Here is a 69,520-nt window from a genome sequence, read left to right as displayed (position 1 = left end):
CTCCTTCTGACAGACATGTAGGCAAAGCACCACACACACACAAATAGAGAAACCCTAAAAACAGAAAGATGCCATCTGAAGAACAATTTGTATGTGTCCATATGCGTAAAAGATAGAAACAAACGGAATTTATGCCAGGCATGGTGATACACTCCTTTAATCCCGGCACTCAGGAGGCAGAAGCAGGCAGAGCTCTGTGAGTTCAAGGCCAGCCTGGTCTAGAGGGTGAGACCCTGCCTCCAAAAACCAAAACAAACAAAAACAACAAGACAGAATTTATGTCATGAAGGAAACACAGAAAGATGGTTTGTTTCCAGAATGAGGGGTAGTGGAGCAGGGCACAGGAATGAGAGGGAGCTCTTACAAGTCTTAACCTTAGAATTTCAACCAAACTACAAAATTAAAGTATTAATTAGTAATAATTTGCCTTAATACTAATATAATAAACTCTTCTGAAATCTGTACTCTTAAAAGTGTCATAGTCCCACAGGTCTCTTGCCCGAAGCTAAGCTGTTTCCATAGGCAGAACATCCTGGAAAAGAAAAACCCAGATGGGAGTCCAGATGTGGGTCCTGCTCCATTACTGTCTACAGTGATACCTCGAGATAGCCCCTCTCATATGCTAGAGGGCAGGCCTCCTTCTGGACCTCTCAGCTCCACCACGCTTGCAGATGACGGACACCTGTCTGCTTGTCTCCCCATTCTTAAATGCATGAGTTCATTCGTTTGTGTGTGTGTGTGTGTGTGTGTGTGTGTGTGTGTGTGTGTGCTCATGACTGTCTAAGTGAAGTGTGCTTGCACAAGCTTACACATGGAGACCGGAGGACAACCCTGGCAGATATCAGGGACACCATTTGCCTCCTTTGAAGTAGAGTCCCTAATTGGCCTGGGGCTCACTGATTAGCCTATGCTGGCTAGCCAGTGAGCCTCGGGGTTACTCTTTATTACTTTAAGTCCTGTGTATGTGTGAGGGTTGTGCATGTGAGTGTGGGTGTCTGTAGGTGCCCAGGGCCTCAGATCCCCTGCAGCTGAAGCCATAGGCAGTTTTGAGCTGCCCGATGATGTGGGTTCTGGAAACTTCTTTGCTAGAGCATAAAACACTCTCAACGGCTGAGCCACCTCTCAGCCCTCTTCTTGTCCTTTAATTCATTCACTTTAACAAGACAGAGCGCCTACTGTATACCAGATTCAGTTCCTCTACTTCTTGCTCTCACACCTGTTCCTGACTCCCATGTGCTGGGATTAAAGGCCTGGTTTAAAGACTATGATCTTGAAGATTATCCGTCTACAATTTACCCACCAATCTATTCAGCCACCACCCACAATCCACCTGTTCACTTACTGTTCACTGTGCACCTGCCCAGCCATCTTTCTTCCTCTGTAAGCCAAGATGTCTGTCATAAACTAATTCCTGTGCCAGGCACTTGAATAGGGAGGGAATGGACCGCAAGATAGAAATTGGTACCAGAAGTAGGGTTGTTGTGAGAAATCTGACCATGTGGTTCTTAGGCCTTTGGAACTGCCCTGTGGGAGGACTGTGGAAGAGTTTGGAACTTCTTCTCAAGCCCCAGGTGCCAGTCACGATGCTGCAAGATTCAGTCTTTTCTCAGGTATATTTTTGTCTATTTATTCCTTTCTAAGCCTTGATCTCTGTCTTAGGATAAGGATGCTTATGTTGTGACATTGTGTATTGGGGGTATCTATCCTGATTTTTATGTTTTAGGAGCTCACAGGTGAGACACTTTGCATTTTGAGAGTGTTAGAATTATTAAAGACTTCAGGAACTTTTAAAGTTGGACTGAATGCACTTTCCATTATGATATGGTTGTGAACCTATGAAGATAAAGAGAGGAAAGTTACAGCCTTAAAGTAATGGTTTGGACTGTCAAGTTGACAAAGGATGGCCTTGTGATAGCTAACCTTGGTTGCAACTTGGCTATATCTGAAATCAAGTAATATATGAACCACTGGGCACATCTGGGGAAGAGTTTTCTTGATCAGATTATTTGAAGTGGGAAGACCCACCCTATATGAGACCAGCACATTCAGGTGGGAGCCACATAAAAAGAGGACATAAGGGAAAACCTTTGCTTTTTGCCTCATTGCCTTCAAGTCTTGCTGGTGAGTTCATTCACCCTGTTGTTGCTATTACTACCACTGCTACTACATTCCTTCACTAAGATCTCAGCCCATTGTTTTCTAACTTCCGACGTAGACTGAAGACCAGTGAGTCTCCAGGAGTTCTCATGCTTTCGACTTCAGGTTGGGATCCCTGAAGCATCCAGACTTATGGACTGGCTGCTCCCAGATTCTCAGCCTCTCCAGTGTAGACTTGAGACTACCCAGGCCGTATCTGTAAGCCAATCTAACACATCTGCTTTTAGATATATATTCATTCTCTCAGTTCTCTTCTTCTAGAGACCCTAACAACTGCTTTTGACACCGTCAACTCCTCCCTGTTCCTTTTCTCTCTTCTCTGGTGGCCATGCTCCACACCTTCTCAGTTTCCTCCTTCCCAGATCACTTTGCATCTTTTGGCAACTAGTCCCATAGCCCAAATATTACCAAGTCTCACATTTGTGACTTTCATCTCTGGACCTTTAGCGAAGACATCCTGAATTCTAGGCCATTGATCCAACCAGACAGGCTCTGGCTTCCCCCAAATGGCTTGCTTCAATTCATTGAAAAGCAAAGCTCTTGACTTGCCTCTGTTCAGGCCTGTAGGAATAAGGTTATTGTGTAATTCAAATGCTGATGCCTGTACCACCCATATCTGGTTGTAGTCTCTATCCTAAGAATCTCCTGTCTCAATGTTGTATAAACATTGCTCCCCAATTATCCCCTGATAGGCCAATAGCTCAGCTTATGCCCAATCTCTGAGCATGGGAGAGAATAGGGCTGAACTTCTTGCCAGCCAGGGGAGGAGGAATTAGAGGAGGAAGTAGGGGATTGAGCCATGAGAGAGGTCCAGGTGACATCAGGAGAAGAGCTGGAGCCAAGAAAGCTACAGATGCAAGTATTTCTGAGATGTAATGCTGGGAGGAAACCAGCTTAGCTTAGAGGTTTAAGAATAGAGTACTAACTGTTCAGTTATTGTGTTGTGGAGCTTGTTTAATAAATAATACAAGAGTCTCAAATATTTGGGTGATAGCCAAGTTAAGAGAGAAACAAACACAATTTTATAAAAATAACTGTAACACAAGCCAAGAAGCTGGAGGTGTCCTTGGCACCTCCTTTTCTCTTTCATCTCACATTTAAAACCCCAGCAGGACCTGTAATCCCACTGCCCAGGCTCAGAGGCTCCATGGCAGAGCTCATAATTACCATGCACACGACCCTGTAGTCAATGTCCAGCACCAGAAATAAATAAAAAAAAATAGATAGATAGACAAAATAAATAAAAATATACATAGATAGATAGATAGATAGATAGATAGATAGATAGATAGATAAACAGATAGATGGAAGGAAAATAAATCCTCTTCATTCCAGCATTAAAATACAGCTGACCCTTATACCCAGCACTTACGAACCAGAGGCAGAAGGCTCTCTGTGAATTCCAAGTCAGGTTGGTCTACATAGTAAATTCTACACAGTGAGACCTAAAATTGTACAACCTTTCTATGTCTGCCCAGCTCTGAATAATGACACAGAGACATATTTATTTATAATTATTTTAGGCTTTTGCTTACTGTTGCTCCCAGCTACTCTTCTAACGTGTTTAATCTGTGTTCTGCTATGTGGTTCTTTACCGCTCCTCTGTTTTATGAGTCCAACTTCCTTCATGACTACAGGCAAATCTTTTCACTCCTCTTTCTTTTCCTGCCTTTGCTATAGGCCATTCAGGTCTTTCTTCAACCAATCAGAAGGTGATGGAGTACAATGTTTACAAAACACTGAGACAGGTGATGCTTACCAATCCCAAAGTCAGCCTGTGGTCAGCCCTCTGGTATGGATGCTGGTATGGAAGTCAGCATCTCAATATACAAGGACAACCTCTACGGGTGCACAAAAACGTCACGCCAACAGAGACCCTGTCTTAAACGAACAAACAAAGCACATGACTCTTAACTTATGACGATTTTACTTGTACTGTGGACAAGAATGGGGCACATCTTTATTGAAAGGGACATGAATTCAGTGGAAACTGTACTCAGAATTTGAATTTATTTTTCCTATGAGGTAGTAAAATGTTGGTCAGCAGAAAAAAAATCACAGTTTCCCTAAGCCACATGATCATGATGGCAAACAAGTCACACCACTCATCCTGTGTGTGTGTGAGAGAGAGACAGACAGAGACAGAGACAAAGAGACAGAGACAGAGAGCTAGCATGTTCCTTAGTTATATTGAAGGAATTTAAATTTTATTCACATGTTAGTGAGTGTGCATGTTCATGTGCATGTGTGTGCTGTCTGTGGAGATGCATGCGCCAGGGTACATGTGGAGGTCAGAGGACAGCTTTGTGGAGTCAGTTCTCTCCTCTTGCCTTCACGGTATGGTTTCCAGTGGTTAGACTCAGGTCATCAGGCTGCATTGTTTGGGCAACAAGCAGTTTTCCCTGTGAGCCATCTCACAGGACCCATCGATGAAACTTGTGGAAAAGTAACACCGTCTAAACGCAGATGCATGTGTGTCCCCGGAGACTGTCTTACCTCAGCACACACAGCCTGGGTCATCACAAAGGGCTTCCTCTGCTGCTGTCCATACTTCCTGTGCTCCATCCCAAGCACAACCACCTCTGGGTGTGCACTTCATTTAGTTAGGTTTTTTTTTAATTTAAAACATTTATTTTATGTGTAGGGGTGCTTTTGCGTGCATCTATGGGTGTGCACCGCACGCTTGCCTGGTGCCCTTGAAGGCCGAGAGGGGGAGTCAGATGCCCTGGAACTGGAGTTTCTGATGGTTATGAATCAAAAGCTGGTCCTCTGGAAGAGCAACAAGTGGCTTGGGCCGTCGCTCTGGCCTCCAGGATCCCACTTTGAAAGTCAGACCATTTTCTTCCTTTGCTTAAACCTTTCCAAGACTCCTTATGGCTGCCCAGAGTCCTTCAAAGACCTCCAAAGCTCCAGATGGTCTGGTTCCTCGGCCCCCATTTACCACAGCCACTCTCTTGCCCTATGCCAACAGCCCTAGTCTTTGCAGCACCTGTTTCAGCCTGTGTGGTTGCCTTGCAATAGGTCTCCTGGCCATCCACCACATCCCAGTGCCCATCTGCTCTTCACCAGCCTTCCATTCTCTTTCCCCCTAGTGCCTGGCATGGCATGGAAGCACTGTTGTTTTTCTGTTACTCTCTCTGCAGCATCCCCAACCTTTAGAACAGTCTGACAAGTGGCAGTGTTCAATAAACATTTAACAAATGAGGAAATGTATACACAGTATCACACTGTTGGAAAGATGGATGGCTAGATGGATGAATGGTTGGATAGTCAGACACTTGCTGAATGGAGCCCGAGTTAGAGGGAGAGAGCAACACTAAACGAATGATAAAAACATACATAATCCTGTTTATAAAAATCGTCATTATAAAAAGGGACAGGAGAGTCTGGGGCTCTAGGAGGAAATAACGAGGATGGGAAACAGGAAATGGCCAGAAATGGACAGGTACCTGGGTGTGAACAGGTCCGCCAGGGGAGGGGAATGCTTTACTCTTTAAAGTTCAGGCTCAGGCTCTGGTGGTGGTAGTGCAGCTCTAACCTCAGCAGTCAGGAGGATCTCCATTGGTTCAAGGACAGCCTGGCCTACATGGTGAGATCCTGACTCCAAACGAACAGAACAACAGCAACAACCAGGGACCCACAGAAACAAACAAACAAACAAACAAACAAACAAAACCCTTGCCGATGGCTGTGCTGGGAAACTTCTAGATCGGAACTCCTCACACCTCCCCTGGCTCAGAGCTCAGTATTTCCTGTACTGACTCAGCACCTGCTCAGCCATCCCAGAGGCTCTGCCTGACTCCACTCCTGCTCACCCTGCCTATCGGGCCCTGGCGAGTCAGGAGCAGGCCAATGCATGAGCTGGCCTGCACTGTGGGGAGAGAAGCAGGGTCGGGAGCAAGTGCCAAGCTCTTGGTGCCCATCCCTATACCCTCTTGTCTGTGAGCAGGGTGTGTAGCACTCGAGTTGGGTTTGTGTGGGGATCAGTCTATGACCACAGTCAATGATTAGGGCTCAGTCAATGTCTAAGACACTGGCCTAGTCCCCTTTCTCTAGAAAAAGGTTACAGTGGGCTTTGGTCTCTCTCTCTCTCTCTCTCTCTCTCTCTCTCAGTTTTTCGAGACAGAGTTTCTCTGTGTAGCCTTGGCTATCTTGGACTTGCTTTGTAGAACAGGCTGGCCTTGAACTCACAGAGATCCACCTTCCTCTGCCTCGATGAGTGCTGGGATTAAAGGTGTGTGTCACCAGGCCTGGCTCTGGCTTCTCTGAGGAGTGCCTTGCAATCACCAGGAAGCCCGAGTACTCTAAGCACCTGCTCCAAACCTTGCCAGTCATCATTTCTGAAGGGCTGGACCTCCCTTGATCACTCTGAAGGCCAATTTGTCTTAGGGTCTTCTGGGGAGCTTACACTTCTCCCTGGGGTCCAAGGGCAACAGCGTGGCGTAGAGGCTGGTAGCAGGACTGTGTCTATCCAGGAGGGTGTCTTGTGCAAGGCTTTCTGATGCAACTGGCTGAATACTTGTTGCCCCTCCCCCAGCTTTTCTCAGAAAAGGAAGGGCTAGGCACTGGTCAGGATCCAACACACAGAATCCCTTTGCTTCTCTGGCCTCCCATGGCCTCCAGACAGGAAGAAAAGACGAACAGGGGTCAAATGACTCAGCAGTGTATTCAGTCCTAGGAGGGGCAGGTGGTGAATGTGGCTGGAAGTTAAGGGAATTAGGATTCCTAGAAATTTGGAGGACTCAGCATGACTGGTGCGCGCGCGCACACACACACACACACACACACACACACACACACACATACACACACACTCTCACTCACACACACACCACAGAAGTAATTGTGTGGCTGAGCCTAGGAAGGGGTTGTTGGTCAGACAAAATCAGAGTCAGGACCAAGTCTCCTCCTGCTGCCTTCTAGCTCTTTCTCCCGGGGGGAAGGAGGGCAAAGGGCCAGGGGCTTCCCTGGAATATCCCCTCCACCTCACTAGGCTCCTGAGATGGGAGATGCTTGTGGTTTAGGGACATAGAGCCCTGGGCTCAAGTTTCATTGGCTTCTTGACTATCCCTGGGCAGGTTTCCTCTGCTCTCTGGTACCAGTTTGCTCCCAGGCTCCCATAGTGGCTGGTGAGGGTGTAGAGGACCAGCAGAAGCCTGCCATGGTATGGCCCATGGCCATTTCATCACTCTACGTGGCCACCGTGATGCGGCTGGTCTGCTTTTCTCGAGTGCAGCCTGTGCAGGTTGTGGGTCACAACAGATCTGTGAGGTCACAGGAGACCCCAGAGAAAGGGACAAGTCCAGTCCCTAAGAGGAGGCTCCCCAAGAGGGGCACAGGCTGGCTGAGACCCCTGAATCCCCAGCCACCTGCATCTTCTCCAAGCTGGCTGGTCCAGTTTGTCTTCCCAATGTCCTCCCTAGAACTGGAATTATAGGCATGTGCCACCTACCTAGTTTATGTGCGGATGGGAAGTGAACATAGGTTCACGTATGACTTGCAAACCATAGCTCCTTCAACCTCGTTTTCAGGGCAAATAACAGTTTTCCATTTGAAGTGACTTTAAATGTCTATTTTTGGTCTGGAGAGATGGCCCAGTCTTCAAGAGTGCTTTCTGGCCAATCGGTGGTGGCATACACGTTTAATCCCAGCACTGAGGGAGGCAAAGGCAGGGGGATCTCTGTGAGTTCGAGGCTGGCCTGGTCTACAGAATGAGTTCTAGGACACCCAAAGCTACACAGAGAAATGCTGTCTCAGAAAAAAAAAAAAAAAAAAAAAAAGTGTTTCCTGATCTTTCAGCAGGCACACGCATGCGCGTGCGCACACACACACACACACACACACACACACACACACACATCTTCAATAAGATGATAGGGCTGAGTGTGTTGGCAAACTTCATTAGGCCCAACACTCAGGAGGCAGAGGCAGGTAAATCAGTGTGAATTTAAGGCCAGCCTGGGTACAGAGCCCAGACCAGCCGACGTTGTAATGAGATCATGTTTCAAAAAACCAATAGTAAGATAAAATGTCCATGCTAGGGCTGGTGAGATGGCTCCGCAGGCAAAGGTGCTCCCGACTAACCTGACAGCCTAAATCCAATCCCCGGGACCCGAAAGGTGGAAGAAGAGGCTGCTTTTGTGGGTGGCCACCGCACACACACACATACACCTGTAAACTAAGACAGAATAAACAAAATGTCCATTTTACATGAGGCTGAGGCATGTGTCTATAACCCCGGCTACTCCGGAGGCCGAGGCAGGAGAAGAGCACATTCAAGGTCTGGGGTTGCATCATCTATACAGCTGTGTTAGAGGGCAGCCTGGACAGTTCAGTGAGATGGTGTCTCGAGTTCTTTTGTTTTGTTTTGTTTTGTTTAAATGGGAAGAGGAGAGGACTAGGCATGAAGCACAATGGCAGGGTCTTGCCTAGTGGTTGGGGAAAAACTCCAGTTTGGTTTCTGGTACTATAGACAAAAAAAGAAAGAAAAAGAAGATGGTGTAGAAAGAGGTCAGCATAGAATTAAATACCAGAAGAGCAAAACAAGATTATGCAATGCCTGCTCAATCCAGTTCTCACTGAAGCCTCCGAGCCAAGCTTTGCCCTCTGGTTCTTGAGAGAGAAGTGTGAAACACACAGAAACTCTGAAGTAAGACTTTCTCCCCAAGGTACTGCCGGCGCAGTGGAGCCTCAGGTGGGAGGAGAATCCAAGCTCTCTGAGTGTCAGTTTTTCCACAGGGCGCTGCTGTCCTGGCGCTGGACAGCGGGTGCTTCCGAAGACAATGACCTATTCTAACTTTCTCTTCCAGTTTTTATTTTTTAGTAAAGTAATCAATGTGTTTGTATGTTACACATTTATAAATTTCTTCTTTGTGCACATGTGTGTGGGAATATGGGGGCAGGGTTCGGATGACAGTTTTCTCCTTACATCAGGTGGGTTTCGAGCATCCAACTCACATTTTTCAGCCACAGTGACAGGCTCCTCTCTGAGCTATCTCGCCTGCCCACGTTTGTTTTGTTTTTTGAGATAAGGACTCACTCTCTAGCCTAGGCTGAATTTATGTCAATCCTCTTGTCTTGGCCTCCTAAGTGCTGGGATTACAGGCATGAGCCACCACACCAGGCTGAACCATTAATAGCTTTGCTTCCATGATCCTTTGGATTCAAAAGAGGTGTCAGACACACACTGGAGAGCCGGAAGTGGTGTGTGGTGCCTGGACTCTCAACACTGAAGAGAGTTAGACACCAGCCTCGGTTACATAATGAGACCTTTGAACCAGGCTGAGCGTGGTGGCACAAACCTGGAATCCCAGCACGTGAGAGTTAAAAGCAGGAGGGCTGAGAGCTTGAGGTCAGCCTTGGCGGCATAAGGTCCTCGCTCAAAACACTAGAGAAAAAGGAAAGTGAAGCTGGGACTGCAATCAGCTGGGAGAGGGCTTGCTTGGCGATAGCACTGCGTTAAACTGACAACGTGGAACACACTTGTCACCACAGCATTTGGGAGGTAGAGGCAGGAGGGTCAGAACTCCAAGGCCAACTCCAGCTACATAACGCTGCCTCAGCAAAATAAACAGTAATGGTAAGAACGAACCTAAACCATACAGGATCTAAAACAAAAGCAAAAAAAAAAAAAAAAAAAAAAAAAGACCCTGAAGAGATTGGTACGAGAAAGTTTCATTCTATTGGCTATTTTGTTGATTATTTGTTGAGATAATATGTTCAGTGTATATTAAATATGATAGGTGAAATATGACAGGTGAGGAAAGTGAATTTCTTTTTATCTTTCTTCAGCCACAAGCAAAAATAATTTTTTAATTTTTTTTTTTTTTTGATACAGGGTTTCTTTGTATATTTCTGGCTGTCCTGAAACTCACTCCGTAGACCAGGCTGGCCTCAAACTCAGACATCTGCCTGCCTCTGCCTTCCAAGTGCTGGGTTCAAAGGTGTGTGCCCAGCACTACGATCTACTTTAAATTACTGTGGTTGTTGGTTTTATTTTCCTGACTTACAAGATCTGTGGGCTGAGAGTGGTCAGTGTGGTTACCTTGAACATTTGAACAAGGCCTCCTGGCAGAGCAAGCAAGCAGTGAGCGCACCTCGCTCATGCCTGGTGCCAGATGGGTGCTGGGAAAACAACACTCTCTTTGTCTCTCACAGCTCTGGGGCTTCCACCTGTCCTGCCTTCTGAAAATTCGTCCATTCATTCCTCCCCAGCTACTGAGTGGACAGGATCAGATTGGATCCCAGAATCCTCTGGTGTTCATGGGGGTTGGGAGAAGGAGACACCAGAGAGCTGGTGTCCTGGCTTCCAGAACCAGAGGAACAAAGGTGTCCTGGCCCTGCCTCCCTCTAGCTCTTCCTGGAGGAATTGTTTTTGACATGGGCAAACACAAGTATCCAGACGTAAATCAGAGTGTCAGAAAGGCACTGGGGCTGTGGGGCTTTGCCAGGGTGGAGGAACGGGGGTAGTCACCACCCTGTCTAGCCTCGCCGCCGGCTAGCTGCAGCTGTGGCTGGAACCATGTGCTGTCTCCCTCCACCTCCAGCTCCGTCCTGTTTACTGAGTCCCACACGCTTCATTTTGTTTGTCTATTGTTACTGGGGATTGAACTCACTGCCTGGTGCATGCTAGGCAAAGGTTCTGTGGCTGAGCCTCAGCATTCCTCCCTTCCTCGGCTTCTGCCCTTCCATTTCTTTTAGCTTGACAAGGCCTTGGGTCCCAGTACTGCAGGACAGAGGCGGGTGCAAACCAGAGCTACATCGTCAAACAGGCCATCCTCCTGCCTCAGGCTTCTGAGTAACTGGGGTTCTAGGTATGCCTCACACGCACTTTTGCATACACGAACTTACTAGCGGTCACAGCAGCCATATGAAGTGAGCTCCATTCCAAATCCATTTTATAGAGAACGGAACTGAAGCTCTGCCTTCTTCGGTTGTTTTTGGCTTTGGTTTTCACAGAGCCTTAGGAGTGGAAGGCTAGAGCTCTCACAGAGCCACGCCCCCAATCAGACGGGGCGCGAAGTGGCTTTTCTGAGCAGAGCTGGGTGCACCTTTGAAAGGGTCGCTTTGAAGGGAAGGTTCCCAGGATGCAGAGCGTGGGGCTTCTAGCCCAGGTCTTTAGGGCCTTAGCAGGGTGGGAGCGCGATTTTGAAACAGCGTCTGTTCGTTCGTTTTTTTTCCCCGGGAATCTCATTCCCATTTCTTGTATGGAGAAATAGGTGCAAAGTACTACCGTAGGGAGAGTCAGCGGCTCCGGGTGCTATTCAGGGGGCTGAGGTGGGGAGTGGGGGGTGCGGAATGTGACCCGCGGGCGGAGCGAGCTCGGCCACAGGGGCGGGTCGCGCATGGTGCAATCCGGTGTCGCCCGGCGTCAGCATCAGATTAGCTCAGGTTTACATCAGCCGGGCGGGGATGGGAGCCTGCCTCCCCGGGCCGCGGCTCTGCAGCAGCGGAAGCGGCTGCCGCCGAGGACGCGGACGCTGGGTCTGGCCCGGGCGTGCTCGGGACTCCGCGATCTGCTCAGCGAGGGGGGCCGCGGTCCACGTGCGCGGGCGCTGGCGGCTCCGAGACCCGAGAGGAACCCCAAGACAAGGTACCCGGCGGGGAGCTGCGAAGAGGGGCTAGACTCCCCGAGCCTAGCCAGACCGAGGGACATTGGGAGTCCCGACGTATTCATATTCTCTCTCTCTCTCTCTCTCTCTCTCTCTCTCTCTCTCTCAAACACACACTTTCGCTCACTCTCACGCTCACGCTCTCACTTTCCCGCTCCTTTGCTCCGCCGTTTGGGGACACCCTGAGCCTGAGCGGTTGCAGCCAGACCGGGATGCAGCCCAGGCGGGCCCGAAACTCGCCACTCTCCTGCCTCAGCCTCCCGGGTGCTTGCGGCGCAGAGGTCCATCCCTATTCCCAGCCTCCCTTATTGCATTATTAAGCCTTGCCTTCGTCGCGGCTTCCTTCCTTCTCTAGCAGTCCTTGCATTTGAGAGCGCCGTGCCTAGCGAGCTTCGGAAACCCCAGTGTGACGGTTCTCTGTCCGGAGGGTCCTAGCAGGGAAGACAGCCTGTGCCTCTTCCCTTCTCCCTAGATGCGAGGCGCCCCTCCGGTTGCTTCTGCTGGTGCTTCATGCAGGAAGAAACCGTTGGAGTTCGAGGACAACAACGTCGACACGGAGGGTCCAGTCCTAAAACGAGTGAGAGGTGGGCTCGAGCCTGGGCCGCCTCCCAGCCTGCTGCCCCCCAGCCCACCTCCTACCTCAGACTTATCACCGGCTGTGGCCCCGGCAACGCGGCTGGGGCCCTACGTCCTTTTGGAACGGGAGCAAGGCAGCTGCGCGTTTCGGGCCCTGCACTGCCCCACAGGCACAGAGTACACCTGCAAGGTATGCTCTGTGGGCTCTCCCCTCCAGCACCCCAGAGGATTCTAGCTTTGTAGACTATCACTGGATTCCTCAAAAGACGGACTTCATATCCCGTGCACGAACTGCACTTGCTGTGGCCGAAAAACAGACCCAGACAGGGCGCGGTGGCACACGCCTGTAATCTCAGCACTGGGGAGGCTGAGACAGGAAGGTTGCCCCGGGTTTCAGGCAAGCCTGGGGTACATACTGAGAGCTTGTCTCAAAACCAAAACAAATCTAGACCAATGCTACTGCTGTCCAACTGACAATCTAGTGAGAGGCATGGACAGAAAATAAAGAGGTGAGCATGGGGCGGGGTAGAGATATAGCTCAGTTGGTGAGCCCCAGAATTCAAATCCACGGGTGGGTGGGAGAGGACAGGAGAGCCGAGGCAAGGGGGAAGGGGAGGGGAGAGGTGGGGACTTGGACACTTGTGATCCTGCATTGGGAAAGTGGAGACAGGCAGACCTCTGGAGCGCACTCGTTGGCCAGCTAGCCTCTTCAGTGAGCTAGTTCTGAGGTCAGTGAGAGGTTTTATCTCAGGGAGAGAGAAGGAAGGGGCAGGGCAGGGGAGATGGCTCAGTGATTATGAGTGCTTGTAACTCTTGCAGAGACTCAAGTTCTGTTCCCAGCATTCACTTTGAGGCAGCTCACAAACACATATATTACTATGGCTCTGGGGGTATCCAGGGCTTTGGCCTCTTCAGGCACTCGCACTCCTGGGCACATACCCATACACATAAGACACACACACACACACACACACACACACACACACACACACACACACGATTAAAAATAAACCTTAAGAAAAAAAATTGGATGGCAACTGAGGAATGACACCTGAGGCTTTCCTCTGGCCAGCACAGGCACACACTGGAAGAGAACAGGCAATTGTGAGCATTAGGAAAATAAAGCTGCTGTCAGTGGGGAGGGAGAAGCAAAGTGAGAAGGAGATGGACAGGTAGGGATACAGGGGAACATGAGGAGGTCTGGGAGGGCCTTGCGGATGCTGAAAGGCCGTGCATGTCAGGAGTTGAAGGACGCATGGGCAGGAGCGTCCAAGGCAGTGTGTCCTGGCTGCAGGCACAGGAGGCACAAAGGGTCAACCGTAGTGATACACACCCTTAATTGCAGCACTTGAGAGGCAGAGGCAAGTGTATCTTTGTGAGTTTAAGGCCAGGCTGTCCTACATAGTGAGTTTCAGGACAGCCAGGGAGACACAGAGAAACCTTGTCTCAGAAAGCTCACTCGCCACCCCCCCAATAAAGATGTGCAAAGAAACCAGGGCAGGGCCAACTAAGCTTTAGGGGAGGAAGAAAGAGCAGGCTGTGTGTTTATTTCATCCGTGATACCCTAGCTTTTTTTTGTTTGTTTGTTTTGTTTTTGTTTTTTACCACATGCTTCACATTTTACAGCATGCATGAGTTTAAAGTCAAAGGCAACAAAGTGGCATTTCAGCTCTGCCACCAGTGTGGCTTCTAACAAGTCACCTCCCTTTTCTGAACTTTCCTTTCATTCTCTGTAGTACTGGACCTACCTTCCAGGTGTGTGTAATGCTCACAGACTCTGAGCACATTTCCCAGCTGCCTCACCACCTTCCTGTATGGCTTTCTGCCTCCTCATTCTGACCACCCTAATCTTTGCTTGCCCTTTGCCGGCGGGCTGAGGTCTCCATTGCCTCAGGACCTTTGCACTGTTTATGCCCTGAACATGGGGAAGCTTTTCCCATGCGTATCTTTGGATCATTCAGGTCACTTCTCCTGAGTCAGGTGTGTCCACACATTTTTTTTTTTTTTTTTTCTGAGTCATAGTTTTACTATTCAGCTCTGGCTAGCCTGGAACTTATTCTGTGTAGACCAGGCTGACTACAAACTCACAGAGATCCATCTGGCTCTGCCTCCTGAGTGTGCTACAGTGGCCTGCCTGCATTTTCTAAAATAGGTGTTTCCTTCTAAAATACTAGCCCACACTTCCTAGCAAAAACTGGCCCTGGGTTTGAGCTCCAAGACTGCAATGTAACATATTCTGGTTTCTAGCAACTTTCTTTCTTTTTCATTTTTAGTTTTTTCCTCTTGGTTTTTTGAGAAAAGGTTTCTCTATGTAGCCTTGGCTGTCCTGGGACTCACTTTGTAGACCAGGCTGGACTCTCAGAGATCTGCCTGCCTCTGCCTCCCCTCCAGCAACTTTCTTATTCCTTTGGAATACATGGTTTGCTTGCTTGCTTGTGCGGCACTGTGGACACCAGGTGAACAGGGGCAATGGCTGTGAGTCCAGATAACCAAGCTGGGGTGGCAGGCTTTCAAGCTGGGTATGTGCGAGCAGGGGGCTATGGTGGTGGTCTGCCTCCAGAAGGGTTTTTCTGTTTGGGTTACACCCTGGTTTCAACTCTCTGAGGCATAAGGTCACATAGCGGGCAGCTTAGAGCAGAGATGGGCGCATAGGCTCTAGTCCCAAATGTGCTGCTTGTGGCCCTGGGGCCTCCTGACCTGTGACTTTCAGAGAGTCAGCTGATGTCAGGCTATGAATGACTTCCCAAGCAAGGCCCACTGTGGGTCGCTCACAGGATGTCTAACAGGTTGGCTGTCCCCTTTTGCTAGGCCAGCCTGGCTTCCCAGGTCCCTAGCTGTGCTTACGCATGGTTCTGTCCCCAGGTGTACCCTGCCAGCGATGCCCAGTCGGTGCTGGCACCCTATGCACGTCTGCCCACCCACCAGCATGTGGCCCGTCCCACAGACGTCCTGCTTGGCACTCAGTTCCTCTATACCTTCTTCACAAAGACCCACGGCGATTTGCACAGTTTGGTGCGCAGCCGGCGCGGTGTCCCTGAGCCGGAGGCCGTTGCACTCTTCCGGCAGATGGCTACTGCAGTGGCACACTGCCACCAGCATGGGCTTGTCTTGCGAGACCTCAAGCTGCGTCGCTTTGTCTTCAGCAACTGTGAGAGGTGAGTGTGACCCTAGAAGCACATTTGAGAGGTGGGGAAACTGAGGTCCACAAGAGCAGAGTAACTTAGGAAGAGCTATGGTATAGCTCAGTAGGATAGCATGTACTTAGCATGTGCAAAGCTCAGTAGCAAAAGAAAGGCAGGGAAAGAAATCCTCAGAGCACACACCTTTAAATCCTGGCAGAGGCAGAGGCAGAGGCAGAGGCAGAGGGAATCTCTGTGGGTTTGAGGCCAGCCTGATCTACACCGTGAGCTCTAGGATAGCCAGGGCTATGTAGAGAAACCCTGACCCATCAAAGCCAAAACCAAACCAAACAAAAAACTAAGACACTGAGGCTCACTGAGCATGCTTGCCCATACTTGTAATTCCAGCCCTCAGGAGGCTGAGGCAATAGTGAGTTAGAAGGCAGCCTGACAATGGAGTGAAATCTCATCTCCCAAAAATACCCCGCCCCCCCCCCCAATTAAAAAACAAACAAAAGACAGTGACTGGAGAGATGGCTTAGTGCTGCTTTTCCAGAGGATCTGAATCTTTCTGTCTGTGATCCAGGACAAAGCTGGTGCTTGAGAACCTGGAGGATGCCTGTGTGGTGACTGGACCAGATGACTCTCTGTGGGACAAGCATGCTTGCCCTGCCTACGTGGGACCAGAGATACTCAGCTCCCGGCCATCCTACTCCGGCAAAGCAGCTGATGTCTGGAGCCTGGGCGTGGCACTCTTCACCATGCTAGCTGGTCACTACCCTTTCCAGGACTCTGAGCCAGCACTGCTCTTTGGCAAGATCCGTAGAGGGACCTTTGCCCTACCAGAGGGCCTGTCAGCCCCAGCTCGCTGCCTGATCCGATGTCTCCTCCGGAAGGAGCCTTTAGAGCGGCTAGTGGCCCCCAGCATCCTGCTCCATCCCTGGTTGAGGGAGGATCACAGCCACATCTCTTCTCCTCAGTCTGGCCGCTGGGAGACCGACCAGGTGGTCCCAGAAGGCCCAGGGCTGGAGGAGGTTGAGGAAGGGGAGCTAGGACTGTATGGCTAGGCCACCTTACTGGCCCTTTAGCTGTAAGCTGTAAGTTGAGTACAAGCTTTCTCCTGCCTCTTTGGGCCAAGCTAAACCTTAAGTGCCCTTTTGGAGGAAGAAACTGCCAATGTGCCCCAAGCATTCCTGTATTCTCCCACAGGCATTGCAGGGTGATGCTCGCTGGGTGCCAAGCCCTGTTCTAGGTGCTGGGAACAGCAAACAACAAGGGGGAGAAAAATACCTTGCTGGTCCAGTTGCCACAGTGCCATGAGCTCCCAGGCCAGCATCTGCTGTCAGCCCTCGGCGCATTGCATACCAGGGTTGGTTCTCTGGGCTGGTACTAGGCTTCTGTTCACAAGACAGTCTCCTTCATCAGTGCCCCAGCTGCCTTCTATCGTGTGCCTTTAAACAAGGGGAACATCTCTGTGCCAAAGACCAAAGTCCTCATTCACCCTGTGCCTCAGGACCACAAGTCAGGCCAGGAGAAGATTGTGCTGCTGGGCTGTGGCCTCCAGGCAGAACCTGCTTGAAGACCTAGCCCAGGATTTAAGCCGAAAGGATGAGACTCCACAAGCGAGGCGCCTGACTCACGGAATGGTGTGGAATGAGGATCTAGTTCACACTGGTAGCCTTCAACTGGCGCACCAAGGTTGGAGGGCAAGGACCAGGCAGGGACCGTCCTCCTGCCATAAAGTCTCAGGCCCTGTTCTGGGGACTCTTCATACCGGTATGATGGCTCTTGTTTGGCTGTGTATGTGTTTTCACTGTGTGCCTAATAAAAGAGAGCTGTGTAGTTCTGTATGTCAGAGAGTTCCACCTCCTAACATCCTTGGTGACTTTCCCTACCTTCAACACAGCTATGAAAGCCAGATCATGTCAGTGCCTACCAAGTGGCCTGTGAGAAGACTCTCTCACTGATGTTCCTGTATGTGCTATTTTTTTCTAGAGACCTCGGGGTCTCAGGTGGAAGATTTCCAAGTTGCCAGCTGGGGTGTAGCTTTGGGTGTAAGCAGAACACCTAACAAACTCAGGGTTCTGGGTTCCATCCTCAGCCCAAAGGGGTGTCAGCTTAGCCAGGAAGGAACATTGCATAAAGACAGTCAGTGAACAGGGTGGTTTCAGGGCAGGCCAATCTGGCTCTCCAAGCTGTTGGCAGGATGCCTGCTTTCTTGACTCTTCAGACCCTGGCTGTTCTCCATGGAGACAGCTGACACATGTGTCACATCACACAAAGAAAAGGGCATTGTGGTACTTAAGATCTCAGCGCTTGAGCCGGGCTGCCCCAAATTCAGTCTTCCAGGACATGCCAGCTGTTGAACCCTCGACAAATTTCTTAACCATTGTATGCCTCAGACTGTTCATCTGGAAAGGCAGAGAATAGGACTCAACCCATGAGACACCAATGAGTCCCTTTTTTTTTCTATATCGTGTGTGTGTGTGTGTGTGTTGGTGTTGGTGTGCATGCAGAGGCTAGGGATAGAGATCTTGACTCATCCTTAATCACTCTTCCATCTTATTCCTTAAGGACAGTCTCCTCTCTCTCCCTCTCTCTGTGTGTGTTTGTCTCTGTCTCTCATTCTCCCTTTTCCAAAGACAGGGTTTCTCCGTGTGGCCTTGGCTATCCTGGAACTTCCTTATAGACCAGGCTGGCCTCAAACTCAAAGAGTTCTGCCTCCTGAGTGCTGGGACTGTGTACCTGGCTGAGGAGCGTCTCTCAGTCAAAGCCTGTAGCCTTGTCAGCCAGCTTGCTGTGGGGATCCCATCTTTCACTTCCAAGGCATTTGTGTGGTTTCTGGGGATCTGAATGCTGGTCGACTCATGTGTACAAGTGCTTTAAGCCCTGGGCTGTCTCCCTAGCACTGATAAAGCATTCAGAAAAAGCAGGACCTGTCATCATCACCTTGCAAGAAGCACAGATTGCTGTTTCCACAGCTCCTTCTTGAGAAGCTTCTGGAAAATGTGCCTAATCATTCCCCACACTTCCAGAATGGTCCTACGGCTTCTCCCTGGCAATAGCCCGTAGGAAGTATGTGGGTTGAGGCCAGCACCTTCAGCAGGCTCTGTGCAGCTACTGACCAATCCTGCAGCCTCCTTCGAAGGCTCAGCCATCACGCCACGTGGCGGTCTCTGGGTTTTCAGTGGTAAGGCTGATGCATAGGCTGTGCATGTCACACAGCCTAGTGTGCTGGACAGAAAAACGAATTCCGTCTTGATGGGAGGAGCAGAAATGTGCGGCTAATAATAAAAATGTAAAAATGTATGTATACAAATACACGTGTGTATATATACATGTATATTGGAGCCACAAGTAATGTTATATGCCTATAAATCCAGTAAGAGAGGCAGGAGGATTGCCGTTAAGTTTGAGGTTTACAGCCAGGCACAGCGGCGCTTGCCTGTAATCTCAGCACTCTGGGAGGCAGAGGCAGGCAGATTTGAATTCGAGGCCAGCCTGGTCTACAGAGTGAGTACAAGCCTGTTATTATTTTAAGAATGATACAGGCTCTTCTAGACCAGCTGAGGGAAAAGAGAAAGGCCAGGGTCTGGCAGGATGCGATGTGAGCACAGGAGAGGATGAGTTTCTGTTGTCCATCCTGGGGCCCTCTGTATCTGTTAGTCTGTGGGATGAAAGTGGGAGAAAGCAGAAAACGAGTGGTGGCTGAAAAGAATTCCCAGCCTTTGTTCGGCAAATAGAACAGTAGTGAACAAGTAAGAGAAAAGTCTCCAAGGTGCCCAGGTGGGTTCTCTCGACTTCCACGTTTGGATTCAAACTCGAGCAGTGTGGCTTTGGGCAAGTCATAAACATTCCAACACTCTGTTTCCTTAACTGCAAACGGGACAAGTACGGGGTTACCAATTGGTGTGTTGGCGATTTGGTGAGCCTGCAGGCTATGCACAAGAAGAGGCGGCACCAGCAAGGTCTCCTTAGGAGTTCAAGCCACCCTCTGCACCTTCTAGGCCCCACCCTCTAGCTTCTCCCGCTCCCCACCCCAACCCCCCACTCCCGAGCTAAGAGCTGGCTGGAGTTGGTGGTTGGCCAAGGGGCGGTCACTGGCATCTGGACCAAGTGTCCCTGGTCCGCCAGACCATGTGGTGGAGCGTGAGCGCCAGGAATAGTCTAGAAGCCAGACCCAGCTGGCGAGCCTGCAAAGTCTTGGGTGAGGAACAGTTTTCTGTTCGGTCGGCTGCACTTCCGGGGCTGCTACTTTCACTTCCGGGGACGCTGCCCGCGTAGTTTTCCGGGTAGCGCGAGCCGCTGGGCTGGGGTTCCGGACGGTGGGGCGCCGGCGCGGACTAGGCTTCCTCCGTCTCGCGCTTGTGGGTCGTGGTTGCCCATCGCCTACTGCAGGCCTAGCCCGAGGCCTCCTTCGCTTTCTGTGTCCCTCGCGGGGCCTCCCCGGTTCCCAATGCCGGGCCTTGGGCCCTGGGCAGTGTGATGCTGCCCGAGTGCGACCCACGACACCGCTTGGGCCACGCGCGAGGCTGGCTAAAGCGGAATCGCTCGCTGCTGTCTTCCCGCTCCCTCCCAGGCGACCCCAAGGTAGCGTTTCCCGGGAGCAGCAGCCCTTTCTGAGGGGATGGGCGCAGCCAGGCCAGATGGACGAGAAGACCAAGAAAGGTGGGCACCGACTGGAGCTTGTGGAAGTGGACTCTAGGCCGGGTCTGTGCAGAAATTGTTGGGATTCAGACGCGGGACAAGCGGCTGAGGTGCCTGTTTAACCGTAGCGGACCTGGCCTCCAGGTTCTCCCAGCATCTCTCAGTTCCAGGGCATGGCTGGCATACTCCGCCCTCTAGCCGGGGAATGGGCTTCCTCTCCCTCAGAGGCTCATAATCAAATCAGACATTTTGGGCCCTTCTCTCTTTCTCTGCATTTCCTCTCCCCTCTCTCTTCCCCACCTCCTTTTTTGTCTCCTTCGGCATGACGATTTTACTGACCCTCTCCTGCGAGGTCGGTGAAACCGCCTAAGAGCTGACCGCAACAAGCCTGCCTATGTACTACAATTTGGCTCGTTCCGTTGGCGGAGGGAATACCTATCAGAAATAGGGGTCAGAGACTCAGTGAACACAGAACATAGACCCTAGAGCACCTGGTAGGAAAACAAACGTCAGTTGGCCAGAGTGGGACAAGAGGGAACATACATCCCTCTCTCTTTCACCCAGATTTGAGGGAACACCGATAGAGCTACTGACCTGTTTGCAGCACAGCCCAGCCCTCCTAATAGAACCAAGCCCAGAACTCTGGACTGCCTTTGATGACCTCTCATTTCCTTGCATTCACTCCCACCAGCCTCTTCTGTTCTGTCTCCTACTGGGGATTGAACCTGGGGCTTCAATGTGTTCTATCACGGAGCCATGCCTTCAGTCCTTGACTTTTCTGTTCTGATCCAACCACTTTTTGCCCAAGGCCTTTGCCCACTTGCTGGCCTCTTGGACAGTTTTCCTTATTTGATATTGGAGTGGCAGCAACCCTTCATTCAGGCCTCAGTTTCCCTTAACTCGTAGAGGTCTCCCCTGACCTCCTTATTCAATTATTGCTAGAATGGACTACATCTGATTTTGTCAAACTTTAACATTTTCTATTTTCTTGTTGAACTTAGAAGTTTATAGGAAGGGTGCTATTTGCCTTAACCACTCATAGGGTCTACATTCTGGACCAGTAGGTGCCATACAGTTCAAAAAAAAAAAAAAAAGAAAAGAAAAAAAAGAAAACAAATGCTTGTCAGATACATGAAGGGAGTATGGAAGACTCAGTGAACAAGAAAGGAAAAGGGCACCCCAGTGAGCCCAGGGTGGAGAGGACTGGAAAAGCACACCCCACACCCCTCTACAAAAAGAAAAGAATTTAAAAATAGCCGATGCAGAAGATACAGGAACTCACTAGGGAAGGAGGACATGGATGCACCCAGGGACGCCTCTCTGGCCTCCCCACTTAAACTGGTGCTAATCTGCTTACTCTGTGCTGACCTTCAGCAGAGGAGATGGCCCTGAGCCTTGCCCGGGCAGTGGCTGGTGGAGATGAACAGGCTGCTATCAAGTATGCCACCTGGCTGGCAGAGCAGCGGGTACCCCTCAGGGTGCAAGTAAAACCTGAGGTCTCCCCAACACAGGACATCAGGTGAGTGTGTCTCACACTAAAGGGGGGCCTCCTGAACCTTTGTGGACTGGTTATCCTTTTTTTCCTTGCAGTGCTGGGGACAGAACCCAGGGCCTCACTGTCAGGTTCTCTTGTGGGAGGTTGAGCTTAAAGCCCTTAGTCATAAATCAACTGCGAGCTGTGGGGTAGGCTGCTTCCTGTGCTGGGGTTCAGTTTTTAAAGGGGACCCTGCACAGTGGGTGTCATCTTGCATTGAGGCCATGCAAATCCTCCCTTTATTATTCCAGTTTTAGTGTCTGCTGCCAAAGCCAGCACAGGGTTTATTTTCTTGAATGTGTTGAAGTCAGACAACTCTGAGGAGACAGTTCTCTCCTTCCCTCCACAGGATCTGGGGAGGAACTCGGGGCAGCAGGCTTGCGCAGCAAGCGCTTTCCCACTGAGCCATCCCTCCTTACTTTACTTTTCTGTTTTAATTTACCTTTTGTTTTTAGAGACCAAGTTACTCTGTAGTCCAAGTAGGCCTGTAAATCACTGTGTGGGCTAGCCTTCAACTCAAGACGGTTTTGTCTTGGAAGTATTGGCATTACAGGTATAAACTACCAAATTTGGTACTGTAGTAACATTTACCCCTCTTTGGGTCTGAACATGTGTTGCCTCTATGGCAGTGGTTCTCAGCCTTCCTTATGCTGTGATCTTTTAATACAGTTCCTCATGTTGTGGTGACCCCCAAATATTAAATTATGTTTATTGCTGCTCCGTAACTATAATTTTGCTTCTGTTATGAATCATAATGTAAAGAAATATCTGTGTTTTCCAACGGTCTTAGGCAAACCCTATGAAAAAGTCATTCAGTCCCCCCAGGGCTTGTGAGCCCCAGGCTGAGAACCACTGCTCTTTGGGCTTCATGGTGTTGTTTTTATGGGATTGCTTGCTATGGAATGAGCAAAGCATGTTTAAAGCATGTGTACTTTTATGTTTCCAAACTCCTAAGATAATTTGACTGTTTAGAGTCTGGTCTTAGCTGGGTGTGGTAATGCATACCTGTAATCCCAACACTTAGGTGGTAGAGGCAGGAGGGTGAGAAGTTTCAAAGCCAACCCGAGTACACAAAACTATATCTTCACAAGAACCGAAACAACAAAACCCCTTTCCTATGAAAACATGGACAGAAAACTTTGAATCTTTGTATGTCCGCTTATTTCTGCTTTTTTTGTTTTGTTTTTACTGATGATTGGGTGTCAGAATCATTTTTCTACCCCAGGCATTACAGGCACATACTTGTAATCCCAGCATTCAGAGACAGGTGAATCTCTCAGTTAGAGGTGAGCCTGTTCCACATGGTCCATTAGACCAGCCAGTGCTGAATAATGATCCCCGAGTCTAAAAAAGAAAAGCAAAAGTATTTTTTGGAAGAGTTTCTTGGGTACTTCCCTGGAGTATTTTTCAGACTATAGGCTGCTGAGACAGGGCTTGTTATGTAGGCCAGGCTGGCTTGGGACCTGGGGCTACCCTTTTCCTCATGGGCATGTGCTGCCTGGCCGCCTTTGCCCTGTGGTGCACTGTTTCCCATAGCTCTCCAAGGTCTTAGATGGCTGGACTGTGCTCCCATGCTAAGAGGTTATCTGCTTTCCTCTGGGGTCAGTTCAGCCTTTGATTTGCATTCTTATTTTTTTCTTGCTTTTTGATCTTTCAACAATGTTTCAGGAGCCAGGCATGGTGGCACACATCTGTAATGCTAGCTGGCACTTAGAAGGCAGGAGAATGATGAGTGCCAGGCTAGTGTAGGCTGCATACAAACAAACAGACGAAAAGAACAAAATAAAATAAGCTTGCAGGTCCTTGAGAAAAGCGAAGCTTATGTCCTAGAGTAAGAACATGTGGCCTCCATGGTGGAGTGATTGGGTGTGTGAGACTCTTGGTTCAATGCCCAGCACTGAATACAAAGTCCGACATCATTGGTAGTGATAGTTTGGACTTAAGTCGCTGTGACAGTTATTGATTACTCCTGCAGTGTGGGTGCCACAGTATATTTAAGTCTAGAAAAGGATGTGGCAGGGCCTGCCTCAGGCTGCTGGAAAGGATTAAGTGGGTTAAACGATTAAGTGCCACTAGTATCACAGGTGTGTGCTCAACACCAGATGCTGCTCATTTGGCAGAAGAGAGGAACAGATGGAGCCAAGGCAGACCAAATTCCAACCTGAGGATGATGGAAGCAAAGGGCCAGAAATTCAAGGGCATCTTCATTTTCATAGGGAGTTCAAGGCCAGCCTAACCAACATGAGATCCTGTTTTAAACCAAAAGAATCTCCACCTCCTCCACTCCCCACCCCCTCAAATTGCCAGGCTTGGTGACAGCTTCTTGGGTGCTAAAACAAATAGATGGCAAGTTCAGGGTTAACCTTGGCAATTTACCAACCCTGTTTCAAAATGAAAATAAAGGGCTGGGACACACACAGCTCAGCTGTAGAAAGCTCACCTTGTGCAAGGCCCTGAGTTTAATCCCAGTACCAGTGTTCCTTATGCCCTAAAACTAATTTGAGCCAGGTAAGGGCTTAGGCAGTGCTTCCTGTTTGAAGGGTACATACATACAGAGCCGGGAATCCAGGGAGACCCTCCCCAGGTCGGCTGTCTACACAGCTTGTTCTGGTTTACTTTCTATTGTAGTAAACACCATGACCAAAAGCAGCTTGGAGAGGAAAGGTGTTCGTACATCCCAGCCTATGTTCTATCACCGAGGGAAGTCAAGTCAGGAACTCAAGTAGGAACCCAGAGACAGGAACTGAAGTAGAGACTATGGAAGATTGCTGCCTACTGGCGTGCGCTCCATGGCCTGCTCACATTGCTTTTGAATACAACCCAGGAGCGCTTGCCCAGAGGTCTGCCCACAGCCCCACTGAAGGGTTGACTCAGCAGTTAAGCGTGCTTGCTACTTTTGTGGAAGACCCAGGGTGCATTGATTCTCAGCGCCTGCATGGTGGCTCACTGCCCTGTAACTGGTTCCAGGAAGTCTGACATCTTCTTTTGACTTGCACATACACCAGGCATGTAAGCGGTGTCCATATGTACATGCAGGCAAACACTCACACGCATGGAGGAAGATAACTAGTTTCAGAAACTGATTTTTAAAAATGAAAGAAACTGCCCCACAGGCTTACCTACAGGCCAATTTGATGGAAGCATTTTTTAATTGATTATTTCACTTCTAACATGTATATGTTCATAAAACCTAACCAGCACATAGCATCTGCACACAGGCAGACTTGCTCAAATCCTTGCCCACCCTGTTTTCCACAGGCTCTGTGTGAGCGTGGAGGACGCTCACATGCACACCGTCACCATCTGGCTCACAGTGCGCCCTGACATGACAGTGGCCTCCCTCAAGGACATGGTGAGTGAGGGGCTGAGGGGAGCGGGCTCCTCGCTGGCTGCTGTCTCCTGTCTGTTCTCCCCCCTCTCTGCGTGCATCCACACCCCATATGTTGTTGTGGTCAGACACCTGACAGAAACAACTTGGGGACAGCTCACAGTTCAGAGGATACAGTGCGTCCTGGGAGGAAGGGGCTTGCTTGAGACAGCTCAGGGTCTGGAGCTTGCAGCTGTGGCTTTTTTTTTTTCCTTCTGTCCCACCCTTAACATTTTTAAGGGTTATTTAGTTTTCCTTATGTGTGAATATTTCCCTGCATGTGTGTATTGTTCCATGTGTGTGCCTGTTTGATGTACTGGAACTGCGGTTGTGGGTATGCTGGAAGTTGAACTCAGGTCCTTTTCAGAGACAAGTACTCTGAATCACTAGTCATCTCCCCAGCCCTCCACTCTCTCTTTTGTAAATACAGGGTTTCACTAAGAAACCCTGAGTGACCCGGAACTCACTTTATAGACCAAGCTGGTCTCAAGTGTAGAGAGATCCATGTGCCTCTGCGTCCTGAGTTCTGGGCTTAGGTGGGCACCTGCCACCGTGCTTGACTTCAGTTGTGGCTTTTCATATGGCCAAGGAGCACAGAACTGGGGCAAAAGCAGAGCAGACTCAAACCTTCAAGGCCAGCCTTCAGTGGCCCCCCTGTGCCAGCCAGGCCCCCAAACAACAGTTCCAGAGCCTCAGAAAACAGTGCCCCCAGCTGGGATCAAGTGCTCAAACTAAAACCTCCCCCCACCCAAGGTATTTCTGGACTATGGCTTTCCACCCAGCCTGCAGCAGTGGGTGGTTGGACAGAGGCTGGCACGGGACCAGGAGACCCTGCATTCTCACGGCATTCGACGGAATGGAGACAGTGCCTATCTCTACCTGCTGTCGGCCCGCAACACCTCACTCAACCCTCAGGAGCTGCAGCGGCAGCGGCAGCTGCGGATGTTGGAAGGTGACGTCCTCTCTCTCAGGGGTGTGCTGGAGGGCCCTCCGGATGGAAGTGGGTGTCAGGGGTGGGGGGAGCTTTCTGTAGAACGCTTGAGCATGGCTGGCATGAGGAGAGGGCTGATCAGTCCCGGCCTGCATTTGCTAGCCGTGTGACCTTGGGCAAGCTCATTCCTGTTTCTGTCCCTTAGCTTTCTGTGTTTCTATTTGTGTATGTTGGTAATATAACTAGGGTGTAGTATGGTTGCCTTTACTGCAGTATTTTAGACCTGTAGAAAAGTTGCACAGTTGTGTAGAGAAACGTTTTCCTTCTTTGTTTTGTTTTATTTTTTGGTTTTTCGAGACATGATTTCTCTGTGTAGCCCTGGCTGTCCAGGAGCGCTCTCTGTAGACCAGGTTGCCCTTGAAGTCAGAGATCTGCCTGCCTCTGCTTCCTGAGTGCTGGGATTAAAGGCCCTGCAAACGCTGCCCTAGCTATTATTTTATGTTTTTTTGTTCATCTTCCTTTTGCCTCTGGGTGCAGACTCTTAGGAAACATTTTAAAAGTAACTATAAGTGGGATCGCCTAGCACTGAAGACTTGCATAGTGTTTTTAAATAGAAAAGCTGTTTTCTTTGTTCCCCTGAACAACTTTCTAATGCAGGAAATTAACATCAATGTACTGCATTCTTTTCTTTTTTTTTTTTTTAATTTTAAAAATTGCATTTATTGGGCTGGGCCTAGTGGCACACACCTTTAATTCTAGCACTTGGGAGACAGAGGCAAGCGGTTCCCTGAGCTTGAGGCCAGCCTGATCTACATAATGAGTCCCAGGACAGCCAGAACTATATCAAAAACCCTGTCTTGAAAAAAAATAAAACAACCGCCTCACAAAGTAAGTAAATAATGTAAACAGTACATGTATTTATGCATGTACGTAGCCATACCTGTGCCATAGTGGATGCGGGAAGGAGAGCAGGTGACTTGCTGGAGTCAGGTCTCTTTCCACCATGTGGTCCAGGGGCTCACACTCAGGTCAACAGGCTTGGTGGCAAGTGTCTATGCCCACTGAGCCCTCTCTGGCTTGACTCTGACATAGCGCTGTCAGGCCCATTTGGGTTTTTGCCAGTTGTCCAGCTAGTGTCCCTGGTGGCAAAAGACACAACATTCACTGCCACATCTCAGAGCCTGCCAGCCCGATCCCCTCAGATCCCCAGTTACTGTGCTGACTGAAGATGCTCAGGCCTCTTTCTTCTTGGTGGGCATTTCTGCATGATGGAGTTAGTGTTTGGCAGCACCTCCTCTCAAAAGGGATGGTGGTCAAGGGTATGTGGTGGTGACACACACCTTTAATCCCGGCATTTTCGAGGCAGAGGCAGGCAGATCTTTGAGTTCGAGGCCAGGCTGGTCTACAAAGTGAGTCCAGGACAGTCAGGACTCTGTTAAACAGAGAAACCCTGTCTCAAAAAACCAAAAAAGAAAAAGAAAAGAAAAGAAAAAAGAACACAAAAAGCCAGCAACAACAAACAAACAAAAAAGGGAGTGCGGACATGAAGGTGCAGTTTTGGGTGAGGCCTTGGGATATCCTGATACCAACCTTCAGGAGGAGACTAGAAACAGTACAGAGTTGAGAGATGCCATGATTGGGGTGTACTTGGCTGGCTCAGCATGTGGATACCTGGATATCACACATACTCCTTCTGCAGATTTGGGCTTCAAGGACCTCACCCTGCAGCCACGGGGCCTCTTGGAGCCTGTCTTTCCCAAGCCCAGGGCCCACCAGGAGCCAGGGCAGCCAGATGCAGCACCAGAGTCGCCACCGGTAAGCTGCCTTACTTCATGGGTACCTGTGCCCTGTCTTCCCTGCCCAACCTGCCACGCTCACAGCTTGTCTCTGCCCAGGTGGGTTGGCAGTGCCCTGGCTGCACTTTCATCAACAAACCCACACGGCCTGGGTGTGAGATGTGCTGTCGTGCAAGGCCTGAGACCTACCAGATACCTGCCTCATACCAGCCTGATGAGGAAGAGCGAGCACGCCTGGCTGGTGAGGAGGAGGCGCTGCGCCAGTACCAGCAGGTGGGCACACAGGTCCGGGGCCAGACACCTGCAGGCTGCTTGAGGAAGGCCTAAGCCAGAAGGGGAACCACCTGCATAGCTGTGCCCCTAGCCACTGCCTCTTCCTTATGAGCACATTGCTGAGCCATAAGCTTGCCCTTGACTGAGTCATTTCTCTCTGAGGCTGCTGTGTGGCTGAGCCTAGTTCTCTTCGTGTGATGCACAGCTAGGCTCTTCACTTGCCCTGCGTCCTGGCTTTGACACCTCTTCCCTCATGCATATAAGCAGTCCTGGCTGTGCTGACAGTGCTTCTTCTGTGACTCTGAACTATACTCAGCCGAAACCTCACCTAGGGCCTGGAGCCTCATCCTGGCTCCTACTGTGTACTCCACCTCCTCCCCATTCCTCTCGTGTGGACTGCCTTCCTAGGCTTCTTGGGAACGACTCTGCTCTCATTTCCGTCGAGTAGCCAGTTCCCACGACAGACACTGATTCCATAGGCGCCCCAGTCCAAGAGCATGCTCCTCCTACCTTCTTTCCCTTTGGATGCAGTGCAGCTGGCCCTACCTGACCTTGTCCCATGCCTAGCCGAGTCTTACCTGCAGCTTTGCCCTAACTTTGGTGCTCCTTTTACCATTCTGCCAGCCCTACCCTGTTTACCCAAGCAGCCCTGTAAACCCTCCACTCCCTCTTGTACCCTGAACCTTTTCTCTCTCTACCCCCCTTGTCCCCTCACCTAGCTCCTTAGCTTGCTGTAGCTCACCTGGCCTTCTTGGCCTGCCCATATTCCCAGCCCACTACTGCCTTGCTGGCCCCCTGCTACCCCAGCCTTGTCCCACTTCCTATCTGACCAACTGAGACCCTGACCCATCTGGTGGCCCCGCCCTGCCCGTGTGCCCAGCGGAAACAGCAGCAGCAGGAGGGGAACTACCTGCAGCACGTGCAGCTGGAGCAGAGGAGCCTGGTGCTGAACGCCGAGCCTGCTGAGTGCCCTGTGTGCTACTCAGTGCTGGCGCCCGGCGAGGCCGTGGTGCTGCGTGAGTGTCTGCACACCTTCTGCAGGTGCGGCCCCACTCCCACCCAGCGACAGTGCTTACCAGAGTGTCTGTGACCTTCCTCCTTATCGCAATGGATTCCCACTAAACACCATTTATGCAAGAGGTGTTGTTGCTTATGCCTGAAATCCCAGCATTCAGGCGATAGAGGCAAGAGGATCAGAAGTTCAGGACTAGCTTCGGCTGTATAGTGAGTTCAAGGCCAGCCAGGACTACATGAGACCTTGTCTTTAAAATCCAAAGAAAAGGGCATGGGAGGCACAGAGAATTCAAGCACCCATGTTGTCAAGGGCACACAGCTTACAAGAAGCTCAAAAGTGAGACAGGCATTCTGGCTGCAGAGCCGCTGTCCCTCCTCACTACCTGTTACTGCCTGGCGTATGAAAAGACATTAGGGCCGGGCCCTGACAGCCCATAGCATTCTGTCCTTTAGTGTATGTATTCTTTCCCTTGGGCCTCCTGTGTAGCCCTTCTACCCTTGGGCTGGGAATATTATGTTCATTCACCATAGTGGACCCTGGTGGAGTGCCCCTCTAGCTTATGTTCCCCTGTGGAGTCTGTGTTAATGAATACGGTGCCACATGCTAAGTGACTAGGTTGTGAGCCGTGCTGGGGAGGAGCTGGCAGCCTTTAAGGAAGTCATGCTGGAGCAGAGGCTGGAAAACTGTCTGAAGAGACCAGGGAGCACAGGGATGGCAGCAGAGGGATGGCAGCAGTGGTGGGGGAGGGGAGGTGACAAAAGCTCTGAGCATCAGTTGGTCTGGTCCCCTTTGAGTGATACCACTATAGTGCAGAGAGTGGGCGCTTGCACCATGTGGAGACAGGACCGAGGAGAGGTTACTGCAGTCACCTGGGCAGGGATGCCAGTGCCCTGTACCACAGCAGCAGGGATGGTGGGGTGGATAGAAGTGGGGCCTTGGTGGTGAGTTGAGGGGGATGTGAAGGAAGGGCCCTGGATCAGGCCTGCCATCAGAGGGCTGGAGTCCCTGAGGAGGTTGGAATGAGCCTAACTGTCACCCTCCTCTCCCCAGGGAGTGCCTACAGGGCACCATCCGAAACAGCCAGGAGGCGGAGGTATCCTGCCCCTTCATTGACAGCACCTACTCATGCCCCGGCAAGCTGCTGGAGAGGGAGATCCGGGCGGTAAGGCCGGTGGAGGGAAAGCATTCTGCTCCCGGGGAGCTGGCCTTGAGCGGGCAGCAGGCACAGCTCAGGAGCATTGACTCTGCATCTCCCGGCAGACATTTCCCAAGTTTTCCTTCAGAGTGCAGCTTTGCAGGGAGTAGATGAAGCAGAGCAGCAAAGGCTGCAAGGGTAGGATGGGTGGGAGCTGGGCCTCAGCCTGTCTGTGCACCCTCATGTCAGACACTCAGCCTCTGCCCTGTGTCCTCTGCCGGAAGCACAGGTGGCGGCTGCTAGTGTGTGCAGTCTTGTGCAGCTGCTGTGTCAGCCGCTCACTCCAGGCCTGGTACTTTCAGGCACTGCAGTTTGTGAATTGCAAGGCAGTGTTCCCACTTGGTTGGAGCTAGGGTTTCTGTGCTCCGGGGATGGTTCCTAGCTTGCCTGCTCAGTGGTATAAGATGGGTCACGATGGCCTTGTCGAAAATAATCACCTACTTCAGTCCCCTCCATACATAGGCTGTGTAGGCCTCACGTGGCAGTGGTTAGTGAGGTTTCAGTGTTCTGAGCACAACTGTAAGTGTGCATAGACTGCTTGGCTGTAATCCTATTAGCCAGTGCAAATTACATGCTCAGGCCCAGATTCCTTCTAGGGGCCAGCATGAGCCACGGGTGGATATCCTGTGGTAATACGGCCATTCAAGGGTTGGCATGGCAGTACACCCTGTCACCTCAGCACTGCTGACACATCAGGATGAAAAGCTTGAGGCCAGCCTGAGCTGTGTAAATAGCAAGGATGTTTTGTTTTATTTTATTTTATTTTTGTTTTTAAAATTATTGTGTTTTTTTTTTTTTAATTTTTATTATTAGTTACATTTTATTAACTCTGTATCCCATTCCCTCATTCCCTCCCAGTCCCACCTCCCTCCCTCATCTCCTCCCTGCCCCTTTCCAAGTCCACTGATAGGGGAGGACCTCTTCCCTTTTCATCTGACACTGTTTTATCAGGTATTTTCAGGACTGGCTGCAAAGTCCTCCTTTGTGGCCTAGCAGGGCTGCTTCTCCCTTGGAGGGTTGAGGGGTCAAATAGCCTGCCATTGGGTTTATGTCAGAAATAGTCCCTGTTCCCCTTACTAGGAAAACCCACTAAGGCTATTTTAATAGTTAAGGGCTAGTAGGTAGAATACTGCCTAGCAAGCACAGTACTGGGTTTGACCGTAGACTTCAAAAAGCAGGATCACAGTGGCCAGGGTTCAGACTGGAAACCCCTGGCATGCACAGGTCCTCTTTCTTCCCATCGGTCCTGCCTCCTCTGACCATGTGCCTTCTGCAGTAACATTCTGCAGAATGTTACCAGATGATTCCCAAGTCAAAGGGGCTTTGGGGAGGTGGGAAGGGGAATTTCGAGTCTGTGTTCAGTGTAGCCGTGTTTAACCTTGTCTGAGGGGCTTCTGAGTGTGTCCGCTCCTGGGTCTTATTGAAGTAGCCTTTTTGTGGTCTGGAGAGCAGGACACTGGCCTTTGTCACTGTCTCCGAGGATTTCTGAGGAGGCCACCCTGCCAAAGGCCATATTCATACCAAGGGCTATATGCACAGCACCTGAGAAAGCCCCCAGATCCTGCCCCAAGCCTCAGGTGTGGCAGTGAGAGGAGGAAGGTGTCAGTAGAGTGGCCAGGTGGTGCTTTTAATAATGGCAGATAATGGAGAGAATAGAAAAAGAGAAAAAGCACCCCCAACTCTGGGCCCCAGACATCCTCCAGAACCATTTTGTCCTGTTTCCCTCTTCCTTGGCAGATGACATTTTGTTGTTTTTTGTTTGTTTTGTTTTTGAGACAAGGTCTCACTGTGTAGTCTTAGCTGGCTTGACTCACAGATCACCTGACACTGCCTCCTGTGTGCCACACAGCATGTGTGTGGACTTCAGAAAAAAACTGGCTAGAGTCAATTCTGTCTTTTCAACCATGTGGGTCTCAGAGATCACATTCAGCGGGTTTGGCAGTAAACACCCTTGCCTACTGTTTCTACCCTTGCCTACCACGTCACTGGCTGTATTTTGGAGGTAAACGTCCACTGTGGTTCACGCATGGCAGAATGTACCCCTTTATAGGTGTGCCTAGGTGTGCATTGTGAGTTTGATAACTGTAACTTTCTAAGATACAGAACAAAGGCCTGATTCTCTCACTGACTAGCTTTGCTGTTTGCCAGTGGTCCTTAAAAGAGCATTTCAGCTCTTTGTGGCATGCCTTCTCATGCCTCTCCTTTCTGTTCACCTTTCCTGCAAGGAAATGTAGGTCCCTAGAATACTGCACTGTTTCTATGTGAAACAGTCTTATGGGGTGTGGAGGCCACCTGAAGATGGTCTAGTCTCGGACGTTGCCACATTGTTTGTAGAGGGCAGTGGACCTGGATACTGATTTGTCTTCGAGACAGGTCTTGCTATATAGCACAGGCTGGCAGTGAACTGTCAGTGATCCTGCCTCAGCCTTCAAAGTACTGAGACTTAATGGCTTCCAGGTTCCAGGATTTAACTTTTTTTGTCCCCCTATCGCTTTTGTCCATTTCTTCTTGATAAAATTTGAACTGTTGGCTGTTTGTCCACAATGGAAGTCCTTAGGTATGCAGTTCTCAGGCATTCATCACTGTCACTTAGCTCTGTAGCCCTCAAGACCACCCAGAGGTTTGCCTACTTCCTGCTACAGCCTCCCAGGTACTGGGATGGTAGGCTTGTGCCATCATGACTGTCTCAGTGGAGATTGGAAGTGCTGGAAAGGCTTTGTGAAGAACAGAACTTGAGCCATGTGTGGCTCGCCTGTAATAAATGCCAGCCCTTGAAAGTAGAGATGCCAGGAGTTCAAAGCCAGCCTCCATTATATGAAACCCCGTCTCAAAACAAGAAAAAAGAAAAGGGGCAAAAAAAAAGGAACTTGGGGCAGGGTTGAAGTGTTGGGTTTCCTGGGACCATTTGGTAGGAGAAGGGCATCTGCTGTGTGTTCTGCACTTCCGCAACAAAGCTGTTTATGTGCAGCTCCTGTCGCCTGAGGACTACCAGCGCTTCCTAGACCTGAGTGTGTCCATTGCAGAGAACCGCAGCACCTTGAGCTACCACTGCAAGACCCCCGACTGCAGGGGCTGGTGCTTCTTTGAGGATGATGTCAATGAATTCACCTGTCCTGTGTGCTCCCGGGTCAACTGTCTGCTCTGCAAGGTGCGGGAAGGCCCATGTGGCTTCCTTGCGTTCATCTAGCCGGGGCTGGCTGTGGCAGCTGCAGAGGCTGCAGTCTGGGCCCACGGGAGAGCTTCCTTAGCGGTTACAGTGCCCATCAGTACCTAAAACAAAGTATTTCTATCAGGCTCTTACTGCTGGTCCTGGCTCTACTTCCCTGGATCCTGTGTCTTCTGTAAAACAGGTGTCAGCTTTCTAATGTGAGGGCTTTCACTGATGACACTCAGTGCAGGTGGTACTCAGTGCTGGTGGTGGGCCTCTTCTGCCCCTCACAGCTTAAGCCCCTGGGGAATGTCTCACTCAGAGTCCCTTGCCCTGCAGGCCATCCACGAGGGCATGAATTGCAGGGAGTATCAGGACGACTTGGCCCTTCGGGCTCAGAATGATGTGGCCGCCCGGCAGACAACGGAGATGCTGAGGGTAAGGCAGGGTCTTGGCATGAGGAGTCATGTTCTCGACGCTTCTTAGGAAGGACTGAGTTCACATGGTCTTGGAGGCCCAGTCTCCCTCCTGGTGAAACCCCCTTTTCAAGGTGTCTTCCTGTAGGCTGTCCTGTGTGGAGCTGCAGGAAGAGTCTGGGTTGGGCAGCCCTCAGGGACAGAGTGGTGGCTCCTCATGCCGGGCTCTGAGGGAGAGTGCAGTGCAGAGGCCAGGCCAGGGCCTCAGTAGCTCCCCTTCCCAGGTGATGCTGCAGCAAGGCGAGGCCATGCACTGCCCACAGTGCCGGATTGTGGTACAGAAGAAGGATGGCTGTGACTGGATCCGCTGCACTGTCTGCCACACTGAGATCTGCTGGGTCACCAAGGGGCCACGCTGGGGCCCTGGGGTGAGTCTTACATACTGGTGAGCTGAGGGTAGTGTGAGTACTGGAGTGGGACTCAAAACCTGAGCATGAACTAAGTTTAATGTACTGTGGACAGCTTACAGGGAAGGATTATTTTACTTTTATTTAATTTTAAGGCAGGGTCTCATTTTGTGGCCTTGGCTGACCTAGAAATCTGTAGACCAGGCTACCCACCAACTTTGTCCCCTAGGATTAAAAGTGTGTGCCACCATGCCTGGCTTGATTTTTTTTTTTTTAATTGTTTTTGTGCATGTGTGTATTTGAGAGCAGGAGAGGAAAGAATGCAGGAGTGGGAATGTGCGTGTTTGTGCCATGTGATTAATTTGAGGTCAGTGGACATCTTAGTGGAATTAGTGCTCTCCATCTTCATGTGGGTCACTAGTCTTGAGGGGCAAGTACTTTTAATCTGCCAAGCCAGCCCAAGGGAAGATTTCCTTCCTTCCTTCCTTCCTTCCTTCCTTCCTTCCTTCCTTCCTCCCTCCCTCCCTCTCTCCCTCCCTCTCTCTCTCTCTCTTTCTTTCCCCTTGATTTTTTAAGACAGGGTTTCACTGTGTAGTCCTGGCTATTCTGGAACACACTCTGTAGCCTAGACTGGCCTCAAACTCAGGTCTACCTGCCTCTGTCTCTCAAGTGCTGGGATTAAAGGAATGCACCACCACTGCCTGCCTTTCTCTCTCTTTCTCTCTCTCTCTGGCTCTCATTCTCTCTCTTCTCCCTCTCTCTCTCTCTTTCTCTGTGTGTGTGTGTGTGTGTGTGTGTGTGTGTGTTTGGTTTTCTCTGGACTTGGCTTTGTAGACTTGCTTTGTTCCAAGCTGGCCTGGAACTCAGAGAGATCCACTTGCCTCTGCCTCCCCAAGTTCTGCGATTATAGGTGTACACTACCAGTCTTTGTTCTTTCTTTTTTTAAGACTATCTCTCAGCCAGGCATGTAATCCCAGCACTGGAGGAGGCAGAAGCAGGCAGTGAGTTCAAGGCCAGTCTAGTCTAGTCTACAGAGGCTAGTTTACAGAGTGAGTGCAGGACATCCAAGGCTACACAGAGAAACCCTATCTCAAAAAACCAAAACAAAAAGACTCACTCTGTAGCCTGGGCTGGCTTGGAATTTGTGGCAATCCTCCTAGGTCAGCTTCCTGAGTGCTGGAGGTTATAGCACCATGTGTCACCTTGGTGGGCTTGAGGGTTAAGAATTTTTTATATTTTAAGTATTTAAAAGGTTATCAAAAGCCACTCTTTGACAGTGTGGGAGACCCACAGTAAATACTCCTGGAGCCACCCACCGCAGGCTCTTGCCTCCTGCCTGCAGCTGTGCTCATGCTGAGAGGTCAAGACCTTCCAGACGGTGGACCTGGCCTGTGTAGCAAGGCTTGCCTGCTGTTGTGTTTGAGGGGAGAGCAAGTCAGGGCTTGTCTGAAGTTGGGAAGTCCCTTCCTCTGGCACATATTTGCCACCTTGCAGCTTCAGATTGTGCCCCATGAAATGAAGACAGAATAAGGGCCTGTCTCAGACCATCAGAAACAAGGACAGGAGAAGTGCTCGGTGTGTGTGTCTCATAGGTTGGGAGTGCTCTGTAGACAGCAGCAGTCGGCATTAGAGCTGTGTTGCTGGAGTCAGAGCTGGCATCATTACTGGTGGTCATAGAGTCAGGTGGTACAGAGGAAACTGTACTTTTTTCCTCTGCCCAGGTGCTGGCCCAGAGGGGAGACCATGGAGTTGAGGATGCTGGAGGGGTTGAAAGGCCTTCATGCTGCCTCCCTGAGATTGCTGAGGCTGAGGCTGTTCTTTACAGGAGGGCCTTTGGTAGCCCCTCTGTACCTTCAGATGGGCTCTGCCTTTGGGCTGATGGAGTGACTTGGGGATAAGCCCGTTTTTATCATCCTGATAACCTCTTTTCTGTATCCTTTAGGGCCCAGGGGACACCAGTGGGGGCTGCCGCTGCCGGGTCAATGGAATTCCTTGCCACCCTAGCTGTCAGAACTGCCACTGAGTTGAAGATGGTGGCCCTCATTTGTAGCAGCGAACAAGCAGGGCTAGGACAGAGGCTTTAGCTCTGGTTGGCCCAGGAGAAGTCCCTGAGCTGCACTGTCAGCCTGCTTGCTGTGCTACAAGAGCCCAGCTGAGCTGGTGCTATGGCAGTCCTATTGCCTGTGTTGCTTCCAGGGGTTGCTGACAGATCTTTGAGCTGGACACCCTACCCTCACTAGCCACCAGCCTTAAACACAGCCTTGGCCAAAGGCCTGGCTGGCTAGGCTCTGGGCCTCCAAGTGACTTTGTTCTCCCCTAGCATGCTCCCTGAGGACCCACAGCCTCACCCTTTGCCTTGCTTTCTGGGCACTTCTGCTGCTGTTGCTTTTGAAGGCCTGGCACTTCTTAGGGCTGATGTGAACCCATTCTGGGCCTCAGGGCCCAGGTAGATTTGTTAGTTCTGGAAACATAGCCCATGGGGGATCCGGCTCTGCATTTCCTTCTTTGAGTAAGTGGATTAAAGTGGTTTTCCAGAAAGGGGAGCAGTGTTTTGTTTGAAGGAGCAAACTTCACAATATGGGTTCCACACAGGCAGGAAGATGAGCTCTGAAAGCTTGGAACAGCACCTGGAGGTCATCTGTTGGTCCTGGTGGTTGGGGGAATAAGGCTGGCTCAGCTCTGGGACCTCTATAGCAGACCTGGCACCATGATGCCCAACTTGGGACAAGGGTTGCTTGGGCCAGTATTAGCCCACACTGGTTAAATCTATAGAGGATTTTGAGGTTGGAGGGATGCTGGGGAGGGAGGCCAATGCAGCAGTAGAGACTGGGGGAAAGGCTTGGCTGCTCTCCTCTTCTCTGGGCATCTAAAGTGAGGAGCAGAGTAGTTTCAGGAACTGCTGAAACTGAGTAGGTGGTAGTTCATCTGCCTTAACAGCCGAGGCAAGATGGTAAAGCCTTGATCCGATGTCTTCTGGTGGTTTCCCTCCACCCTGACCCACTCAGCACCTTCTGAGATTGACATGGCAGCTGTCTTCCCATGTGACCCACAACAATAAGCACAACACTTGTGGTGGTTAAAGTCTCGCCCCAAATGCTGGGGCATGTAGCTTTTCCAGGGTGAGCATTTTCCAGCCCTTGAAATGTGGAGCCCTGGGTTGGACCTATAGCTTTGAGTGGGATCAAGAAGGAACCTGAAAGAGAGAATGAGGGTTTGTCTTGTTTTTAGAGATATAAGGTCGATGTAGTCCAGCTTGTCCTTGAATTCACAGCAGTCTTTTTTGTGCCTTGGCCTCCAGGGTGTTGGGATAACAGGCATGTGCCCTTCCTTTCTTACCCAGTTACCAAATTCCTACTTGTCCTTCGTGTTCAGTCTGTAAGTCTGAGGCTACTTAGGGCTTTTGCCATTCCAACTGCTCCTTAGCCCTCTGCTGTAAGCTGCCAGAGGCTGGGCCCTTGTCCCTATTAGTCCTGTCCCTGTTTAAGGCTCACAGTTGCCACGTCAAAGGGCATCACAAGCTGGTGGCCTATTGTGGTGTAGCAAGGATCAACAGAGAGTGACTATGAAGCACCAGCTCCACGTTCCTGGATGATTCCAAAAGGGACCCCGCTGCTGTGTACAAGAGTACACCATACTGCCAGGAGTGGGGCTGTTTAGAGGCTATAGACCAGTGGATCTCAACCTTCCTAATGCTGTTCCTAATACAGTTCCTCATGTGGTGGCCCCCATCCATAAAATTATGTTTGTTGCTACTTCCTAAATGTAATTTTGCTGTTATGAATCATAATGTAAATAGTTTGGGGTATAGAGGCTTAGCCAAAGGGGTCACAACCCACAGGTTGAGAACAGCTAGGCTAGAAGCTGAGTGAAGCAACTGTCAGGTATTCCTCAGTAGATAGATAGATAGAAACTAGGTGTGATGAGCTGGTGTGCCTTCCACAACAGGCTCAGTTAGGTTCAGTGTTGGCCTTCTGAATTGAAGGCCTGCAAAGCAAGAAAGTCCAGAGCACACTAGGCATGTCCTGTACCTGTCACCTAGCTGTGATGGTGCCTGCAAGCAGCTGCAGTGTGGGGGCCACACTCATGTATGCCTGGTACTTGGGAAGCATCTTTGCTAGGGCTGAGAGACTGTTCAGTGGCTGAACATGTAAGGCTCTTCAAGAGGACCCAGCTCAGTGTCCAACACCTGTGTAACTCCAGATGATCCCACCTTCTGACTTCTGAGGACAGCTTACACATACATATAACCGAAAATAAAATCTTAAAAAAAAAAAAAATCAAAACACCTTTGCTAAAAATCCTTACTTGCACCCACAAAGGGATTAAGGGACAGAAGCCTGGCCTCTTAGCCTTGATTTGGGGTCAGTCTCCTTGCCTCTGCTTAAGAATGTTAATCACATGTCTGCCTACCCAACCTAGCTCTTTTCCTGAAAAGTTGTTGGCAGACAGGCCCTGCCCAGAAGAAAGACCTGTTCCAGAGTGTGATGATTTCTCCTGCCCCATGGAGAAGTCAGCACATGGAAGCGCTGAAGCCATAGTGGGAAGCTGGGTTAGTGCCAAGTGACACATTGAAAGAATTCATTATGTGACTTTTCCTAATTTTTTTCTCACATCTGTACCCCAGATGTGATTTGAGGTCACTGGCCCTTTGTTCCAAGTCCTGACTGCTTCTCACCACTTGTGTCTAAGCTGTGTATCAAGCCAGGGAAGTAGTTAGCTTAACCTTTGCCAGTTGCTTGAGGCAGGACTTTTGCCCTAAACCAATTACACCTGTATGCGAAACGAAACTGGAAATGGTCACTGTGCTGACAGGCTCAGGCCCCAGCTGGGCCCAGGGTAGAAGTTGATGAGAACCTTAGAGTAGGCCCATTTCCAGGTCAGCAGAGGTGGTACAAGGACAACTGATTAGGAACCACTTAAGGGTGTTTATTTCATACAGGGCTCTGTACAAAACATCTACTTTTTTTTTTTTTTTTTTACAGATTAAGTAAATACCTGAAGGTAAGTTGACAACGTTTCTTCTCAGTGGCAGGGGAGTCCTATTATGGACTCTCTTCAGCTCAGCACAAGTCAGTGCCACCTGCTTGCTTGGATGCAGAATTGTGGCTTGGACCCTGGGCCCATGCCCCTTCCCTCAGCCAGCACACTTCCACAGCTCTTCAAGCAGGCTATAGAGGCATAGATGAAAAGTTCCTGTTTGTATTCCTGACAAATACTGACAGTATTTGTCACCTTATCACTGGATCCTGGGAAAATTCTTTGTCTTGAATTAATCCCGGTGAATCACTCACCCCAGGCAGAGCTGTGCAGAGGACTTACCACTCCAGCTTGACTTGATTAAAGTGCTTTGTGTAACTCAGCCTGGACACCTCGTATGTGCTCTGGCTTTGTGGCTGCCTGGCATGCAGTGTCCCACTGCATACAGTAGGCACAGGGGACAAAGGGATGGGCAGGAGACACACGTGGGGTCTGGACATGGCAGGACTGGAGAAGAGTGCCCAGGAAAGATGAGGAAACTGGAAGCGCACAGATGCTTCCCACTACACACTCTAAAGCAGCAAAAGGCACTTTTGTTTTCAAGCCAGTTACTATAAAACACACCTGGCTTCACTTTTAACAAAGCCATCCTAGGAAGACCGAGTGATCCCATGAATCCCATGCACCTCTCCTGGAGGAGCCCAGGGGTAAGTGGGGCTGGTAGTGTGGGGTTCCTGCCAAACCCTGTCTACATACTGGCAAGTTTCCAAGGATATTCCCAGCCTGAGACCAGCAGCTGAGGAGATCAACGAAAGGACAGGCCAAGGTGGGTAATTAGTGGAAAATAAGGAAAGTGGGACAGGAAGTGGCACTGTGGGATATGGGGCTGTTCACAAAGCAACTTTGGCTAAATTGAGCAGGGAGCATATCACAGGTGCAATCCTGTCATCCCAGATAATCGGGAGCTGACGCAGAAGGATCAAAAGTTCAAGGCCAGCCTGGGTAACTCTGGTAGACCCTGTCTCAAAAAGAAGAACTACTAAAAAAGGCTGGGGCAGCTCAGTGGCAGAACACCTGCTTCGCTTGTGTAAGGCCCTGGGCTCCCTCCAAAAATAAGTAAATGCTAAACCAGGAGAAGCTCATCACTCTGCTAGCTTCTCCATGAAGGAGCTATCAAAGAGGCTAGAGAGAGGCTCAGCAGTTAAGAGCGCTTTCTGCTTCTGCTTCACCAGAGGACTGGTATCCAGATCCCAGGACCCACACCAGGCTCCAGGAAAAAGTCCGCCTCTGGCCTCTGTGGGCACCTGCACACACACATAAGTAACTTTAAAAATGAGATTACTTGCTATGTTAGGTGTGGTATACAATCATAAAAATAGAATTAAAAATCTCTTTGTAGGTAATGTCATGGCCTGTAAAGAAAACAGGGAGACACGGGCAACACTGTCCAGATGATTAACATTCCTCTGCACACAAAAATCTAGGCTGGGATCATAAAATTTAACTAGAACAGCTCATGTCTTCCTCTGATTCTGACCACTAATGAAGCCGATTTTAGGAGGACCCAGCTGGTTCCTAGGCTAGTGCTTTCTCCCCTTGCTTTCATTCCAAGGCTGGACTTTGTTCAGCAGCCCCTGCCTACGCTAAGATCACAGAACACATGGTGCTGTAAGGAGGGCATCTCTGGGCCCAACTTTCTTCTAGGCAGTGAGTTGGGTAGCCGGGTGCTCCAGAGCCACTTCCAATAGGGGGAGAGGTGCAGACAGCAAGCAGGTCCACCAAGCCCAGTATCAGGTGGCTAGCTCTGCCACTAGCCACCAAAGCCAAAAGACAAGCTGCCAAGGGTGGCAGACAGGACACCCCTGACAGAAACCCTTTAATCACAGCAATTCCACCCTCTTTCTGGAAATGGGGAAGCTTGGGGCACTGGGTGAGGAAGAGCTCCTTGAGCTGAATTTAGGGGAACAGCTGCAGCTGGAACTTAGGGGCCCACTCCAGGGCACTCTTCACCACTGCTAGTGCTGCTGCTCCAAGTGCCACTGTTAGTCCCATCACTGCCAGCTTCACAAAGCGGTTGGTCCTTGGCTTGGTCAGGACATCTTTTGTTCGAGCCTCAGGCCTCAGAAGTCCCCGAAACCTCTGCCGCAGCACCATATCTGGCCTCTGCTGGGCTGATGCCAGCTCAAAGTCTTTGAAAGTAGAAGCTGCCGTTCTGTGGAAGGAGGCAAAAGGTAGAGAGGGGCAGAAAACACTGAGTGGCCTGCTGCAGACCAGGCCACTGCTCACTCAGAATGAGCTTCTGGTAAAGACTGACATGGCCTGCAGCACAGAATCTGCTGCAATGTGGAACCCCATACCCTTTAGACAAGATGACCAACCATCAAGGGCCGATCTGGTTTCCAACTGCCCAGCTGCAGCAGCATCTCGCCCACCTCACCTCTCAGCTTCCTGCTGAGCAGCCGCCTCCCTTGCAAGTTCAGAAGGGGGAAACTGCACAAAGAGGTCTCCTGCTCTGCTGATGAGCGTCTCATAGGGCAGGTCCTGGGGGATCTGGGACAACAGGTGGTGGACAGAGGCCATGTCACAGTCACAGTCCAGGACTTCCTGCTCCCGGTATAGCACGATCTGGCGAAGGTAGGCTTTGAATCAGATACCAGAGGCACAGGTCCTGGACACTTGCTTTTCTTTATACACAGAAAGTCTTAGTAACAGACAGCACTCACCCCAAAGGTTTGGCAAAATCTGTATCCCACTCCACCTATAATGTGAAAGATCGCCCAAATCTATTAAGTCCTCCCAGAACAGTTGCTCAGGTGTTCCCCTAAGTCTTGAAACAACCTGACATTCCTTTAGGAAGAAGAAAAAGGTCACATTTTGCTTCTTTCAGACATCCTCAGAACATGTCAGTAGTGCTCATGTTCACAGCTGCTGAAGGCCCACTCTCCACACAGCCCTCTTGGGCACAAGCCCCACACTCTTCCACCAAACACTCCTGTTTTAAGCCTAACACCAGGCCTGCCTCTCCCTCCTGAAGCCTGGCACTGGCAGGCACACTGAACTGTCAGCTGTGCCCATATGATGTCTCCTAGCTGTAGTTCCAGGAGTGTCAGTAGTGATTGACAGTCAACTGACACTCTGGTGTTTAAAAGGGTTGGAAGTCTCAAAGTGAGAACAGTTGCTTAACCAACATTTCCTAACACTTCTCAGACAGGGAAATGGGCCACCAGCCCAAGAATACTGATCAAGTTGGACAGGTAACAGTGAACTAGTCACTGCCTCCCAGTGTGTACCTACCACAGCTGCAAAGTAAATGGGCATGAGCGGGTGGCAGGCCAGGAAGAAGTCGTATAACCTCACAACGTGCCTGAAGTCCATCAGGACGTGCCCAAACCAGGTGATAAGCCAGCTGAGGGCAAAGATGGTCCCCACCTCAGCACTAGGAGCAAAGGAAATCCAGATGTTAGGTGACCTGCCAGCTCATCCCTTCCCTTTCTCTGAGCCTTCTTTGTTCTCAAGAGCTGTTGAGGAAGACGTATTTGTAAAATATGCCTCTTGGGAAATTATGCTACCTAGGAACTCAGCATCTTCTTAAAAAACTAAATTCTTAAAAATGTACAACAAAGCCAGGCAGTGGTGGCCCAGACCTTCACTCCCAGAAAGGGGTGGGGAGGCAGAGGCAGGCAGATCTCTGAGTTCAATGCCGGCCTAGTCTACAGAGCAAGTTCCAGGGCAGCCAGGAATACATAGAGAAACCCTGTCTCAAAACCTGAAACAACAAAACAAACAGAAAAAGCACAATGGCCAGGGAAGGAACTCATTGGTAGAGCACTTGCCTAGCATGGAAAAGGTCCTGGGTTCAATCCCAGCACCAGGAAAAACAAACAGCACATGGCAGCAAAGGTATCCCAGTGTCTCATCTTCCTGGGTGCTCTTCTTCATTTTTCTTTTTAATGTTATTTACGGTTTATTCACTTTGTATCCCAGCTGTAGTCCCCTCTCTTATTCCCTCCCTCTTCTCCCCCTATGCCACTCCCCGAGTCCAGTGATAGGGGAGGTCCTCTCCCCTGCCATCTGACCCTAGCCTATTAGGTCTCATCAAGACTGGCTGCATTGTCTTCCTCTGTGGCCTGGTAAGGCTGCTCCCTCATCAGAGGGACTGGGTGTTCTTCTAATGCATAACAGACCTCCATCCAGAACAAGGAGCCCCTGCTCTCAATTACACTTTAGTTTCCTTCTTGAGCACCAGGCATGGAGGCAATCCACTTACATATATGTCCAGGCAAAACACACATACACATGAATGTAATCTTTAAAAAAGATTTATTTATTATCTTTATGTATGTGTGTGGCTGTGTGTACTACCCAGGTACTTGCACAGGCCAGAGGGTGTTGAACTCCCTGGAACTACAGTTAAGAAGAGTTGCAAATCAAAAAACAAAACAAAACAAAACACCAAAACCATGAAGCCAGGTAGTGCACACCTTTAATCCTAGCACTCTGGAGGCAGAGGCAGGTGGATCCTTGTGAGTTTGAGGCCAGCCTGGTCTACAGACTGAGTTCCAGGGCAACCAAGGCTATACAGAGAAACCCTGTCTCAAAAAAACAAAACAAAACAAAAAAAAAAGAAAAAAAAAGTTGTGAGATACCTGATATGGGTGCTGTGAGCTGAACCTAAGTCCTCTGCAAGAGCAGAAAGCACTTTTAACCTCTAAGCCATTTTGTTTGCTTTTACTTTAAATTTTTTGTTGTTATTGTTTGTTTGAGACAGGGTTTCACTATGCAGCCTTGACTAGCATGGAACTCAGTATGTAACCCAGGCTGGCCTCAAACTCAGAGATCTGCCTGCCTCTGTCACTGAAGTATACCACCACTGCCCTTTTTTTGTTTGTTTGTTTGACTTAAATACAGGTTTTCATGTGTCTCAGATTGGCTTCAAACTCATTATATAACCAAGGATGGCATAGAATTCTTTGTATTATTTTGTAAATATTTATTTTTACCAAAGGTCATGGTGGCACATGCCTTTAATCCCAGCACTTAGGAAACAGAAGATCTTTATATGAGTTCCAGTGTGGTCAAGACTACATAGTGACATCCTGTCTCAAAAAATAAAAATAAGGGGCTGGAGAGATGGCTCAGAGGTTAAGAGTGCTGGCTGTTCTTCAAAAGGTCCTGAGTTCTATTCCCACCAACCACATGGTGGCTCATGACCATCTATAACAAGATCTGGTGCCCTCTTGTGGACTGCAGGTACACGCAGGCAGAATACTGTATAAATAATAAATAAATACATCTTTAAAAAAATAAATAAAAATTAAAAACTCAAGTGAAAATACTTTACTTTTCTGTGTATGTATGCGTGTCTGTGTGTTACTATGTGCATGTAAGTGTCTACAGAAACTAAAAGTTGGATTCCAAGGAGCTGGAGTTACAGGCAGTCACAGGTGTAGGTGTTGGAAACTGAATTCTGGTCCTCTTCAGGAGTAACAAGGGCTCCTAACCACTGGACCATCTCTCCATCCCCTGGCCTTGAATTCTTGATATTCCTGTCCCTACCTTCCAAGTGCTTCGTTATAGGCACATGACACCACATGTAGCTTCTCCTTACTCTTCTAAGAATTTATGACATACCTACTAGATATGAGTTCCTTAAGCCTTGAGCTGTTATCCCTTACATGCTAGGTTTCTGAAAAAGAGTAAGCCAAAAGAGCAAGGTTCAGGGCTGCCATATGGATCTTGTATATACACAAATGTAGACTCACCTCTGCATGAAGTCGTGGAGTTCCGGGTTCACTTGATCAATGATGGGCATCAGATAATTTAGGATGTGCTTAGTGTTGTCCATTGTGGGATCCATGAAATCCCTATGGGAAGACAATCCAGTCAACACACTTGGTCAGGTCCAGCATTCAGCTTAGGGCTGGTGAATGGAGTGGGCTCAAACTATTCAGCCATCTGACTATCCTAGGAGGCTGGGGTAAGTGATCCCCATCCTGGTATGAGACCAGATGCACAGGTACCTGAGGTGATGAGTAGACAATTTTTCTACCAGGGATGTTGCCAGCTTCTCGCCCACTACCAGCAGAAAAGTGACCACAATGTCATGGTAGCCCTGGTAGTAGTGGAGCTGAGGGTTGCGGTCCAAGATGAGGAGGATGATGTCGATCAGCTCTTCCTGGAGCCCTTCTCTCTGCTCATCTGGCATGCCTGAGAAGAGAAGGAGCATCTGCACTGGCAAGGAGCCTAGTGATAGGAGTCTAGGCTAGCAATGCTGGCAATGCTTTTCAGAGAAAAGTGTCCAGTGACAGACAATGAATTACAAACAAGCTGGCAATGCCTTGCAAAATGTACATAGTGCTGATGGCACCCAGCATAGAAGCCACACAGTAGGGCCCTGGGAAAATCTTAGTTAGCATGGCCAGTCATGGGGAAAGAATAGCACATGCCTCCTAGATGTCATGCTCGCCACAAGCTCTACACATCAGTGAATCTCCTGTCACCAGTATCACAGACATGACCCTGAACTTCATGAGCAAACATACACAAAACCAACATAAGCAGAAAGTGATAGAGTAACTCATCTGCCATGTACACAAAGGAACTGTTGACAGTAAAGGAGGTTCAAAAGAGGACTCATGGCCAGGGAATGGGGGCGCACGCCTGTAATCCCAGCACTCTGGGAGGCAGAAGTCAGCAGATCTCTGTGAGTTTGAGGCCAGCCTGGTCTACAAAGTGAGTCCAGGACAGCCAAGGCTACATCAAGAAGCCCTGTTTTAAAACAAACAAACAAACAAACAAACAAACAGAGGACCTGTTTTCTTTTCTGATAAAAACAATAGGATAAATGGTAAAAGATGAACTACTGTATGGATTACATATTTTGGACAAAAGGGAACTGTGATGGCTGTTTATCTCAAATAGTTCAGAAATAAAATTCCAATACATATCGAAAGAAAGAATAGGCAATTAATGTGGCAACATATGAATCTATAAGGAGATGAGTATCTAGAGACTTCTTTTCCCTTCTTCTTGGAATAAAATTATGTGAGGAGTTATATGAAAATTAAAACTGCTGTATTCTTCTCTAAGCCAAAGCCAATATTCTAAGATGGTTTCAATTCACAGCTGCAACTGGAAGCAGGGGCACCCTACTGAGACCCCTCTGGAGTACAGGGCATGTAAGTCACGGTGGTGTGGCTCTTTGGTGAATCTGGGTTTTTTTTTTTGTTGTTGTTGTTGTTGTTGTTTTTGGTGAATCTGTTTTGGTCAAGAATTATGAACCTGTTCTATGTAAAGCCAGAGCTCAAAGAGGAGAAGGTCATGCTTAGTCCATGTACCAAGATCAAGACACCCAAAGGTGAAAAGGCTGGACAGTTCAAATTCTGCATCTAGAAGGCATCCGAGATCTGAAAGTGAACTGGAACCTCAAGGCTGTTAAAGGAGTTAAAAATCACAGCACCCAAACATGAAGTTGTTTTAGGATGGAAGGCTGTCATAATCTGTTCCAATTCCTCCACTAAAAATCAACCCAGAAAATGCCAACTCTTGTTACTGTATGGATTGGAGAAACACTCACTGAGAAGCAGGTGACCTTTACTGCTCAGCAGTCTTAAGACAGTCTGAAAACAACATGTGAAAAATAAACAAATGTGCTCAGGAGCTACACACTGACTGTCATGCACATGTGGCCCTGTGGAAAATTGACAGCTGATGATAGATGGCCTGCTTAAAGGTTTTCACAAGGATGACGTGCAACAGGTCAGTATACACTGGAAGGCTGAACTGCCTGATATCTGGGAGGGTCCATGGGCAATGATGTTAATTTTGTGCGCTGCGCTCAAGGAAGAATGCTGCTTTTACACTGACAAAACAGGTTTAGTGCAAGGCAGTATCGATAAGGTTCGCTCCAGTTTGGAGGAATGAAAATGGAACAGAGAGATACAAGAGTCCTGGTATCAAAATTGGTTTTCCACATCCCCATGGCTAACCACTCTGCTTCCCAGTCTGCTAGGACCTTTTGTAGGTATCCTTTTGCTTCTCTCTTTTGGCCCTTGGGCCTTTAATTGTCTCTCAAACTTTGTTAAGAACCAGGTAAGCTCCGCAATCAAGCCCGTTGGAGTCCACTACCATCGCCTGGCTGGGGAAGAAGAATCTGCCGTGGAACTTCCACCTGATGCCCCAGCTTCCCACCCCCTTGATTTCTCCACCCTAGTATCTCCTGGCCCGAGATGGAAGTTCTGGGGCCGCTCTTCCAGTTAGACCTGGGCTTTTTTTGACTCTCATTAATTGGCGCAATGATTGGCTCGTTTTATATAATTGCTTAAAAACCAAGCAATAAATAGGTCCTATCGGAAAACAAACACGTTACACTACCACAAAGTGAGTGGTCTGGCAAGTCAGAGACGGAACGAGTGGATAAGTCTCGGCCCACCTAAGACAGGACGACCTCGCCCAGAGGAGGCCGATCCAATGACGGGTAAGGGTCCAGCACCACTCTTCTAACAGACTCAGACCCCGTTTGTGCCGTTCGTGACAAATAATTTTTCTCACATAATCAAGACAGCTAATATACCTAGGGCCTTGCACTCTGAGGGATTCTTCCCATTGCACCAGAAATGGCCTAGGTCTGCCTACGATTGTGAGACCTGAGTCACCGAACCTTTGTAAACGTGAGTCCCTGGACCTATAAAATTCCCAAACTGTTTATAAAATCGCTGAGAGTCCTAAGAGGCCTCCCCCTCCTCTTTTAAAAGACAACAGGGGAGGAGATGTTGGGAACAAAGCCCTGGGACCCTTCCTAAGGGCCTGACCTGCCAGATAAGCACCGGGCGCCAGCAGGCCATAGCTTCTTACGACCCATTGTTCCCGAAACTGTTTGCTTTGGGACACATCCGTGACCACCGATGTTATCTTCGGGCCTTGTAACTCTTTAACCCACCTTCTTAGCCTTGGGAACTTCCCACCAAGGGTCTTGGTATTTTTCCACTACTACTTCCCTTTCTCGCCCCTCTCCCCCACCCTGCCAAAACCACGTTTTAAAAGAAACACCAAAGTTCAATAAAGCTGACACTTGACCGGCAACTGTCTGCTTGTGTCCTTTCTCTCTCTCCCCCATCTTTTTCAGGATTGACCCCCTTCGCCCCCACGAATAACTGAGTCCTGTGGGGCGGGACAATTTTGAGTTTGAAGTCTGAATTGTAAATGAAAATGACTGAGCGCTTAGGGGAGGTGGAAGATGTCAAGCCTTCGTCTCATGAAATATTTTAGAAGAATGTCACCAAACACAGCTTTCTTATGCTCTTAGCTTTCAGTTAAAAGTAGGTATTGTGAGAGAAAACATCAAGGGCCTACATGTAAGGGCCTACATGAAGTTGAACAATGAAGGTTCAAGGCAAAAGCAAAGGTTATCCTTGTCCATATTAATTCCACCTTTTCAAAGAGGCGCACTGGAAAGAGAAATTTATTAAAAAACAAAGCAAACCAATAACTAAGTGAAACCATGAAAGCAGTGAGAGGAAAGAACTAGGTCCCGTTTGAATTTCTGGCTTATGATTGGTCAGGCTAGATCAGAGGACATGAATGAAAACAGTTTAAAATGTCAAGGAGGATCCAGCATGCAGGATGATCACCATAGGCTTGGTGACATAAAGGCATCAAGGATTTCCTATAGTGCTCGTGTGCTCTCTCTGTCTGGATTTAGTTTTGCCCTGTCATGGTGGTGCATACCTTTAATCATGGAACTCAGGTAGCAGAGGCAGGTGGATCTCTGTGAGTTCAAGGAGCAACACAAGTAAAGGATGCAGAGGAAAACAGGGTGACACTTGCCATACATCACCTCAAGTGGACCAACAAGGTAGGAAAAGCAGACTGGGTCATGGTGTATGTTGTATCCTATCCAGACTGACTTGGCTACCAGCCTGTGGGAGCCTCACAAGCCTCCCCAGAAAGCAAAGATCCAAGTAGGGCAGAATGCCTATAACACATATGTTCCAACCAGAGCTTGCTTCAACTGGTGTGGCAAGAGAGTTTGAGGCTACCATAACTCTTCAAAAGTCAAGATAAAGTAACAAGGGGAAGAAAGCTAGCTTATACAGAAGAGGTTTGCTATTCAGTTCCCTCCATCATGAAAACAGAAAGCATAGTCATTTTTCCTTATCCTGGAAAGCAAGAGGCAATTTCAGAAACATACTCTATGGACATGCAGGAAAAGGCTCCCTCATCCCAATGGACCCACATGTAAGGTAACACTCACCAATGAAGACAGTAATAGTTCCCATTAGGATATAATTCCAAACCAACCTGCTCTCTAAAGTCAATCCCTGGCCCTGACAATCCCTACAAAGTCCCTCCAGTACACAGGAGCAGATGAGGATGCAAGCCCTTCTCTCACTTGCCACCCCTTGGGACACAGGAATCCACAGTGAGGGCACCCACTTGAGTGACTGAGAGCAGGGTTCTGCATGTGTGTCTCTGGTTGCTAGGAAGAAAACTCCCAATCTTGGCAAGTACTAACACAAGAAGGTAAGTGCAAAGGGACAGAAAACCTCTTTCCAGATATGCCAAGTCAGGAGATCTGCTCACCCGGAGGGAAGCGCCGAAGAGACCGCCTGACGTCCAGCAGCACTTGCTGGTAGTCCTTGCTCATGTGTCGCAGATCCTTTCCTATTAGAGGAAGAGGAACATGGTGTCATTGCAAAGAGGTCTGCAAAGCCAGATAAGGAGTAGATTCTCCTTGGGCTGCTGATACAGCTCAGTCATAGAGAGCTAACCTAGCAAGCTTGATGCCCAGCAAGTCAAAGCGAGAAAACAGCAATAGACACTACATTCTGGAATGATAGCGAGACTTCAAACACACCCAAATCAAGCAGCCTTTTCCTCAGAAGAATGTGACCTAAGATAGAACACCTGGATGCAAGTGCCATGTACACGTCGAACACCAGCTCCTCAGTCAGGTGCAGAGCTGGCACACACTTGCAATCCTTGCCCTTAAAAGACTGGCAAAAGGATTGCCTCAATTCCGAAGCCAACCGAGGCTACCCAGCGAGACCCCATCCCAAAATAAAAATTTAAGAAGAGAATGGGAAACAAAGGACAGGAAGTAATCAAAGGGGGGGGGGGGCAGGGACACAGCTCAGTGCTAGAGTGCGTGCCTAGCCCATGGCCATGGATTTGATTCCCACTGCCACTAAAAACAAAACAGAACAGAAAAACCAATTAAGATACATTTGACAAGTAAGCTCTACTTTAAACACAGCTGTTTCTTATAAGTCTGATGAGCACGGAGGAAAGAGACTGTCTTGAGCAATGTGAGGAAGGATGGGGGAGGGGCAAAAGGTCAAGAGATTTGGGAAACCATATACTGCCACTGTCCTCACAAGAACTGCCCACCGTCTGTGAAATGAGCTTGTCCTTGTCCATATGTACCTCTCAGGTTACCATGAGGAAGGAGTAGACTCAGGAATGTGACACAGTATGTGCTCAGCATTCAAGCGCTGAGGCTCTACATATAGGCCCTTGAGCAGCTGAGGACATGAGCATGGGAGTGGCTCTGGAGTGAAACTGCTAAATGCCATCAAACATCACACTGCACTGTTAAACTAGGTATAACCCCCCACACCCTAATATCACACACTGGGGATGACCTTGAGCCCTCTCTCTCCATTTTTTTTTTTTTTTTAAAGATTTACTTTTGGGCTGGCAGTGGTGGTGAAAGCCTTTAATTCCAGCACTTGGGAGGCAGAGGCAGGTGGATCACTCTGAGTTCAGAGGCAGCCTGATCTACAGAGCGAGTTCCAGGACAGCTAGGAATACTCAGTGAAACTCTATCTCACAAAACAAAACCAAAAAATTATCACGTGCATGATGTTTTGTTAATTTCTGTACACTGCATACATGCACTGCCCAAGGAAGCAGAAGAGGGACTCAGAACCTCTGGAACTGGAAGTGGAGTTACACATACAGTTGTTAGCTGCCACGTGAGCGCTGAGAGCGGAACCTGGATGAGCAGGCAGTGCTCTTACCACTCCAGCCCTGACCTTGAACTCTTTTACTGTTTTGTTTTGTTTTTGAGCCAGGGTTTCTCTGTGTAGCCCTGGCTGTCCTAGAACTCACTCTGAAGACCAAGCTGGCCTCAAATTCAGAGATCCACCTGCCTGTCTCTGCCTCCCAGGTGCGGGATTAAAGGTGTAACCTTAAACTCTTGATTCTCCTGTACCACATCAGTCCTATGATTACAGGCATGTGCCATCACAACTAGTTTTATACACTGCTATGATTGAACCTTTTGCATGCTAGGCAATGCGCTTATCAACTGGGCTGGAGAGAGGGCTTACAGATACAAACATGTATTTCCCTCATCCCAAGCCAAGTGCTGTGTGTTGATTTTCTTCATAACCCACACAGAAAGCTATCAGAGGAACCTGTTCAAGACTTATGTACCCACAGTTAGTGCACACACGCACACGCACGCGCGCGCGCGCGCGCGCGCACACACACACTTTCTTCATCTTAGTATCAGACAGGGGAAGTTTAGAATGTAAGAAAAGAATGACATCGAAGGACAAAGCACCCAACTCCCCTCTGACACAAATCCCACTGCTCTGAGGCAGCCAGTTTCAAACACTCATAATAATCATAACAACTGGCAACCCAGCATCTACTTGGCACCCCATCATCAAACTTTAAGCACATGAGTCATTTAATCACATCCAGTATGTGGAACACACCAGGAGCACCAAGATTTGCCAAATGAACGAGAGAAGCCCCAGCACACGCAGCACATTCCCAAATGCCTCAGGAGCGGGAAAGCGGAGGTGGCAGGGCGGGCAGCGGAGCTGCTGTTCTGCAGCACTTTTCTCAAGGGCTGTTCCAGAACTCCCTTCACTACATGGCTTACAGAGTAGTTATGTAACAGCTTCTAGCAGAATTAAAGAGTTCAGGAACACCAAGGAATCTTAGACTTCTCTCTCTAGTGCTCTTGGAAGACAGAAGAGGACATTGAATTTCCTGGAACTGGAGTTACAGATAGTTGTAAGCCACCACATGTGAGCCAGGAACTGAACTCAGGTCCTCTGCAAGAGTAACAAGTGTTCCTAACTGCTGAGCCATCTTCCCAGCCCCAGAGAATGGGCTTTTTTTGTTGTTGTTGTTGTTGTTTGCTTTTTTGTTTGTTTTTATGAGACAGGGTTTCTCTGTGTAGCCTTGGCTGTCCTGAACTCAATTTGTAGACCAAGCTGCCTTGGAACTCACAGCAATCCAACTGCCTCAGCCTCCCTGAGTACAGGGATTAAAGGCATGCACCACCAGACCCAGCTAAGATAGACATTTTTAACAAACTCTTCCATCTAAATGATATTTCAATCCCTGGTCGAAGCTCCCCACTCCAGGACTCTGCTCTCTTACTTGACGCAGGCGGTGGCTCATCCGTGTTGACATAGAGGAGCTTGGGCCATACCTGGCACCTGATCTCATCAGTCAGGAGCCCGCCCTCACTGATAGCCATTCGTCGGAGGGTGGCCACATCTGTAGGATCACTGTTCAGAGCCTGGTGTATCTCCTTCATCTTCTTTTTCCTTTTGGCATTAAAGTCTGGAGAAAAAAACAGTGTACATGGAGAGGATGAAGCACACTTGGCAGTTTTTTTGCTTAGTCTCTCTCTCTCCTAACTTGGTCTGAGGTATCTTCTCTTAGACAGCCCTGGTCTTCATCTTGCTTCTTACATAATCTACACATATTCAGCACAAGCTGTGTAAAACACAATGGCCACATGCCAGGTAAATAACAAGGAATTACATGTTTTAGGAAATATTCAGTATGTGCCCGGTATATCTAGCAGCTACTGTCAATGTTTTTTTCTGTTCAACTTCACAGAGCATAGATATCTCAACATAAAGTATTTTGCATGGGCTGGGGAGTACAGTGGTAAAGGGCCTCCCTACCATACTAGATATCCTGGCTCAACCCCTAGCACTGAAAAAAAAAAAATTGTTTATATTGAAAAAAAAAATAATTCGAAACTCAGTACTGGGCTTGGGGAATGAGTCCTGGTAGCTGAGTACTTGTTGAGTGTACTTGATGTGAGGCATCCTTAACACTATATTTAATAACAAAACCTTATGCAAGTCTCTAGCCTCACAATAACATAACTAGTAAAATACCAGAATTGCAGGAGGGAGATATTTACAAAAGTCAAATGTCGAAGGAGTATGGATTTCTACTGTGTCTGGTAGTTAGAGGCTGTGACATTCTATGCAAGTCAACTGTTTCCCAAAAGCCACATTCAGTGCTGGAGAGATGGCTCAGCAGTTAAACCTGCACAATGCATTCCAGAGGGTCCAGGTTTAGTTCCCAGCACCCACACCAGGTGGCTCACAACTACCTGCAACTTTAAACCCAGGGGATCCAATATCATCTTCTGACCTTTGCAAACACCAAGCATACATACATATATGCAGGCAAACACTCATACACATACACATAAAATAAAAATAAATAAATCTTTTTTAAAGTCCCATTCGGCATAGGTGATCAGAAAGTGGTATATTAAGCATCTTACAGATTTTTAAAAAATACATTTTAAAAGACTTATTTATTTTTCTTTTCTGTATATTTGTGTTTTGTCTATCGAAAACCTGGGGCTAGTGGAGCCAGAAAAAAAAGTTTCAGATCCCCCAAAATGGAGTTAAGGTGGTCGTGAGCAGCAATGTGTAAGCTGGGTACTGAATTTTGACTTCTGTGTGAACATTAAGTGCTCTTAACTCCTGAACCATCTTTCCAGCCCCAGTCTTTTGCTCTCCATGTAGCTAAGAATGAGACCATGAACTTTTGGTCCTCCTGCCTCTGCCGCCCAAGTGCTTTGATTAGGGGCCTGTGCTACCATGCCTGATTTTATGCAGTGCAGTGGACTGAACCCAAGGCTTCCTAGCACTCTACCAACTAAGCTACATCCCAGCCACAAAGCAGCTCACATTCATATGCAAGAGACTTATTTACAGCCAGTTTATAATACTGAAATTATTCTTGTAGAAGCCAGCCATAATGGAGCATGCCTTTATTTCCAGCACTTGGGAGGCAGACTACCAGCCTCTCTCTCTTCTACAAAGCATGTTCAAGGCCATAAGATCTTATTTCAAAAAACAAAACAAAAGAAAAATTACTTTTTATTTGGTGGGAGGCTATGGGCAGCATATGTGTGTATGTGGGGGGAAGGGTTCTTTGAGACAGGGTTTCTCTGTGTAGCCCTGGCTGTCCTGGAACTCACTGTGTAGACCAGGCTGGCTTTGAACTCAAGAGATCTGCCTATTTGCTTGCCTTACAAGTTCTAGGATTAAGGGCATATGCCATCATACTCAGCTCAACTTTTTTTAAAGACGGGATCTCAGTGTACTCTAGGTTGGCCTGGAATTTGCCATGTAGACTAGACTGGCCTCAAACACACAGCTATCTGCCTGCTTCTGCCTCAAACGTAGAGTTTTTTTAGAAAACAGGATGAGCATCTGAGGCGGCCATCTGTCCTAACTCTCCCATTTCAATAGGAGTCAGCCTCTTGGTTCTCAAGCAGACCATCTACTTTTAGGTACTGCAGATGACACTTGTTAGATTTTATGGATACCTGCACCATTGAGAAAACAGAAATTACAAGAATTTCAACATATAAGCACCAAATGTCACAAGGTAGTACATTATAATTATCAAGAAAGCATGTCTACAGTAAGGCCAAGAACGGCCAGGCTACATATGCACACACACATCTACAGAACAGCTACTAGATACTAGACACCAGGGTTAATGTAAGTCGGACGCCATCAAAAGAAGGTAGGTTAAGACTTGAGTGACAACATTACATGGTATATTAGGCTCTGGAGGAGGTAATGGTCAGATAACTGCAGTAATGTCCTATTCTGAGACAATGTGTTCATGACAAAGGTGACATTACTCACATAAACTGGAGTTGTTAATAGTCCTGGTGATCAACCTGTGTAAGCTATGACATATGGGCCACACAAGCAGAGCTTTGGAGTCACATGCAATTGGAGGTCAGCCAGGAAAGTAACAAGTGATTTTTGGGCCTGGGTAAAGCTGTTCTCTTGCTAGACTGTTGTTATACTCCCTAGTAACACAGAGGGTGACCAGTGTCTGAGGTCTTACCAGGATAAGTCTAACCTGTGACCATAACTGCTCAGAGTAAATTCAAACTGTTCTCTTTACTCTCAAGACTGGCTCAGGTTGGCTGTTAAATTAAATGGCTGCTTTACCTAGAAATAAAAAATTCAGGCTCTTTTCTCAGTAAAGGACCTCCCCAGACAAAAGTTTCTGAGGTGTCAAGCTCTGGCCTCAGCTGTGCCTGCCTTCCTACCTCCCATCCAGCTGGTGGTCCATCATGCAAAGAGTCTATACTAAGCACTGAGGTAAAGGATGAACAATGACTCCTTTGCAACTCCTGAGACACTTACAGCAGGAAGAGACATAATTAGTACACAGGGTATTTGAGAACCCTGAAGGGTGAAGAAGACCCAGGGAAAAGACTATTTCTAAGTTAACGAGTCTTTTTTTGGCAGAAATTGATTTTGAAATCCTGTGAAAAGTTTGCCACATGGAAGAGTGTTTGGAAGGCAAAGCATTCCTGGTAGAGGAAAGAGTGGGTTGTCATGTAAGCAAACCACCACGGCCAAGAAACAGGAAGGATCAGGCAGAGAGAACAGAAGGAAGTTAGGACTGCAGTGGGGGTACCTAACCTTCAGGCTGGGTTCTTCCTGCAGGCAGTGTGGGCTTTCTCTGCAGAGCTATGTCCTTTGAAAATAAGGCTGCATGCTTTCCAAGAGGATTAAGAAGAGTAAGAAAAAAAAATTTTTTTTCTTGCTCTAAAAATGAACTCTGGGCCTATACATACTACACAAGTATCCTACCTACCATGGGAGCTACGTATGCTTCATGCCCTCAGCAGCAGGCTGAGCAGGAAACTGAGCAGGAACTGTTAGTCTCTAACGAGCACAGTAGATGTGCCATGTGAGACTTCTGCAGTGAGTAAGTGCCCTTGCAACTTCCACATACAACATGGAAGAGCCCTGATGTGGCAGTCCCAAATACTGCCTGTGGGAAGCTGCCATTTCCAAGTTTTGTTGACCCTTCGCCAAGAATATGGAAAAAACAAAAAACAAAAACAAAACAAACCCTCATTTCTGCCCATTCCCAATAAGCTATTCAGCAATGTTGGAAAAGAACAGTTTGCAGTTTCCTGTATTCCCATGAGATCTGGGCAAAGACACAGTCATGAGTTAACTCTGAACCAAACCACATACTTGTCAGCTTTTTGTTGTTATTGTTTGTTTTTGTTTTACAAGACAGGGTCTCTCTATGTAGTTCTGACTGTCCTGGAACTTGCTCTGTAGACCAGGTTGGCCTTGAATCCTGCCTTCTAAGTCCTGAGGTCAAAGGCATGAGACACCATACCTGGCTGTTGTTTTTGAGACTCATTAGTCCTGGGTCTCATTAGTCCTCGCTGGCCTCAACTAGTTCTGTCTGTCTCTGCCTCCTGAGTGCTGGGATTAAAGAAGTGCCCACTGAGCCTGGCCAAGCCTCTTGATTTTGAGTCTGTAGAACTCAAGAAGTATGTATGTAGTAGAATAAATTACTTAGCTTACTTAGTTTCTGCTCTTCTGGGAAAAAAATGCCCAGTAGTAAGGTGGCATTACTTTTTACCACACTGCTGTGTGGCTCACTACAGAATTCTGTACAATTCTGTAGATTTTTCTGGCTTTCCTTACAGCTCAGGGTGCTTCTCTGAGGAGTGTATTCAAATTGGATTTGGAGTGCTGTCTGGCCTCTTGGATTCTGCCTTCCTTAGACTTACCTGCCAGTAGGTAGGGTTGGCAGGGCATACAAGCCAGATGACCCAGGTTTTATCACCAGATCTCACAAGGTGGCAAGAGAACTGACTCATGGATGTTGTCCTCTGACCTCCACACTCACTCACAAGCTTAAAGCTTAGTGGTAGATGAGAACGTCATTCCTACATATGCCACCTTACACATACTTTCCTGGGCCTAATGTACAGTGTATCATTGTGATTCAGAAAGAGAAAACAAGTGAGAGAACTACACAGTGAGGCCAATGGTCAGCCTACACAACAGAGCATCAGGGTCACCACTGAACAACTAATGCACAAACATCCTATTTCTCCTACTAAAGGAAAGTCATAGTTACTGCTGGGGTATTCAGGAAAAGATTAAAATGCATGTCCACTATCCATTTTACTTTAAGGTAAATTCTAACTGCTTCACTTAGAGGAGTGATGCATGACATACTCCAAAGCTGATAGCTTCCAAATCTCTGTGGACATGGACTTGGCTATCATCTCCATGATAAAATAAATGATCATCCTAGGTCTTTTACAAAATATTACAATGTCTATAAATAAGTTCTAGATGCCTGAAAAGTAATTGACTCAGTCGAAGAGAAAGAAATGATAATGGCACGACTTTGGCCTACTCTCCAGTAATTTCTTTTCATGGCACTGGGGCTGGAGACTAAGGCCTTGTACTTTGCAGGTAAGTGTGTGCTAAATCCCTGGCCCTAACATGCTTATTTTAATAAAGGCAACTGAAGCAGATTTTTTTCTTCTCCCTCCCTGGTACTGGAGAATAAACCATAGGCCTCACGTTACATGAACAAGTAACTGACTACTGAGCTATAGCCCTAGCCCCTACTCATTTTATTTTTGCGACAGGATCTCACTGTTTAGCTTAAACTCTCTATGTAGACTAGGCTGGCCTCAAACTCACAGAGATCTATCTGCCTTCCTGAGTACTGGGATTGAAGGTGTGGGCTACTATGCCCAGGCAGTGCTAACATTTATAGGAATATTATTTTGCTTTGTGTGTGTGTGTGTGTGTGTGTGTGTGTGTGTGTGTGTGTGAGGGGGTTCTGGGGAAATGTTAGCATTTTAAAATCCAATCTAACTTCTATTTAAAGACTGTTAAGCTGTAAAAACTTTGGAGACTGTTTAAAACTGTAAAGCTTTCTTGAGGCCAATCTGGTCTACATATAGAGCTCCAGGCCAGTCAAAACTACATATTGAGACCCTGTTTCCAAAAACCAACCAACCAACCAAACCAAAAATCACTGTGCTTGCTTCCACAGCACATATACTGAACAACACAGCCAAGAAAAATAATAGCACTAACAGGTGTGGCAGTGCACAACTGTGCCTAACACCAGGGAAGTGGACGCAGAACCTACACACAAGGCCACTCTCTGTTACACAATAAGTTGAAGGCCAACCTGGGCTCCATGAGACTTGATCTCAAAAGAAACAGTAAAATAAATAAAGGGCTGGGTAGTGGTGGTGGTGTTGCATGAAGAGGCAGGGGAATCTCTGAGATAAAGGCCAGCCTGGTCTACAGAGTGAGTTCAAGGACACCAAGGGCTACAGAGTGAGACCCTGTCTTGAGAACCCAAAAAAGAAAAAGGAAAAAAAAAAAAGTATGTCTGTCTGAGCATCATGTTTGTATAAGACATGGATAGTGAACCACAAAAATATAGCACTTGTGAGGCAGAGGCAGGAGGATCTATGCGACAGAGGCCAGCCTTGTCTGCAGAGCAAGTTCAAAGATAGCCAGGGCTACACAGAGAAACCCTGTGTTGACAAAAACCAACCAAATAAACACATAAGCCCAAGTGCCCTGTGCCTTTGATAGTACTAATTTATTTCTATAAAACAACCAAAGCCAGGTGTGGTGGCACACACCTGTTAATCCCAGCACTCTGGGAGGCAGAGGCAGTTAGATATCTATGAGTTCGAGGCCAGCATGGTCTACAAAGTGAGTCCAGGACAGCTAAGGCTACACAGAGAAACCATGTCTAGAAAAACAAACAAATAAAAAACAAAACAGAAAACAAAAACATAACTGATCTAGAAGGAATTCACTAAGTACTAAAGTAAAAATGGACTGAAGCAGGGAGATGGTAAGTTCCAGGGTAAATTATCAAGATCCTGTCTGAAAGTAACTGTAAAAGGGCCCTAGCCATATAGTTCGGGATAACCGATCCATCTTCCAGCACTTCCTGCCCCCTTAAAAAAAAAAAAGAAAAGAAAAGAAAAGAAAAGAAAAAAGAATACTTTACTGAAAAATGGAGAAAAACGAGCAAACCAATTCTGCCATAAATTCTACAAAGGAGGGCTCCTAGAATTAGCAATCTGGTCACCATTTTTCCAATATATTTAAAAGCAAGCTAAACTAAGAATGATCCTTTGAATTCCCTTTCCATCCAGACAAGCTGGAACACCCAAAGTTTTGCAAGCAAGACACAGCTGCACTGCAAAAGGTCACAAGACCCATATCACTTGGGACACTGGCTATTAAGTCATAAGGGCAGATGTCACACAGACACCGGCAAAGGCTGTTTCAAATACCGAAGAGCCAAGAAAGTAGTAGCTCACAGGCCGAACCTCAATTGCGGCCAGTATCAAATGAGGAAAGAGAAATAACAGAAAACGAGCTGAAGAAACAAGAGATGGAATCCAGGAGCGTCATCCAAACATGTGGGTGGGATAACAGGGTCGGTTCTAACATGCGCACCACCTGTCAGAGGACAGCGCCTTCGGATTAGCTCACCTGGCACGGGAATTTTCACCAACAAGCAGTCACCATACGGAAAACGTATCCCAGAACACGTGCACAACAAAACCAAGATTTCACAGAAATGGTTTAGACTGAAGGAGTGCGGAAAACAGCACTGCTTTATGCACAACCGAACACTAACATAGGTGGCCCCGGAAAGGGCCAGAAAGTAGCTGAGCAGGGAGTGAGTGTGGGATGAAGGGCTCACCGACGGGACCTTCTGGAATTGGACAGGGGTGACTTTCCGTGAGTTTGTGTGTGCGCGTGCAGAGGGGAATTTTGGGGTCACGAGCGCAGAGCGGAGGCCGGAGCTCCGGCAGCCGCCCCGCGCAGGCGGCCGGCTCTGCGGACGTGGCAGGCGGTGCCCCGGCCAAGGCCCGGCTCCTCATCCGCCGCCGCCGCCGCCCCCCTCAGGGCCCGGCCGCCGTGCGGCCCTCGCTCGTCGCCCCAGCCCGCCGCCCTCCGTACCTGCTTTCCCCGAGCCGCGGTCCCAGCGGCCGGCGGAGCCGTCGCCCTGTGTGGGCCGGAGGGCCATCCCCGGGGGCCCGGGCCCCAGCCCGAGCCCCGGCTGGCGGCGGAGCCTGAGGCGCGGCTCCCACCGCGGTCGCAAAGCCCAGCTCGGCCGCGGGCAGGCTGGTCGCCGTCGGCCCGCGGCGCGCAGGCGCGCAGACGGCCACGCCCCCACGTGACCCGAGCCCTAGGGTGGGCGGGGCTGGGGCGCGCGCATGCGGTTTGACCGCAGAGAGCGCCGGCGCAGAGGCTGGGCGTCCGGTACGTGCGTGCTTGCAGTAGCCTGCTTTGGCAGTGCTTTTTGCTTTTAGTCGTGAAATAGTTATGAAAATAAAATACTGAACTCACGAGGCCGGATCTCACTGCCAGATCCACGGTTATGCGCGGACTTTCGCTTGCCGAGGACTTTACCTCCGGTGACGCTGGGCTCCCCGAGGTTAGCCGGGTCGCTGCGCGCAGCTTCGCCGGCTGTGCCTGCGCAACTCGGGGAAAGGGTCGCCGGTCAAGGAGATGGTTGTAGGGAATTGCTCCCTTGCTGAGTTGTGTGTAGCAGTGATCCTTTGGTCAAAATACTACGAAGCGGATCAGGCCTTTGAGTTCCTCTTCACCTAAGGTGTTTATACAGACTCATACCCAAGAGATTCACCCCTCAGACAAGTCAACCCCAGGGATTGCTTCACCTCCCAGATCTCCAGTGAGGATGCTCCCACGAGTCTAATTGTTCAGTGAACTCCTCCAGCCTCACTGCTACTATTTTTCCCTTTCTATAGGTGTTGGCTCCTATATACCTTCTCTGTAGCCCAGATTCCAAGGTTCACACAAGATCGTTCTAAACGGTCTTCCCAGAGGAACCCTAAGCCAGCCCGTCTAGTCTAGTTGGTGAGCTCTAGGCCAAAGTAGGTGGATGGGCATTCCTGAGGTTGACACTCAGATTGTCCTCTGGCTTCATGCAAACACGTTTGCACACACACACACACCATTAAAAGAGCATCTCCTGAAGGAATTTTCATAAGCAAAAAAAAAAAGATTACTCTGAAATTATTTTGATTTTTTAAACTGTTTAATAAACTTAGACGTTCCCAAGTTTAATTCTTTAATTTCAACTGGTGACGTTTTAAAATTTTTGAAAATGTTATTCCTAATCTCACAGGCTATAATGATCACTTCCTTGTTCCCATTTCTAGGCTGTGGCTCAGTGACAACGCATGAGGGCAGACTGAATTTAATAAAGACTTTTTTTTTTTCTTTTTTTGGAGCCCAAACACCATACTTCAATGCACTTATAAGTACATTTTACAGTCTGGAGGCCTTTTACGAATTAATTCGTAGGGGCTGGGCCGCAGCAGCTCAGGTTCTCATTGTTTCCACAAAATGAGCTTGGATGAAGTGGGTTGTTGATGCAGCTAAACCAGGTTCCTTTCTCTCAGGCTTCCTTTGTTGAATCATTTCCTTCACTCATTTTAGGAAACTGTCTCAGCTCTTGGAGCTCTGGAGTACTTTATACACTCAGGAGACACACTAATTCTCTCGGCAAATGTCTTTGTTTGCAACAGTGCCCATAGGTAACACCGCGGTCTCCCAGTTTTGCCGTCGTGACATTTTGGGGCCATTCTTTTTTTTTTTTAACACGGCTCATTCCAACGTTTTCTAAAGCTCATAGAGACCATGTATCACGTGTCTTTTTATGGTTGTTAATCTGTTAAATTACTAAGCATAGGTGCTAGCCAAAAGGGAATGAGGTTGGTTGGCTATTCATTTATTTGTGCGTGTGTGTGTGTGTGTGTGTGTGTGTGTGTGTGTGTGTGTGGGATGAATCCAGGGCCTTGTCCATGTTAGGCAAGTGCTCTAACACTAAGTTCTTGCTTAGGGCTCTAATGAAATCTTTTAAATGTGCAATGTGTTAATATGGCTTAAGGTTACAATTTAACATTAAGCTCCTCCCCCCCCCCCCCCACCATTAGCCTGTCTCTGCCTCCCTGAGTGCTGGGATTACACGTTACAAATCATAAATCTAGCTAGGTGGTGGCGGCACGTCTTTAATCCCAGGATTTGGGAGGCAGAGACAGATAGACCTCTGTGAGTTTGAGGCCAGACTGGTCTACAGAGTATCAGGACAGCCAGAGCTACACAGAGAAACCGTGTCTCAAAAACCAACCAAACAAAAAGACGAAAACAAAATTTAAGTCTAAATTATTTAAGTACACATTTGTCGCTGAAACACAAGTATAATCTGTTAACGACCAGGCATGGTGGTATATGCCTTTAATCCCAACACTCAAGGCAGAGACAAGTAGATCTCTGTGAATTCCAGGCCACATAATTTAAATTCCACATAATTTAACTGTCAAATAAATAATAATATTGGCGGTGGGTGGAAAAATGGCTCAGCAGTTTTACAATATTGACTGTTGCTTTTGCAGAGGATTCAATTTCCAGCATCTACATGGAGGCTCACAACTAACTCCAGTTCCAAAAGACCTGATGCTCTCCTCTAGTCTCCAGGCATGACTGTGGTGCACATATATACATGCAAGCAAAACATTCATACACAAAAATACCTTTAATTACATTTATTGTGTGTGGAGGGAGGGGACAATGAAGCCAGAGTTGGTTTTCTCTTTCCATCACAGGAGTCGGGGGATCAAATCCAACTCAGGTCATTAGACTTGCTGATAAGCAACCTTATCCACTGAGCCATTCCTCCACCTGCTTTTCTTACATTTGAAGACATGCTGGCCTTGAATTGGCTGGTAACTGAAGATGACCTTGAATTTTGACCCTCTTGGGCTTTGGAATTCGAGCATGGCCACCATGCCCAGTTTATGGAGTGCTGGAATTTAAAACTCTGGACTTCATGCATGATAGGGAAACACTGAGGCAACTGAGCTCCATCTCTGGCCCCCAAACTATACAAAACTTCCTAAGAACCTAAAGAATTACATTTACGTAGATTCTGTAATCCTGTAATTCTGTAATTGAATTAATGATATCAAGAGCTGGAGATGTAGCTCAGTGCTAGAGCATGGCAGGGTCCTAGATTTGATTCTATTGCAAATAAATAAATACTAAATGGAAGTTCAGCCCGACCCGTCTTTATTCCGTATCATCACGGAGGTAAAGGATGCTTCATGCTCACAGAGAACTAAGTCATCCCGCTTGGAAATACAAAGAATGAGGTCATTCCACCTGGGAATAAGCTACTTAAGCTATTTGGGTCAAAGCGTCTATGACTGTGTGGGTCAGTGAAGCAGCCAGGTTCTGGGTCTTTGCCTTCAGTAGCAATCAGTAGGAGCCAGTGACTACTCTCTAACCTAGCACCATAAAATGATGGCCCAACTTTGTGGTCGTTCTGGGGCTAAGGCCAGCTCTCTCCACCACAGCAAAATAAGGAAGAGTCTGGCTCTCAGGGAGGGAAAGGGAAACATGGTAAAGAAGTAGCTGTTCACACCGGACTGTTACTGAGTGTAACATTTCCTCCTAGAGAGAGGATTCTTAAGATTCAGAAAGGAGGGCTGGTGATGATGGTTCAGTAAGTGAAAGTACATGTAGGAAACTAGGAAAGAAACATCTCAGCAATTTACATATGCTATACTAGTGATATCTATGTATGAAGTTACTCTACATTAGCACTTTCTCTGATCCCCTGGAACTGAAGTTGCTAGAAGCTGTGTGGGCGCTGGGAACCAACAGGGTCCTCTGCAAGAGCAGCCAAGTAGAACCCCTGAGCCATCTTTCCAACACCCTAGTATTGAATTTACTGGGACAGGGTCTCAGTGTGTAGCCCTGGCAGTTTAGTCTGCCTCTGCCTTCTAGGTACTGGAATTAAAGGTGTGCCACCTCATCTGGCTTATTACTGTGTATAGGGTGTGTGGGCACCTATGGAGGTCAGATGATAATCTGAAAGTTGGTTCTCTCCTTCCTTCATGTGGATCCAGGGAATTCAAACTCTGGCTACTAGACTTGCTCAGCATGGGCATGAGCTGGTCCACGTCAATGCCCTTTTTTTCTTTTTTAAACCCGGAATCTGGTAATTCTACTTATTTGTGGGTATGCATGTCAGACACTGGGTGGAGCTGGTTCTTTCCACCATAAGCTCTTGGGGTGAGACTCAATTTTGGCAACAGGTGCCTTTACCTGATGAGCTTTTTGTTTTGTTTTTCGAGACATGTTTTCTCTGCGTAGCCCTGGCAGGCCTCAAACTCACAGAATCCACCTGCCTCTGCCTCCCTGAGTGCTGGGATTACAGGCATGTGCCACCTCAACCAGCTCTAATGAGTCATCTCCTGTGCCTCCAGGAAGTCTTAAGTGTCCTGGTAGTTATGAATGGGGGGGGGGGGGAATTACTACCACTAAGTTATACCCCACCCCTGTCTCTACACCTTTGACTTTCCAAGTTGATTTTTGTTAAATTCTATCATATCCTCTAATTTATTATCTGATAGTGTCAGTATGTGAAATCAGTCTAATTTGTGCAAGTCTGTTTAAAGAGTGTTAGAAGTTTGATCCGTCATGTACGCCAGCAGAAACTCAAAGGATTTTCAGTTATGCACACCTTTCCTTCTGCTAGGCCTTTAGAGCAGCTTAGATGGATCAGGTCAGTGTACTGTTGCACTGTCCTGATCCAGTCTTCAGGCACGGTGTCCCTGGTTCTTCAGGTGTGGCCTTCTTAGTGCTTATGCCCTTCTGTAGCTGGAGTTCTATTCAGTATGCATTTCTGTTCCAGATGAGGGGTGGTTTTGCTTTCTTCCAGTTGAGTGAATACCTGGTGCCCTACCCTCCAGTTTTGGCCTTTTGTGCAGAGGGACAAAGGACAGTGAGTCCCTCTCTCACAGTAGTTGCTCCTCCCTTCTCAAAGACTTTTTAAGCATCAGCAAAGAGGTAAACTCTTGCAATACCAGGACCCTCCTCCTGATCTTTCACTTGTGCTCATATTAGTTGCCATTCAATGGCTAGCTTGCTTCTACCTCATGCTTCTCTTTCTGCTCTCCTGAAAACTTAACCAGTCAATTACCTAAGCCCTAGAAAAGAAAGCTGGCCATCTCTCCCACCCTTCAACTGGGGCACGGTCTATAAGCAGGGGAAGATTATAGTGGGAGATAGCACCAACTGCAACTGGGAAACTTTGATAAGCTTTGAAGCAAGAGACATGTTTTTGAATTGAGTTCTCTGCAAAGTTTGAGACAAATCTGAAATCAAGGAACAGGATGGCATAAGAGATGGTCAGTTGCTGTGACAACTGAGACACTAGGATGGTCGCCTGCTCAAGGAATTTTGGCAGCTGGCATGGTGGAAAAGAATGTATTAAAAATAAGTATCCATTTATTAAAATTTAGTTTATATTTTAACCAGAGTAATACAGTGTTACAAGTACATAGTTCTATTATGTTAACAATAAAAAGCCAAAACAATCCAAATAAATAATTGTTATTTTTCAATTTTAGCTATTATTTCTCATAAAGTGTTCAGTGCTTCTAAACTGCTTATCCTGTTACCGACACTACCACACCCACAGTTCCCATCACCGATTCTTTATTGTGACATTCTGATTTTGGTCAGATCAGTCTTCACTAGCTCCATGATGGCTGCACATTCTCCTCACAGCTGACCCGGTAATGGATTCAAGTTATGTTTAACCTGTTTTTTCAGAATTGGTTCATTTTTGTTGGTTTTCCCACTTTATTTTTAAAAGCTTTAAACATTTGAACCTCTTACAATTTTACCAATTATAACCTATTATTTAGCTAGTAATTATAAAGTAGAAACACACGTAACCATTTCCCCCCCAAACAGAACACTCCTAGACTGTAGACGTTCTGTGCAGCAGAGCTTCATGTTGTTCTGGCCAGGAGCCCTCAAGCTTGGAACTGACCTCAACTGTTAGGAAACAAGAATTGTGTCAGGTGTAGAGGGGCACACATTTGCAATTCCTTGCACTCAAGAGCGCGATGCAGGATTGCTGCAAGGGCTCAAACCCTGACAAACAAACGTAAGGCTGGAGATGGCTCAATGGGTAAGCGGTGTCAATTCCTAGTACCCATACTGGGTGGCCCATAACCCCTGCAACTCCAGCTCCAGAGGATCCGATACCTCTGCAGGTGCCCACATTTATGCACACATACCCACACGCAAACACAATTAAGAAGAAACTTTTAAAAATGAACAAAAAGCTCGATTTCTCATATATATTCATTCCTCTATGATTGTCTGTATCCACTAAACTGAGTACTGAAAATCTAAGAAAAATATTAGCTTTGGATTGAACAAGGACAACTTCTGTCATTTTTCTCCTAAATAAGAGTTCAGTTGTTGGGCGCTGGTGGTGCACATCTTTAAGGCCAGCCCTCAGGAGGCAGGTGGATCTCGAGTTCCAGTCTAATCTACAGAGCCAAGTTCCAGGACAGCTAAGGCTACACCAAGAAACCCCATCTCAAAACAAAACAAGAGTACAGTAATTATGCCAAAGACATTTACATTGTATTTAGACATACAGAGGTAACTTACAAGTATGTGAGAAATGTACGAGATTAACTACAATGCCATATTACAGAAGGAGCTCTAGGTTAGGCAGATTCTGGCATCTGGCGTGTGGTGGTTCTAGAACCAATCCTTCCTGGAGACAAAGGATGACTATAGATGCAGCCTGCATATGATTTACGATACTTCAAATGGTTAAAATTACCTACAATGCTCACTCGGTAGTGATCACTGTATATAAAGGGCCTTCGGTTTCTCTTGAGAGAGCATGGTTGACTGCAGTGCGGGTCCTGATGCTTCACTGCCTTGTAAGACTGTATCCTCTGCCTTCTTTCTTCCAGTGGTTCTCAACATCACATGCATACATCCTTGTCTCATCGATGGTGGGCTTGATGACTCGTGGGCAACAGGGTGGCACACACCTGTGTGACTTCATCAGGGCCTCTGTGCTTCGGCAGTCCACCAAGGAGAACACAGCCTGGGCAGCTAGTTTCAGCATGTTACTCAGAAGGAACCATTTCAAACAAACATGAACCTTATCCAAAGGGAGATAACCAACTCAGCTAAGGCTTACCCTGTCGCTGCTAGTCTAGACCACTTGCTCTAAGAGGCTGTGTGAATGCAAGACAAAACGTGGGGAAAGACAGTTTGTTATGACTAAGCAGAAGGGGCTCAGGGACTGCTTGAAGGCACAGCTTTAGCTATATACACCACTCAGGAAACACAAAGAAGCCATGAACAGTTCACAGTTTTTTCCAATTACAGCTTCCTGTGCTATCATAACCCCATTTTCCAGAGGTGATTATAGTTAATACTTTGTTTTCTTCCAGATATTTCCCCAGAGGCAGACTCTACAAGTATCAGGGGACCGCTTCAGTTTCTACCTTGAAAGGCCCCAAGATGTGCTCCCTCTCTTTCTTCTGTGGCTCACCTATATCTAGCCTTCAGTATGTACTTGTTCTTCAGGGTAAATTTTATCTTCCTAAGAAAAGTGGGAATTTTCCTTTCTTTAATGGGAGCCTTCTATTTTTAAAGTAAATTGTATTATCTGTATGCTTTATGTATTCTTTATGTATTTAGAGTAAGTGAGTGCCTACAAAAATTAAGACCCTTCTACCATGATGGCTAGAAATCTTTATTTTTCCTACATAATTAATCAATTGATTCATTTATTAGAACCCAGAGCCTTAAGCATGCGAGGCTTCAATAATGAGCTATAATCCCCAATATTTCCTAGGAAATTATTCTCGCTTTCCTATTTGACATTTCTACATAGCTTGTATCTAACCTTGCTCCAAGTCATTTAGAATAGGACCAGGTACAAGAACACCAACATATTTGTTGAATGACATCTCACAGAATAAACCCAGGCCAGGTATAGTAGTATGCAAATAACTGTAATCTCAGCACTGGCAAATTAAGAAAAAACTGCAGGCAAGTTCAAGGTTTGTCTGCGCTACAAATTTAAGTTCCAGGCCAACCTGGGCTATAGAGGGAGAACCTATCTCAAAGAATAATCAAAAATAAATGTTTAAAGTATATAAACTTTGTGAAGATAGTCAAGCATGAAAAGAAGGCCAGATGGACCCCTGCTGGAGGACAGGGAAAGAAATGGGTACAGGTATACAGAATGGGATGTGAAGAGGAAAAGGAGAGGATTAACATCAGCACGTGGAAGGTAGAAACAGGAAGATGTGAGTTCAAGACCACCTCAAAGCTGCAGGCCAGCTTGGACTGAGTATATGAGACATTATAAGGGATTTGGGTCTCTATCCAGGCTTCTGCTACAAATGTTTTATGTACAGCCGAGAGTCAGACTCAAAGGGCAGTTTTAGGACGCTACTGTTGTTCCCTTCTCCCTTTCCTCCCCTTAAAGAACCCAAGACAATTCAGGTGAAATTATTGAGGCAAAAATGCTGCTGATTAAGGTATCTTCAATCCTTGTGGATACTCCTGTAAGAAATGAATTGGCCGTTCTGGAAGAGCCTATGTGGAGGGCTCAGGGCAAGGGTTATTCCTTGGTGGTCAAGAAGAATCCCTACCGACTATATAGCCAGAGTAACAGAAAGTCAGAGGAAAGAGTGGGAGGAGTGAAAAAGGGTAGTCCTGGGCTTTGGGAAAATCAGAAAGCACGGTAAGCTGGTGGACGCCTGCCCAGCTTAACTGATACCTTCTGAAAACTGTTTTTCAGAGTTCTCCAGCCGTTTTAGAAATGCCATTATACATACTGTGCAGCTATATAGATAAGAAACCACCATCTGATCCAAGTCCACGACTGCCTAAAACTTTGGTGGACACTTACACTTAGCATCTAATCTGAACATATGGGCTATCCAAGAGCTGCTTTTTTTTTTTTTTTAAAAAAAACTTCACTCTCCTACCTTTCCACCCACAGGGTTTTGTTGTGTAGGCCTGGCTGTCGTGGAACTAACTGTTGTAGACCAGTTTGGCCTTGAACTCAGGATCTCCCTCTAGCCCCTGAATGCTGGGATTAAAGACCTGTGCCACCACCGTCTGGCTTACTTCAGTCTTACAGGGGTCCTGTCCCAATGGAATGACTATTCATCTTGGGTGGCTGCTCTTCTCTAGATCTGTTACAAATTTCTTATATCCTGGTATAGAAAAAATATACACCTAGATGGTAATGTCTAACAATAATAATTTAAGTTACTTGTGAAGGTTCAGAGGTTAAATAACCCAATCACAGAAGCAGAGAGAACTGTTTAAAAGCAGGCACCTGCAGTTCTGC

The 69,520-nt window shown here is 48.1% G+C and overlaps 3 protein-coding genes across 7 annotated transcripts; 2 read left to right on the top strand and 1 right to left on the bottom strand.

Moving 5' to 3' along the window:
• The first annotated feature begins 11,544 nt into the window (after window positions 1-11,544).
• Trib3 (tribbles pseudokinase 3) lies at window positions 11,545-17,318 on the top strand. The gene is made up of 4 exons (XM_055617995.1): window positions 11,545-11,749; window positions 12,241-12,534; window positions 15,207-15,499; window positions 16,050-17,318. Exons 2-4 carry the CDS (start codon window positions 12,241-12,243, stop codon window positions 16,528-16,530), a joined length of 1,068 nt encoding a protein of 355 aa, XP_055473970.1. The 5' UTR covers window positions 11,545-11,749; the 3' UTR covers window positions 16,531-17,318.
• Rbck1 (RANBP2-type and C3HC4-type zinc finger containing 1) lies at window positions 17,107-36,730 on the top strand. 5 transcript variants are annotated; one of them, XM_055617989.1, is made up of 12 exons: window positions 17,107-17,239; window positions 21,488-21,629; window positions 24,903-24,996; window positions 25,765-25,963; window positions 27,642-27,757; window positions 27,838-28,011; window positions 28,892-29,052; window positions 30,077-30,188; window positions 33,190-33,369; window positions 33,709-33,807; window positions 34,070-34,213; window positions 36,135-36,730. In XM_055617989.1, exons 1-12 carry the CDS (start codon window positions 17,107-17,109, stop codon window positions 36,213-36,215), a joined length of 1,635 nt encoding a protein of 544 aa, XP_055473964.1. In that variant the 3' UTR covers window positions 36,216-36,730. The 5 variants fall into 5 exon arrangements, with proteins under 5 accessions (XP_055473964.1, XP_055473963.1, XP_055473967.1 ...); XM_055617988.1 differs by having other exon boundaries at window positions 25,765-25,984; XM_055617992.1 differs by lacking the exon at window positions 17,107-17,239 and adding an exon at window positions 19,736-20,131 and having other exon boundaries at window positions 25,765-25,984.
• A 2,367-nt stretch (window positions 36,731-39,097) lies between these two features.
• Tbc1d20 (TBC1 domain family member 20) lies at window positions 39,098-60,435 on the bottom strand. Its single transcript, XM_055617994.1, has 8 exons — window positions 60,256-60,435; window positions 52,571-52,756; window positions 49,751-49,831; window positions 45,190-45,376; window positions 44,932-45,033; window positions 42,464-42,605; window positions 41,607-41,794; window positions 39,098-41,381 (listed from the first exon to the last, which is right to left on the bottom strand). The coding sequence occupies exons 1-8, from the start codon at window positions 60,320-60,322 to the stop codon at window positions 41,126-41,128; spliced, it is 1,209 nt and encodes a 402-aa protein (XP_055473969.1). The 5' UTR covers window positions 60,323-60,435; the 3' UTR covers window positions 39,098-41,125.
• Between the last annotated feature and the right edge of the window lie 9,085 nt (window positions 60,436-69,520).

Source organism: Psammomys obesus, unplaced genomic scaffold (genome assembly GCF_907164565.1).
Source record: "Psammomys obesus unplaced genomic scaffold, mPsaObe1.curated_primary_1811, whole genome shotgun sequence".
In the NCBI taxonomy this organism is placed as follows: domain Eukaryota; kingdom Metazoa; phylum Chordata; class Mammalia; order Rodentia; family Muridae; genus Psammomys; species Psammomys obesus.
Note: the sequence above shows the minus strand (reverse complement) of the source record. Positions and strands in the feature narration are given on the sequence as shown.

Excerpts from the sequence above, each read along its gene's own strand:
- Trib3 (XM_055617995.1), top strand. The coding sequence starts at position 12,241 with ATGCGAGGCGCCCCTCCGGTTGCTTCTGCTGGTGCTTCATGCAGGAAG. Across the intron at positions 12,535-15,206 it reads GCACAGAGTACACCTGCAAG|GTGTACCCTGCCAGCGATGC; the intron begins GTATGCTCTGTG and ends TTCTGTCCCCAG. Across the intron at positions 15,500-16,049 it reads GTCTTCAGCAACTGTGAGAG|GACAAAGCTGGTGCTTGAGA; the intron begins GTGAGTGTGACC and ends TCTGTGATCCAG.
- Rbck1 (XM_055617988.1), top strand. The coding sequence starts at position 17,107 with ATGGTGTGGAATGAGGATCTAGTTCACACTGGTAGCCTTCAACTGGCG. Across the intron at positions 25,985-27,641 it reads TGACGTCCTCTCTCTCAGGG|ATTTGGGCTTCAAGGACCTC; the intron begins GTGTGCTGGAGG and ends CTCCTTCTGCAG. Across the intron at positions 30,189-33,189 it reads TGGAGAGGGAGATCCGGGCG|CTCCTGTCGCCTGAGGACTA; the intron begins GTAAGGCCGGTG and ends GTTTATGTGCAG.
- Tbc1d20 (XM_055617994.1), bottom strand. The coding sequence starts at position 60,322 with ATGGCCCTCCGGCCCACACAGGGCGACGGCTCCGCCGGCCGCTGGGAC. Across the intron at positions 52,757-60,255 it reads CCGCGGCTCGGGGAAAGCAG|ACTTTAATGCCAAAAGGAAA; the intron begins GTACGGAGGGCG and ends TTTTTTCTCCAG. Across the intron at positions 45,377-49,750 it reads TCTTCGGCGCTTCCCTCCGG|GCATGCCAGATGAGCAGAGA; the intron begins GTGAGCAGATCT and ends TTCTCTTCTCAG.